The following is a 72089-nucleotide window of genomic DNA, read 5'->3' on the forward strand; positions in this document are numbered from 1 at the left end:
GTTCGCTGTTGGTGACCTTGACCATTATTTCAAGGTCATTATAGTCATTCAGTTTGCATTTGGTGACAGGCTTGTGGACACAATATTTCTTCAAGTCTTCATTGAAGGAGTTTTCGTCAAACATGCATGGCATGTGCACCTAGTCTTCTACAAGACCCCTGGTATTTTTCAATGACCTTGACCTGTTTTCTTGAGATCGCTTGGCAAGTGCCTCCATTACCTTGTGAACACTTTACCCTTAACACCTGTAGCTGGGTTTTCCCGAGTTCAGATCTACTCTTGGGCCTTGGGAAGAATCCTATTCATTTTCGGTGACCTTAATCATTGTGGTCCTTTAAATTATATTATGTCACAGACTTGTAATCTTAAAAATCTCTCTCTGAAGACAATTTTCATCAAAGCTATACATACACTGTACCACATGTGCACTTGTTTAACAACATTTAGAAGAGTCTTTTTGTGTTTCATTGACCTGTTTGTTTTTTTTTCAAGGTCATGTGCCTCCATTACCTTATAACACGATTTTTTGCAAACGGTGTATTTTAGTGCATTGCACAGTATTTATTATTTTCCATTATTATTATTATTATAATTATTATTATTTATTCATTTCATTGGTTAAATGCTGCACCCTGAGATTTTTTAACTGATAAGACTGTGGTCAAGTTTATGGATTGAGGAGACAGGAGAGCCTGAGGCAGACAACCATACATCATAAGGAACCTGTCAAACTTCCAGACAAAAACTCCCCTCAGATTTGAACCTATGCAAGATTTTGGCCAACTCATGATCCAGTGAGGGCCCTACTCGTGTCCTTCTCTGTGCCAAACATATCACAGTTCTGTACCCCTAAGGTGTGCCTGTTAAGTACTGATTTATGCTTTTATTCCTTTTCTGCATTCCATTTGAACATACTGTGTTATATTTCCGCGTACATGGCTGTATGTGATGACATTTGTTCTGTAAATGCCACCAATGATTATTGTGTGTGTTTTATCTGCAGAATCTGTGCAGTATATCCGAGCAGGATATAAAGACCTTCTGTAAGTATACCTGTGACAGCTAGTAAGGATTGATAATTAAGGTGAGGCTGGTTTCAGCCTGATATGGTGTCTTGATAAAGTCCAACCTTTTTCTTCTTGACAGGGTTTAGTTATGCCCAATGATAAATTTATGAACTGATAAAGGGCAGTGGTTTACTCTAAGCACTCAAGTTTTCACCACCTGTAAACCTAACTGCCATCGTTCATGTTAAGTTTATATATTCTTGGTTATGATGTCAGCTTGCAAACAACTTTTAAAGAGCTACTTCCAGGCCATGACCTGCACACTGTATGTTTAAGCAGTGTGGTTTAATGAAAAGGATCCAAATATATTTGCAGTGGTGAAAAAACATAGCATTGTATGTTAACTACTGTTATTATTTGCGGAGCGTAATATAGAAACAAAAGTTTTCTGTTGTTTCCAGTTTTGTCTGGTTTGACAGTTTGTGATATTTTATTTGTTTCCAGTTTTGTCTGGTGTGACATTTTCTGAATTGTGGTGTTCGCTCTGTTCCATAGTGTATCCTTCATAGCTCGTTAGTATTTTCGTCTGGTTTCTCTTGGGACTGAAGCAAAGGAAATAAAACTTTATGTACCATATTGGCTGTTTTGTTCACATAGGTAGAAATGCAGCGTTTCTGCGCATGATACATTGTTCCAGTATTGCTGAAGAGTACAACAAAGAAACCATGAAACTGAGGGAGATAGGTGAGTACATTCAACCCAGGGATGGATTGCTTCACTGTGAGTCACTGTGAGTTCAAGTCCAGCTCACTGTGAGTTCAAATCCAGCTCATGCTGACTTTGTATCTGGTCGTATTTGACTGCCAGTAACCAGCAGGTGATTGTCGTTTCCTCCCACCATATTGCTGGCCGTTGTCAGTTAACTGAAAAGTCCCTGAGTACAGTGTAAAACACCTATCAAATAAGTAAATAAATGATTAAAATTATATCTGATGTTGAATTGAAACTTGGTACATGGCTTTACCATGACAAGTTACAGATGTTTGAGCTTCAGGCTTTCTTTTTTTTTTTTTCATTTTTGAGAAAATCATGGCCATTTCTGTCTTCCTTTGCTCTTAAGCATGTTCTCTGAACTTGTTTTGGAGAAGAATCATCAAAGTATCATGTGGAAACTTGGTACATGGCTTCACCCTGACAAGTTAAAGGTCAGGTTTGAATTGTTGGCTGTTTTATCCATTTGTGACAATAAAGTTAATGCGTAAGTTAAACGTAGGAGTATCAGGTTTAAATGGTCAAGAGACATTGTGCTTAATACAAGCGTGTAGGTCACAAAATAACCCGAATGTTGCTGAAAATAGAGCATTTCCTTTTGACTTGATGGGAAGCGGATTTGTGGCATAAATTTGGTAGTCCTGGGTGTAACGTGTTTATGAACAACTGGATAGACTGTCCATTATGAAAATACCCAAAGGTATATTCACTGAAAAACTACTGAGGCACTCTTGAGATAGATGTGTACAGAGATTTATATAGTAACACATTTATCCTTGTCCATATGTTGTGTGACGTCACCAGAAGTTGGCTAGTGACACAAGTAAAAATAGGTCTGCAGCATCGGAAAATGTAGAAAGTATAAATGTGCATTGTGTTTATATGTGGCCCAGTTTCCTTCCACCATAATGCTAGCCATTGCTGTATAAATAAGCCATTCGTGAATGGGGCATAACATTCCAATCAATCAAATGAATAAACATTTGCATGTATATACATTAACATTTCTTTGGTTTTGAAACGTCTTTTATTTTACCAGAATCATTGGGTACAATTTTATGTCTGTCATAGGCATAAATAAAAAACATATTGATATTATTGCTGCTATGAATCTGTGAATAAAGCTAAGAAAGGAGCTTGCTCTGTCACATTATATAGGAAAAAATTTTGAACTGACAGGTTATATATGCCATCAAAATGTTATGAAATGATAAATATTATTATAGGTAAGTTGTTATAATATACACAATAGATAATACTGATAAAATTGCATACAATATGGAAAAGATATTTGTGTGAAAATATCGTATTGTAACAATTGAGTTTATAAAGTAAGAATTTAATTTAGATTTAAATATAATGAGGTAAAGTTAATATTCCTGCGAGCTAAAGGGAGCCGGTCTGTTTCAGCCAACCATTTGGAAGACGAGGACTGTGATGATCTGGTGTTTTATGTGTTGATTCGAGGTGTCGACAAGTTCTATGAGGAGTATAATCGTTATCCTGGCTGGTACAATGGCCAGGTGGAAACCGATATCCCCCTGATGAAGGTGAGGCGAGATTCCCCATCAGGCAGAAGATTTGGTTTGTCTGGCTAGTGATAAAGACAAGGATTTTTTTTAAAATTAACATGGAGAAAAGAAAGTTCTCTACATAAAAAGATTGTGTTAAAAACTATTTAGAGTAGGGTTATTTTTAAAGGGCTGGTCGGGATATGCCCAGCTACCCTATTTTAAGTTATGTCCTGTTGACCTATATTTGAATAAAGAAAATGTCTGAAATGTGAGCAAGATTCTGTTTTATGTCATTCTGGTTCACAATCGCGGGTGGAATGTAATTGCTCTATCGTACTTTCCATTTGTTTCTCAGACCTGTGTGTCAAGACTTCTGCATGATTGGGGATTAAATGCATCTATCAAGGATGACTTCATCCATGAAATGTAAGTTAATTTCTTTTTTCACTGGAAAGCTCGGTGTTTTACATGCACGGTGCATGCAATATATCACAAGGAGTCAATCAAAATAAATAATGGATATTGAAAATCTTTGAACTGTTAGTTGAGTTGATATTGCGCTGTCAGAGGAAGTATTGACTTGTAGAGAGAAGTGTAGATGTGCTGGCATGGTTTTTTAAATCATGTAGTGTATACATGATTTGGTGTATATGTCATGTCTTTGACACAATCCAAAACAACATTGGTACACTTTATAGAGTTTATCCCATAGATTTTGGGATATCCATCAGCATAAACCCAGTAGAAGCGGGTCCCACCATGACACTTTTCAAACTTCAGAATGAATTAGCACTAAAAATAGTAAAAGGCAGTATATTCTTGTAAATACAGAAAATTTGATTTTTTGACCAAAACTCTCCCGTATAGTCTGTTTAAGTAATGGTTTTTTATATTTACTGACTCTTGGGCCTATCCTACAAACTCATTTTGTATTTGCATCAAAACGTTAAACCTTGTCATAATATTTAGTTTTTGCATTGAGTTAAAATATTGTATATATTATATTCTATCTTTGTGGTTTTTTTGGTACTAGAAGGTTGAAATTTTGCCACATTCCTCTTGGGTTACATTGTTGGGGTGGTCGAGAGAAGTTAATAAATAAAAACACAGTTCGCTTTAAAATGGTGAAATAATTAGTGGTTTTTATTACGCTAGCCTTGCAATTTTTGGGAAGTGCTTAAATTTGGCTGTTAACATGCCACTTTTTCTGTTGTGTGTCATCATTAATTATTTTTGTCCCTGCAATGGTCAGTTAGGTGTAAAATTTTTCTCCATCATGTACCAACACGTGTACCATTGCTAAGAAGACGTGAGCCTTCCTTTTACCGACAATGCCATGCTATATACAATCAATGACTTGATTGTATATTAGGTTTTTTAATATATTGCATGTCCCATAATTGAATTCAGGGAAACAGCTGTGTGTCCATGGTTATGCATCAGACTTATTGTTTAAGAATACCATATGCGGGTCCACTTTCACAAAGCTTTTCAATTTTTAATCAATACACATAGTCTGAAAATTTCATTACTGTTAAATTACGACACATTTAATTTATGGTGCATATACCCAGACAGTGTATTATTTATAATAAAAAAGAAGCTTTGTGAAAAAAGGCCCCCTTTCAGTTTGTGATGCTCCTTTATGTTGTATGAAATCACTTCTTGATTGCAAGACAGGATCATTCAGTATATTTTGATTAATAAATATAATTATCCACAAAATCAATTTCATTACTGTACTGTGCTGATTGCTTTAACAAGTTTACAGTGGAAGTTATTTTCATTTCAGAAGTTAGGTATTTTGCTTATTGTTTTTGTTTTTCTTTTATTTTCCTATTAATTTAAAACCTGTTTATCAGTCAGATCTGTTTTGTGAAGATGACATCATTGATCTGGTGCCAACATTAAAGTAATTCCTCCCTGAAACTGCAGGATTGTGCAAATATATTAAAGTGATTCTTACCTAAAACCACAATGATCCATTGCTAATATGGAAGTGATTCCTTCCTGAAACACCAATGATCCATTGCTAATATGGAAGTGATTCCTTCCTGAAACCACCAATGATCCATTGCTAATATGGAAGTGATCGCTTCCTGAAACCACAAATGGTACAGTGCTAATATGGAAGTGATTCCTTCCTGAAACCACCAATGATCCATTGCTAATATGGAAGTTATCGCTTCCTGAAACCACAAAATGGTACAGTGCTAATATGGAAGTGATTCCTTCCTGAAACCACCAATGATCCTTTGCTAATATGGAAGTGATCGCTTCCTGAAACCACAAAATGGTACAGTGCTAATATGGAAGTGATTCCTTTCTGAAACCACCAATGATCCATTGCTAATATGGAAGTGATCGCTTCCTGAAACCACAAATATGGTACAGTGCTAATATGGAAGTGATTCACTTCCTGAAACCACCAATGATCCATTGCTAATATGGAAGTGATCGCTTCCTGAAACCACAAAATGGTACAGTGCTAATATGGAAGTGATTCCTTCCTGAAACCACCAATGATCCATTGCTAATATGGAAGTGATCGCTTCCTGAAACCACAAAATGTACAGTGCTAATATGGAAGTGATTCTTTCTGAAACCACCAATTGATCCATTGCTAATATGGAAGTGATCGCTTCCTGAAACCACAAAATGGTACAGTGCTAATATGGAAGTGATTCCTTCCTGAAACCACCAATGATCCATTGCTAATATGGAAGTGATTCCTTCCTGAAACCACCAATGATCTGGTGCCAATATTGAAGTGATCGCTTCCTGAAACCACCAATGATCCATTGCTAATATGGAAGTGATTCCTTCCTGAAACCACCAATGAATCTGGTGCCAATATTGAAGTGACCCCTTCCTGAAACCACCAATGATCCTGGTGCCAATATCAAAGTAATCCTTTCCTGAAAGCAACAATTATCCAGTGCTAATATGGAAGTGCGTCTTTCCTGAAAAAAACCCATTGATGCAGTGCTAATATGGAAGTGATTCCTACCTGAAACCACCAATGATCTGGTGCTAATATGGAAGCGATTCCTACCTGAAAATACCAATGATCCGTGCTAATATGGAAGTGTTTTCTAGCTAGAAACCACCAAGGATCTGGTGCTAATATGGAAGTTGATTCCTACCTGAATCCACCAATGATACAGTGCTAATATGTAAGTGATTCCTACCTGAAAACACCAATGATCCGGTGCTAATAGCAAAGTGATCCCTTCCTGAACCACCAATGATGCAGTGCTAATATGGAAGTGATCCCCTCCTGTAACCACCAATGATGCAATGTTAATATGGAAGTGGTTCCCTCCTGAAACCACCAATGATCTGGTGCTAATATTAAAGTGATCCCCTCCTGAAAAACACAAAATGTTACAGTGCTAATATGGGAAGTGATCCCTTCCTGAAACCACCGATGATGTGGTGTTAATAATGGAAGTGATTCCTTCCTGAAACCACCAATGATCCAGTGCTAATATTAAAGTGATCCCCTCCTGTAACCACCAATGATGCAGTGTCAATATGGAAGTGGTTCCTTCCTGAAAACACTAATGATCTAGTGCTAATATGGAAGTGATTCCTATTTCAAAACAACAACAATCCAATGCTTATTAAAATGATCCCTTTCAGCAAAACCCCTAATGGTCCAGTGCTTATAAACCATGATGATCCTTATACTTTGATCCTTTTTACAGGTGTCGCTACGGTGCTGCAGAGCTGCACACAGTCTCGGCCTTCATTGGCGGAGCTGCTGCCCAGGAGATCATCAAAGTGTTAACCACACAGTTCCTTCCAATCAACAACACATTCATCTACAATGCTATGAAACAGACATCTCTCACGGTGGAGCTGTGAAGCATTGTGACACTGGCTTAGTGGTTTAGTTGGGACGCCCAACTCGTTAGCCTAGTGCTTTAAAACTATTTGGACAGCTTGACTCACAGACCAATTTCAAAGTGCTTTACTACTTGATACCCAGGCTATTACTACTCTTTTTTTCTGATTTGGACAAAAAGGCTAATGGTAGTCCAGTTCATACAAGTACGTCATATATCGATTAAATATTGCTTGTTGGGGCAAACAGAGATTCTGCTGATCTTCAATGTTTGCAAAATGTTATCACGAAGGTCAGTTAAACAGGTATGCTTAAACGTGGTGTAATGTTATTCTGTACCTTGATTAGAATGCAGCTCTACGAATCAGATGGCCGACGCCGTTAGAACAGATAGTAGAGTGTCCACTTGGTGGTAGATCCAGGGTCAATCCTTACTCTTCTTACAAGCTTACTTGCCTTCGGTAAGTCGTCTCAGTGAAGCAGCACTAGAAAAAGAGCGGTGGAAATCAGCGCATTACATGCACTCAAACGATTCCTTCGTCGTCATATGAATAAAAAATTGTTAACTACGACGTTAAACCCTAATCACGAATCAGTTGCACCTTTACTTCTACTCTATTTTACCTGCAGTACTCTTTGGGCTTTCAGAAGCCTATAGTAAAGTGATCATAAAGTCTGCCACTTTATATACATAGAAAAAATGATATATGACACAGGTATCACAGAAAAATATGTAAACAACTCTTTAAATTTTTGAAAGCAAAAAGATGAAGTTCAGCATTGGGGATATGGCATTGACGGACAATTCACTCCGAGCAGCCATGTTGTTGAAGCCCTTATGGACTTGACCAATCACTAGCACTAAAAGCGTCACATGATAATTAGCTGTCACGTCGAAAAACCTAATAGCTTTCTATTGTGGTTTCTTATAGTGGATAGACAGATATCGATACAATAAATTAGGTTTTGCGATTGGCTTAAGTGTTCAACTGATCAATGTATTCTGAACCATACATTTATGAGCAAGAAACTGAGATATTTGGCAATTTTGTTTATTTTTTTTTTCATTTTCGTGCCCAGCCATGTACACTGGAACCGTATAACATAGTTTAGTACCAATGACATTCAAGACTGTGGACATCCGGACACTTCACTCGTACGAGGCAGCGCCAAACAGACGACGAGGTAAAAGATAACATGGGAGGGTTTAGAGAAATGAACAACACTGGATGATATTTAGGGAAGTAGGGCTGATAATAACCAGATATTGTAGGATGTAAAGCCCCGTCCAGACTATCCAAAATTACTCAACTGATGTCGACTCAACAAGAGTCAACTTAAAGTTTAGTGGACAAGCTGAGACCCGTCGAGAAGTCTGGACGGGTTCCTCAACTTCGTTCAACAACGGTCAGCACTATCCAACTCGGGTGAATCGGAAATGTGCATGTGTATTTTTTGTCAACAAGATGAGTGAAGCTGAGTGGAAGTAACTAATCAGCGGGTGTGTAGAAATAACGTGACCGTCGTAAAGCACATGACCTGGGCAAAATGGCGACAAAAGAGAGAAACCGGTCTCATGATGAGACGTCTTCTACGCCGAACAGCCATGACAATTAGCGCAGCCGATAAACCCACGACACGATTCTTCCGGCTGCAACACAACAGTGTGCACTACAGACACAAATTGTGAACGTCAACACAACCTGGTTTTCGGACTTATCCGAGCCGTGAGTTTTATATTAACTCGCGTGTTGTATTAATGTTTTCGCCGCCGTGTGTGAGCGAGTAAGCGTGTTGGTGCGAGTAAAACTGCAACTGCCCGTAAATAAGCTTTGTACGTCACCATAGATAACCAACATGACAAAATGACATTTTCTGCTTATGGGCTACCGTTTTGCTTTAGATGCATAACTGTACAGAATCTGTGACGTATTACACTAAAAAGAACAATATAAAATAAAGCATTTGTTGGGCCAATACTTTACTTTGCAAAATTGCATTGGGAATAAAATTTAAAACATGCGTGTAGAGTGCTTATTCGGGCAGCAAGCTGTTCTTCACCATTTGGGCCAATAGCTGGGTTTCTGACTAGGTTGAGCAGCGTGAATATGTGGCGTATCCAAATATTTCCCAACTTAGTGGTCAGTACTCGGACTATACTCAGTTCCAGTCATGCTTTGTATAAGAGAAAGTTGAAAATTTGGACCCAAAAGGGATAACTCAAAGAGCCATCTGACGTCTGTTATCGGACTAAGGGTCATTTAGCAGCAATCCCTCTTGGGTGTAGCTTCGGCCCACAGTTCCAACACTGATCACAGGGGATTGACCTATGCCGTATGTTAATCTATTGGAGGACGTGTGTGACACCAACTTACACTACGCAGGCAAATGTCAAATATGCACCTGTTACTTTCTGATACCATTTCACGTGGAGGAATTGATTTAAGGTACATCGATTTGCGTTAAGGCGTTAAGCTGAATACTTTAACGCAAAATGTCGCCGGGTGACCAAGAATGGTTTACAGTGTATTATCTACATGACGCATAACTAATTTGGTGGAACAATGCGACTTGCATTTCCAACAGAATGCCTTTGAAAAGGCCGCCTCGTAGGGACTAACAACTTCTCACCTGTCTTCTTTGCACGTAAAAATGGCTTTAAACTGCAGTTTTCCCAAGGCTCTAGTAGTCACTCCAGAAATTAAGTGATCTGCTGTGATGAGGTGAACGTTGATAGGTGTCAGAACAACTTTGTTGGCGTGGAGATCCCGAACGGGAGGGGGGCTGGGGGGCTAAAGTCGTCCAGTGTTGCAAGAAAATATTGTCAGCCATTTCATCAGATCAGATCTGCTTTTAATCCAATCAAATCAAAGGCTTGAAGACATTAAGAATCACAGTTTTATAATGACCATATCCTTTTGCAGCTTGTTACGATAGTTCACCTGCGTAACTGACATTACCAACAGATATCACAAAAGCGTGAATTTAACGGTTCTTCAGTGGCTAGGCTCATTATGTCAAAGCGTTGACTCGTGTTCCGATCAAGGTCGTGCTGTTTACGCTGCAACTTTAAGTCACCCGTGTTGTCAGGCACGTGACAATGGTCGGCACTCCTCCGGAGCACGAAGAGCCGTGATGCAGAGTTTTATATTAACTCGGCGTGTTTTATTAACAATGTTTTCGCCACCGTGTGTGAGCGAGTAAGCGTGTTGGTGCGAGTAAAACTGCAACTGCCCAAAGAAAGGCTTTGTACGTCACCATAGATAATTAACATGACAAAATGACATTCTCTGCTTATGATCTACCTTTTTGCTTCCGATGCATAATTGTACAGAATCTGTGACACATGGCAATGGTCGGCACTCCGGAGAAGCACGAAGAGCACGAAATTTTACTATTAAATACAAGTCAGATATATATATGAATTAATAAATCCAGTCCATTAGCTGCAAACTTTGGAACGACAACCCTGCTGCCTTGATCGATGGATACCGTATGATCCGTTCTTAAGTGTTTATGTGCATATTGGAACTTCATTAGCATTTTAAAATCACTACATCTCAAGGTACCTTTTCGTCCAAAAATCATTCTCGTTCCCGACATGACAGAGGAAAAATCATAATTGATGTTAGTTAGTGGTTTAGTACATAAGTTGAACACATAAGAATTGGTCAGTATTGCTCAGGTTGTCTTAAGGAATGTATAACATTAGTTTCATCCTCGTAGGCCTACTCACTTGTTGCTCGATACTGTTGTTTAAGGTAATTTAGCCCAAGTATTGGTCTTTGACCAGCTCATAAATGGTTTTTAGCACTGAGCTGGAACTTAAGAATTACCATGTCACAATTAGCATGTCTCAAGGTATCTTTTGCTGAAAAAAAATATTCTCTTACGCGACATGATTGATTAAAAGTCATAATTGGTGTTAATTAGGCCGTTCTTGAGTGGCGTAGTGCATAAGCTTGGAACTTAAGAATTGGCGTATAATGATCAGGTTGTCATGAGGAATGTATAAAAGTAGTTTCATCCTCGTACTCATTTGTGACAGATACCCTTTTTTAAGGTAATTTAGTTCCAATATTGACCTATAACCCGTTCTTAAATAGTTTTCAGCATGGAGTTGGAATTTAAGGATCATTATTTTATAATTAGCATATCTCAAGGCACCTGTTGGTAAAAACAATTTCCTCGTACTAAACATGACTGGTGAAAGTCATATTTAGCGTCAATTGGGCCGTGCTGAAGTGACAGAGTTCATGGGTTGGGAACTTAAAGGAGAACCCCAACCACTATTTTCACACTAAATGTTCCCTAAACACAATATTTATGCTATGTTAGTCTCTAAACTGCATTAAGAAAATATTATGTTAACTGGTTCCATTTAAAAAAAAAACATTAAAGTTGGACCTTCTGCCTATCTTGTCGACCGCGGAGCGCTGGTACAGTGACGTCATGCGGTGAATACCTCCCGGGATTATGTATTGAAAAGCCTTGCAAAGTGTAACTAAATCCATGCATTAGGCCTACCGACGGTGTGCTTTTCCAGAAGCTATCGTACGACTTAATCTATAATTACCCCTACATGCCCACCAGTTAATTAGCACCCTGAAAGTAATGTAAATAAAATAGTTTTATGTTCTGAAAAAGTATCACCGGCAAAAATAAATAAGGCTTGAATTATATTGCATGGAAAAAGCGACTGGTAACACAGAAACGAAAATTTTAAATTTGTCTGGGTTCCCGTTACGGGTTTTAAGGTGCAGCATGCTGTGGTGTGGCCTGTAGGCTAGGTGGGAAATGAGCTGGGAGCCGCTCTGTAGCCTCATGGCCGTTGAGGATAAATGCTAGAGGTTCCCTGCAGTCCCTGTTGTTTCAAACAAGCAAGTAGCTAAACAACTTCTGCATTCAGGGAGTGAAAATTCGAACGGCTATACTGTTTGGCTTTTTGGGGGGATATGATAAGGCTCGTCCTTCGGTTCTTTTCTTTGAAAAGTGATGGCTGAGTCATAGTAAGTCTCATACGACTACGATCGAGTCCCCCGTATTCTCATGGCGTTTTTGACTGAGATCTGGTCCAGATTTTGTAAATTTGTGCCATTTTTAGGCCATGTATTTAACTTTACAGTATCCTGCATTTTGTTACTGCAGTCGCAAGCCACACTTGGGCATGGAATAATCTCGAAAATATCTGTAGAAGTATAGCGATGTTTCCTGCTGTCTGTGTTGTACATGTAGAGAAGCCTCGCATGCCTCCAGTGAATGTGCCGTTGTGACGCCACAAGGCCAACGGTGGCTAAATCGTAGCGTAGTAGATTTTCTGATGCTTGGTGACCAAATTCTACCGTTTTTCTTCAGTGTTCGACGTTTTAAACGATCAGGATGGATTCCAGTCGACATCGAACCATCTATCTGCAGTTTGAAAGGGATCTATTTTAAGAATTGGCTTTTAGTGATCCTGTTGCCATGGCGAATGTATAAACTGAGTTTCATCTTCGTACGGAATCGTAACCGATAAAAATAGTTTTTAGATACTTTCCATCCCACGCTATGAGCGCTGTGCACGGCTGTCGCACATAAGAATCACCATTTTGGCATTTTCACACATGGTTCCTCATGTTCAATGTGTCAAATCGTTCTTACACGAACTGACCGATAACCCCCTGCTAGCTCCAAGACAGGCTTTTAAAGCCGCGTCATGCAGCTGTATATATGGGAGGGAGGGATTTTTTCTTGATCGTTCATAATTACGGCGAATGTTTGAAACGGGCGCTCATCTTTCATTTTCTCTCTTTGTTTACAGGCACATTGTCACAATATGTCCAGTAGTTAGCTACATTTTAGCAAAGTTTTGAATATATTGTTGCTGTATGTCTGTGAGGAAAAAGTTTGGTAGTTTCTTCTTCATCATTGCTACGTAGTGACCGACGGAATCCTTCCTTTGACAATGTCTAGTAGCCTTGTTATAACACAATATTTTGTCATATTCAACGTAATATAATGTTAGTCTAATAGAATTTATGTGTGATGTTATGTTGTGTTATATTTAGCAGAACAATCTGTTGCACTAGCGGAATGCATTCTACCATCACTCAGACAACAGACTTTCAGTTAAAATTAACACATTATTGTTTTTTAAGTGTACATGTACCTGATTGTATATGACTCACCACTTACAATAGGTTCACATCTTTCCTCCTAACTGAACAGGCGGAGTCATAAGGCGGATTCAAACCCAGCCTAGGACATGCATGCAGGGAATTGAAATATTTCCCCGCTCTTATAGTTCATGACGAATTGGTCTCGTATGTATTAAGCAACAGGTCTTAAGTTGCTATATAGGACATGCTTTAAAAAACCAAATTCAGGACGGAAGAATTCTGGTTGGCGCAATAATTGTTCCACAAAAAAGAAATAAATAAATAAGAGTCATTGTTTTGATTTAAATTTCCCAGAGCCAAATATTTTTATTCTAGCTGTTTTGAATTTTTGACTTAAGTTCTAAAACGTTTGATAATTATGGGCACAGTCGTTCAAAAGTGTATGGGCAGTTAATCCCAGTATTCACAAAATTAGCATTAGTTTTGAATTGGGAACACATGGCTTATATTCATATTTACGCCTAGCTAAGCTCTTAATACACTTTTGAACAACAGGAGTCTGATGACAGTAAGCCATTGAAGGTGTTCATTTGGCCTATCGTTGGCAACCACTGGTATTTAGTCAATATGGTGCGCATGTAACACGTCACATGTCGGAGATTTCCTCAGTGACTTGGCACAGGTCAATGGTTTACCCCGTGACCCCTCCGTTTTCTCACCAACAATTTAGCTGACTACCATGAAAGATATTTATTTATGTTAAAAATTCTCGCCTAGAAATAAAATATGGAATTAATAAAATTGATACTTTATTTTTTAAAAATAATTAAAAACTGAGAAAATGAGATAATGAATTAGTACATGTGAGAATCCTGCTACATTTCTGGAATATATGTAGTCTGAATGAAAGCCATCTACTGTATCAATTGAGCATCTACACTGTATGCAGTATGCATAGTGGCCCACGGGTTGTTGAGTATGTCAATAACGCTGGGTACGAACTCGTACATATCTATATAATTAAATCAATGAGTTGTCATCGGTAGAAATACTTACAAAAGTCACACCCTGCGAGTGTAATAATTCTGATTTTATATCAAGTCGATAACATATGTTTGTTTTCACCGCAGCTGCAAGGATCCCAGGAGAGTAAAGATGAAAAACAAATGGCTTGTTGACCTCTGAGATCAGCGATAGGCCTTACACAAGATCAAACAAAGGTACACGAAGGCACTTAAATATATATATATATATATATATATATATATATATATATATATATATATATATATATATATATATATATATATATATACACACACACACTCACACACACACACACACACACACACACACACACACACACACAAAGTCACTTTCAGGGTAAACTGGGATGAAATGTACCTAATGGCACAAAGTGACAATGAGCGTTACAAACTAACATCTTCATACAATAGCAAGTGACGAAACACAAGCTAACAAAAGTGCTCTGTACAGAAAATGAAGTACAAATGTCTAATGGCGGGAAAGTCGATATCTCCAAACCCGGCAAAATTCTTCACAGTGTATGACAGTAAACTTGACTGCTCTCAAATGAACTTGTGTAAATGACTTCTTCTAAATGAACTTGATCAAACCACTTCACAACTCCATCGCTCATATTTATAGACTAACGTAAAAGAAAATTCTGGATGGTTTAATCGTAAATATGTTTACAACACCAATACAAATGTCCAGAATGTACTCTCATTTACAATGACACTAAATTCATAAACACCCACTGAATTACAGTGCAGGCTATAACGTACAGAGAGAGAGAAATGTTGGTCAGACACTTTTCGCCAATATCTGTATTTTCATTGTATGAATTTTCTGCATTCCATCTCTTAGGTTTCTGTGGAATACTTACAATTTAATGTCTATATCTTACGTCATCTAGTTTAGTTAGTTTTTCGTCAGAAAATACATTGAGACGAAAAGATAAAGAGCAGTGCACATCAGAGTACAGTTTACGAAAATCAAAATCATTTATAAATTTCGCCCCACCTCCACTAGCTATAAGATAATCAATAACACTAACGTTTTCACATGTTGTCTTTTCAGTACACCTGTCTGCTCAATCGTCTATTACAAACACATTTTTATTGCCACATTCTTCCTAGAGACGAAGTCCATAATTGTTTAAGAGAAAGAAAGCTAAAACATGAAGTAAAGTTCATCATAAAGATAATTGAAAACTATGCGTAAAAGTACTTTCATTTATTTTCCAGATGTTTTTGAGAGAGTTGAAAAGGCATTCAAATATTTGAAACTATGGTGAGCTTTATGCGCCACACTGACGGTATCAAGGAACTCTGACGTCACATCACCTTTTTTCCTGATGTTTACGAGAAGGAAGGAACATTATTTTCAGTGATCTTTCACTCATGGGTAAATCGAGTTATTCCAGCATTCAGTGTAGTGATTACAGTTAGATAAACTTCCTGCGGAGTCAGAGTTCTTAAACTCTGAGAGTATGGTCCATAGAGCCCACATTAGGAGTCAAGTATTTGAGCGCATTTAGTTAACCCTTTTTACAAAAACCTAAAAAAAAATAAATGAAAGTATATTTATGCATAGTTTTAAGTGGTTTACCTAGTGATACCTACTTTGTTATTTAGAGGTTTTTTCATTTAACTTTGCCCGTGTCCTCGGTGTGTCTAATTAAATACCATTAGCCTCCAGTTCATTTGAAAGTTCATACATGAGATAATGACATCATTATTGCACACTTCTTCTGCTATAGATGTGGGTCAATTGTGATACTGACCCTGATTTTTTGATGTGTGACTATTGAAGTTACCTATAACATAAATGAAACTACTTTTATAACAGCTGTAGTGTTATCTAATTCTAACGGCAACTCCTCATTTGCATAAACAGGACCTTCGCCTGGGATATACACAATTTTTAAACAAACGTCAGCATAGAAATTAGTGATTTTCTCCTTTATACGACATAAATTTGTGGTCATCTACATGAAACTGGGATCACGTAACCTGGCACAAGGGCATGATGTATGCTCTCCGCGTGGCCCACCACAATTGCAATGGTCGGATACGTCAGGTTAGATCTCGCCCTTATGGGATTCACCTATGTTAACTACCTTACACTACCCATTTTGAATATACCTAATTTCTACAGTTGTACCGCTATTAAAGAGATAAAAAGTATTTCTGCCTCCTTCACGCAGGACTCTTCCTGGAGGCTAACTGGTCGCATTTGCCGAGTCTCGGAAGTGTGACCAAAGCGAACCTGATAAAAGTCGTTTTTTCCCCCCTTCTTTCTTTTCTTTGGGGGGGCGGGGGAGGGGGCTGTTACAATTTCCTCAGTATACACAGCAATGGTATAGGTTGATTCAACAATTAACTCAACTTGCTTTTGGTCACAGGATCTACTTTACCCATTAAGAAAAATAAAAATCTCCTGCCTGCTCCAATCGCTAAAACGGATGATTTTTGCCAAAGAGTGAAACTACAGTTTCCCTGTTCAAGCCAGACGATTGATCGTCTTTTAATTGTCCACTTGGTCCCTTTGCGACCTCTGTGGTAAAAAGACGGTCTCGACTGAGTAATCATCTACACGTCGAACATCTCAACCCGGAAGTGACTGGGCTCCTTTAATATTATTTGTCACGAACACTCATCCTGCGCTTACACTGCAGTTGTATTTAAATGAGCACAAGTGTTCAAGTCAAGTAGTCCGGATACCGTATGATTTTCTCTGGTCCACTACAGGAATATAATTTTTTATACTATACCTTCACAGTACTTGTGATGGATACCGTATGATTTTCTCTGGTCCACTACAGGAATATAATTTTTTTATACTATACCTTCACAGTACTTGTGCTGGATACCGTATGATTTTCTCTGGTCCACTACAGAAATATAATTCTGTATACCATACCTTCACAGTAATTGTGCAGGATACTGTATGATTTTCTTTGGTCCACTACAGGAATATAATTTTTTATACTATACCTTCACAGTACTTGTGCTGGATACTGTATGATTTTCTCTGGTCCACTACAGGAATATAATTTTTTTATACTATACCTTCACAGTACTTGTGATGGATACCGTATGATTTTCTTTGGTCCACTACAGGAATATAATTTTTTATACTATACCTTCACAGTACTTATGCCGGATACCGTATGATTTTTTTTTTGGTCCACTACAGGAATATAATTCTGTACCCGGTTATACTATACCTTCACAGTAATTGGGCTGGATACTGTATGATTTTCTCTGGTCCGCTACAGGAATATAATTCTGTATACTATACCTTCACAGTACTTGTGCTGGATACCGAGCTGTTAGGGAGTTCTCTGACCTGCTCGTGCTAATTTTCGTGGGGGTTGGGATGGAGATGTGGATGGCGAGGTATTTCGGTGTGTGTGTGTAGGGGGGGGGGGGGGGGGTATTGATTTGTATTGGCGCTTACCTGCCAATACAAGCACCGTAGGTTGCTCCCATTATACACGCCTCTCCGTTCTCACAAGTATGGAAGTCGGATGTGGACATGCGCGTTTTCTTAGTTTCGACATTACAAATATGAGGTTGAAGGTTGTAAACGCTAAAACCTTAGAGTGCGAAGCCGTACAAACTTCATTCTGCTTGATTCTGTGTATTGTCCAGTTTCTTATAACAATTTATAACAATAAACTTTTATGCCGGCTACACAATGAAAATTGACACTATTTTATGTTGTCAACGAAAACAACGGCGACCAAAGCTATCAGTGCAGATCGGATCCGATGACAAAGCCATGTACGACATTTGTCAGAAAATGCGCAAATCTGTTCTTGTCACTATCTTTTTTCTGCCTATATATCACGGCATAACAACAACCACCTCCAAACACACTCTAATTATAAAGACAATGGTATGGACTAGAACATAATTAATTATAATCGCAATGATGTTTTTCATACATTGTATATATATTCGGTGTTTGATTTATAGATTGTTTTGAGACTTTCATTGTTGTGCTATGTTTAGCATAAACTGTTTATTTATTTATTCATTTGATTAGTGCTTTACGCCGCACTCAATAATATTTCACTTATATAACAACAGCCAACATTGTGGTGGACGGCAACCGGACAGAGCCCGGGGGAAACCCACGACCATCTGCAGGTTGGTGACGGGCCTTCCCACGTACGGTCAGAGAAAGAACCAGCATGAGCTGGACTTGAACTCACAGCGACCGAATTGGTGAGAGGCTCCTGGGTCATTGCGCCGCGTTGGCGTGCTAACCACCCCAGCCGCGGATGCAATCAGCATAAACAAGATATGGTCCACAACAAATTGCAGTTATTGGACATCAGCAGACACTTAAAGCATTCTTGCACTTATCAGGAGAAACTGTTGAGGGTAACATGCGGTCAGACAACTCTTGTGGTAATTAGACTGCACTTTGCGGGGTTGGCGAGTTATTAAAGCGACTGGTGCACCAAAGGAAGATGTCAGGGTAAATCTGGACTGGTGCATGATACAACATGTGTCCTTTGCCAGTGATGTGGATTCCGAATACTACGGAATGTCTCGAAGTATTGCAGTCGTTGAAACCTTCACTGTGAGAAGTATGGACGTTTAAGTGAGTGAGTGCTTGCGGTTTAACGTCGTACTCAACAATTTTTCAGTCATATGACGACGAAGGAATCCTTAGGGTGCATGTACGTGTAATGTGCCTCCTTGTTGCAGGACGGATTTCCACCGCTCTTTTATTTAGTGATGCTTCACTGAGACGACTTACCGAAGGCAAGTAAGCCGCCCCGCCCGAGCCATTATACTGATATGGGTCAGCCAGTCGTTGCACTATCCTCTTCATGCTGAATGCCAAGCGAGGAAGTTACAACTTCCTCTTTTAAAGTCTTAGGTGTGACTCGATCAAGGATTGATCCTGGATCTACCGGTCCCGAAGCGGACTGGACGTTTAAGGAAACACGGTTTATTGATACCGGTAGTTAAAACTGCACTGTGAGGAGTATGGACGTTTAAGGAAACACGGTTTATTGATACCCGTATGAGCAGTACCGGTGGTTGAAACCTCCACTGTGAGGAGTATGGACGTTTACGGAAACACGGTTTATTGATACCCATAAGAGCAGTACTGGTAGTTGAAACCAGCACGGAGAGGAGTATAGACGTATGCCCGAAAAATTGCCTTTGGTAATCTGGACGGTCACTGAAACCTGCTCCATGAGGTGTATGGAAGTGTGGCGAAAATGCAATTGTTGAAACTTGCGCTGTGAGGTGTATGGAAGTGTGACCGAAATGCAGTAGTTCAAACTTGCTCTGTGACGTGTAGGGAAGTTTGATCGAAATGCAGTTGTTGAAACTTGCTGTGTGACGTGAACCAAAGGGCAGCAGCATGAACACCTTAACACTGGAACTGCATGGCTTGCATGTAACAAGGAAACATTATAATTGTACATTTTGCATTATATATACTTTGCACAGGTGCCGTCACCATTCTGTTAATATATTCTTGGTTTCTTCCCACCAACGCTGGCCGCTGTCGTATAAGTGGAATAGTTTTGAGTGCGGCGTAAAACACCAATCAAATAAATGAAAACAAATATAAATTTATTGTCTTCAGCCTCTTTAGCACTCTTTATTGTTTCCGATGATGTGTCAGTTTACCCAGCGATCGAGTACTTGGAAAACATGTACCAAAAGCAACAAAAACACCAACAACGTCATTACAGTAGAGTTGAAAGAGCCATTACATTCGCAGATGAATGTGAAGGTAACTGCATGTATATGTGGTCTGGTTACACGCATGTTACGTGTACCCTGTAGTGCTGGGTTTTGTAAACGTATCTACATGTGTATGTGGTCTGGTTACATACTTGATACGTATACCTGTACTACTGGGTTTTGTAAGCGTATCTACATGTATATGTGGTCTGGTTACATGCACGTTACGTGTACCTGCAGTACTGGGTTTTGTAAGCGTATCTACATGTATATGTGGTCTGGTTACATGCTTGATACCTGTACCTGTAGAAATGAGGCCCCTTGCTCAAACCAATCTTAGCCTAAGTTGATTGTAACATATGTTTTAATATGTGACAGTTACAATCAACTTACTCCACGATCCCTTTGCAAGTGGCCCCTGGCCATAGCTGGCAAGTATTGTAGTAAAGTACACGTAACCCTATACATGCGGTTATTGCAAATGATCAATAAAATCCATTATATAATTACCACGCTGCCCGCAGTTGCTGCTCACTAATGTGCACAAAATACAACACTCTCTGTCACAGGGTCGACAAGCTTGGAGGGACATGTCTATGCCAGTCACTCCAGCTTCACTGTGTCAAAGCGCGGCGCAATGACCCAGGAGCCTCTCACCAATTCGGTCGCTGTGAGTTCGAGTCCAGCTCATGCTGGCATCCTCCCCAGTCGTACGTGGGAATGTCTGCCAGCAACCTGCAGATGGTCGTAGGCTTCCCGGGGCTCTGTCCGGTTTCCTCTCACCAGAATGTTGGCCACCATAATGTGAGTGAAATATTCTGAAGTACGGCATAGAACACCAATGAGATAAATGAATAAATGAATCACTGTCAACTGTTCATTTTCCCTACGCATTGGAAGATCCCTTTATGGCGCCAAATACTACGTGTACAAGCATATTCCTTACCGCGCATGTGCCACTCTCTGCTGTCGCTGTACACCACTGCTACCACTAGGGAAGATTAACCTTTGGAACTTGTTGTGGCGTGTTTACGCTTAATATAATCATTGATGACCATTACATATATCTTTCCGTTAAATGTTGCTTTTGAAATGGATGTTGCGTGGTGATGCTACTTAAAATCTGCCTGGCACATTTGAGAGGTGCACAGTGATTGGTCGAAACTAATAATTCTCTCACTTCTTTGATCGAAGAGGGTTGCATGTATTTGGACTGAACTGAAATTAGCCACCAAAGAAGTTACGAACATCACTGAAAGTATGACCTCAGGTAGGCCTATATCAAGAATGTGTCAGTAAGGGCCTCAGCAAAGCATGGAAAGCGTTGGAATCTTAAAATTCCAGCCAATATTAGCTTGAAAACACATACAGGTTCTAGAAACTGTATTTCTTTACACGCCCTAGTCTGCCACAGCATTACATTGTTCTGTATGACGACTGTAGCCCAGACAGGGATGCGTGTTAGAATCCAGTTGTAGAAAGTTCAAGTGTGGCTTTCAGGCAGGAGATTTTTCACCTACCGCACATAAAGTTAGCTTTGTAATAAACATCATGGGACTGATATATTCCTGAGTATGGCGCAAAACGACATAAGATATAAGCAGATAAATATTCGCTGATTTACAAAATCAAACGATATTATTTTTATAATATTTATACTTTGAAATAATATGGTTACAAGAAAAGTAATGTGAGATACTGGTAATATGTGTACACGATTATAAATATAGAATCATTACCGTAAAAACATTCACTGCTATATGTATACATGTATAGATATCTGCATACTATTATCGTATGACTTCCACCCAACTGAAAACTTCGGAAAATGGTGTCAAAACACCAGTAAATCAATTAATACTGAAGTAATTTATAATAGTTTTTAGAACTATGAGCTACACCTCTTACACTATAGCGCCACTGATGTCCAGTATTCTACTTATCCACAAACTCTAGATATCGCAATGCACAAGTAACAGTAGTGAACTGCATGCAGGGCGTCTTGTATAATGTTTTTGTGCTGTGGTCAGTCATCTGTATGAATTTGAGGGAGGAAGGGAGGGGTAGCAGCGACAGCTGTGGTGACAGTGAGATTTGCGACAGCACGTAATAGCCAATGTCAAAGCTCTCTCTTCGCTCGCGAGTCTCATGTGCAATTCGCACGTCACATATACTGGATTTTCACTTTTCGTAGTAGCCTGTTTCTTGGGACAATGTTTAATTGATGAGATATTAATTTAATTACGAAAACAAAGATGATCGGGATGTGTCAGCAGGTGGGTCCCCGCCTGGCCTGGGGTCGAAAACTAGGCACGATAGTTTTCGGGCTGTGTTTGCTAGTCTACATAGCTGCCAACTTCGGTAAGTTTTTGAACAGTAACAACAAGTCGCTCTTTCCGCCTGTTCGTCCGGCTCAGTCGGCTATTTATTTATTTATTTATTTGAATGGTGTTTTACGCCGTACTCAAGAATATTTAGCCTATACAACGGCGGCCAGCATTATGGTGAATGGGAGGAAAGCGGGCAGAGCTTGGGGGGACACACGACCATCCACAGCTTGCTGGAAGAACTTCCCACGTACGGCCGGAGAGGAGGCTAGTTGGTCGATCAGTTGGTAAAATTGTTGTCAACTCTTACCACCTTTATAAGGCTCTCGGCTATTTATTTATTTATTTATTTGTGATAGCATGGAACACGTATTTATCTGCAAACGTGTTTTCGATCATATTTTTGTTTACCCCTATACATAATACAACAATAAGCTCAAAATTATCCTTATCAAACAATGAATATATACAACATATATTAAACCACCAGTAAATAAAATTAATCTAAGACAGTTACAGAAAACAGTGCTTACGTAGGGCACCCCATTTGTACTTTATCAAATATATTTATTTGATACGTGTTTTACGCCGTACTCCCCCCCCCCCCCCCCCCCCCCAACCGGCTGTCGCTTGGGTCGATTGCCAACCCCTGAGTGAGAGATCGCCTGCGAATGACACAAGGGCTTCCCTGCTATGCGGGTGATGTTGTTATGCATAACAGGTGTAGCCGATGAGATACCCTAAGGTCACTGGAGTCAATGGGGTCAGAGTGATATGGCGGGAAATGATGCCAGAAAACACCAATAGTCTGTCTCTGTCTCAGCCTTTGTATCTATTAATACTTGGTACCCATGCATTCTCTTTATCTCAAGTGTGCAGAACATTCTTCGAATAGACAACTGAAAAATTTTTAAATTATCAAAATAAGCCGATTAAAGATCCATGGGGGAGGGGAGGGAGAGGTGAGGGGCATCAGTAATGAGGCTAAGCCTAAACAAGCAGATCTCCCACCAAGGCCGCTGTGGCCACTATTTTGATACACCCGTATGTATATTTTAAACGAGGTCGTTGATTTTCCTTACTATTTATGTAGTAAATTTGTCAACTTCAGAATAAAAAAAATTCGTTATCGAAACACGAATATGGTGCTAACTCTTATACACTGCTAGCATGTTATTCGATATTTGAATAACAAGTTCCGTGCTATCATAAATAAGCCCACATTCGTTATTCAACTATTCAGCTATTTTGGCACCACCTTCTTTCCGCCGGTTTGGCCAAAGTAAGGTATCTTTTATCTACAAATGAAGTTTAGGGCATTTGATAGTGTACGGCTTCGTGTAAACAAAAACGTTTAAAATATATGTAATTAGTAAAAAATACATGTAATTAGTAAAAAGTTGATGTAATTAGTAAAAAATACAGTTGACTTCAGTGGCAGTTACTGCCGTCGTATAATATTATACTTGATAAGAAAATATTCTTGAGCAAGACGTAAGACACAAATGAAATAATAAATAAAACATTGACAAATTGAGTTTTGGGTATCTGTCGTGTTTCTGCAAAGTCTAAATAGTCTATGTTTTCTTTCCAGGACCGCTGAAACAGTATTTACAAGAGCAAGAAGGCGATAGGGGTACAAAAGCTGACATACAGGTATGTAAGGACGGGCGAATCTAGCCAAATGTCATCCCAGCACGTAAGACAGGCGTCCTGGGCTCCAAATTCTCGGTCGACAAAAGGTTTTTCTTTCACTCTTCAGGACTCTTTTTATCGAACTATGGTTGATAAATCTAGCTCGGGCAAACCCATGTAGCACGTTTTGACCAATCATTTATTTTATTTTGTTTCCATGATTGGTGTTTTATGTCGGACTTCAGAATATCTCACTGATAGGACGGGTGTCAGCATTATGGTGGTAGGAAACTGTGCAGAGCCTGGGGAAACTCACGTTGACCAACGAAATATTAGAGCGAAGGAGCTGCTCTAACCAACCAGACTACACATCCAGTAGATGTGTGCAGCAGACTTGAGGGTGAAGTTGTCACGCATGTTCAGTTGTGACTTAAAGGCAAAGAAAATACTAAAATGAAGCATGTACCAGATGGCCATTAAACACCGTCTAGGAAAATAGTTTGATTTTTTTTTGTAGATTTCTTTAACCGAGTAAAAAGGTTTTAAAATATCATATTCTAAGGAAGTCTGTAGTAACCTAGAGAGTATTAGTGGTGCCACTAACCACTCATAGCTTTGCTCGAAATAGTCCGTGTCAAGGTCCAGTCCGCGAACGCATTCATGGAAATATAAGTATATGCATTTTGAATCATGAAATCTAGCAGCCTGTATGTGTTAAGTGGCAAAAGGCTAAGATGACGTCACTGGTCTCAATACGATTAGTAAAGTTCACCGTAGAAATCAAGGTTATAAATGCATTTTACTAAGTAGAAAAAAATTTGTTAAAAAAAGTCTAGCTATTTTTATGGACAGTGTTCAGTGGTCGTTCATCTGACGTATATGTTAATTTCACATTAATATTTTATTTGCCTTGTCCTGAGAGATTTCACTTGATGTTGGGATCCTCACGTTATACAGACGACCGGAGAAGCATTTCACCCGATGGGGAGTTTGGGGTTCGGTGGTGGGGACGTCTCTCAAAACTATCCTCTAGATCGGCCACTGCTGTATTGCACTCATTACATGATAATTATCATTCTGTCATAAAAAAAGCGCATGTTGGGTATGAGCCGACTTCCTATCACATAACAGCCGCAGGAATCGTGAGATCTACGTGTCCTCGCCATTTCACAACGATCATCACGTTTAGTACCTGAGGCCGATTCCAAAAAAACATTTCTGACTTTAGTCAAAATCTGAATCACGATTTTTTAGGTCTGTTTTTAAATTTGGACCACCTCATCTGTGTCAACTGATAGCAGATGTGCCAGAATCTTGATTTCCAGTGCCAAAAACTAACTGTTGTGATGAGATTTTAAATTTTAACTTAAGTGAGAAATGGTTTTGTGAAATCGGCCCCTGACACTTGGAGCAGAACTGACCTAAATTTGAAAAATCCTGGTATTGAGGTCAATACAATAATTTTGGTTTCATTCACAACCATTAACAGGGCGTATCGAACAATTTATTTATTTATTTATTTGATTGGTGTTTTACGCCGTACTCCAGAGTATTTTACTTACACAACGGCGGCTAACATTATGGCGGGAGGAAACCGGGCAGACCGTGGAGAAACCCACGCAAGATGTGAAAGACCTTCCCACGTACTGCTGGGGAGGAAGCCAGCGTGAGCGAAATGACATTATTTTTTCGCAGTTTTCTCACTGTTGCTATACATAAAACTCTCCTGTGGCTCGTAAGAATTATACCTGAAACTTACTTCACCTTAACTAACGAATGATGAGGGGATCTGTTTTTGACCGCTGACCCTGGTGTGCAGTTGTGGGTTCAGTCCTAGAAAGAGAAAGAGATTAACATTGATCGTGGGGTCCCAAGCGCGTGCTACTTCAATCCTGAGAGACGCCAGGTTGAAATATTAAACTGGTATGAAGGATACCCTATGGAATATAGCTAGCACCACGGTTCAAAAACATTAACGCCGAATAACGCTGTTTAACCCCTATAAGTGAAGAGTCCTGAAGAACAAAATCTTCAGCAATTTCCGTAAAATCTTCCTGATGTGATGTAGTAATATTCTTTATGTGACGATGAATCAGGCTGATATGACGTCGCGTAAGACTTTCGTGCTGAAATGACGTCATGCGCTTTTGAAAGAACGACGTCATTTGTGCTATAGGTCAGTGATGGGTGATGTCAAGTGTTCTTCCATGACGTCTCACCGGGCAAAATCGGAAACGGCAGGAAATATATGTTTCCGTATTATCCTTCCGAACTAACAACAACGGCTTTAATACCGTGAGTTTTTTCTACATCTTAAGAAAGCAATTCCGACTATCTCGATCCTTATCATTTAACCTTGCCTTTAAGACATACGTCTGTACACTAAAGTAGCTCTTTAAGTTCCTTGATTACCGGTACCATTTGTCATCAACCAACATGTCGTGTAAGTGTCTACATCACAGGTGGGACAGTTTGTTAGTAAACTGACAACGACCGGTGGTTTACCACAAACGTTTCCTCCTAACATCAAACTCACCGCCGTCATATACGAGTATTGCATTAAAGCAATCAAATAAACGAATACCAAGAACCAAGCTCATACGCAAATTATATTAGTTGTCATTTCAGTATCTGCTGATAGTTTTAACCATCAGTTTTTCATTCCAGGGTGTTTTCCGCGGCACTGAGGACGATGGGTCGTCAGGAGGAGCGGAGGCTGGCGATACTTACAGCATGCAGCAAGCTAGGAACGCAGAACGGGTTTCACGCGTGCGTGAGGTGTGCGATGCGCTAGGCCGCCCGACAAGCACACAGGACACGCGAAGTCGCCTCCTTATCGTCCGCTCGCGCAAATTCGCAATTTGTTACGTGCCCAAAGCCGGCTGCACCTTTTGGAAAAGACTGATTCTAGCCTTACAAGTAAACAAGACGGACATATTTGAGTTTACCAAGAATCAAGCTCATTCACAAAGTATAGATTCTGTTTTGAAGATTCCAAAGTTTGATGCCGCCTACAAGTTCCTGTCGGAAGCTACTCGAGTGATGTTTGTTCGAGATCCATATTCCAGATTATACTCTGCTTACGTGGATAAATTTTACCTCGGCGACTTTTGGGCGATGGGACGTAGAATAATACAGCTAGTACGTAGAAATGCGACAAGGGAGTCTCTAGCCTGTGGCCATGACTTAACTTTTGAAGAATTCCTAAGGTATGCCCTTAAGGTGTCGGGTGATCAAAGCGTTCAAGGCCCAGATGAACACTGGTTTCCTATTAGCAAACTCTGTCATCCGTGTACATTTGATTACCACATCATCGGTAAGCAGGAAACCTTCTCTGATGACAGGGACTACGTGATGGACACAGTTGGCATCAGCGGCTTGGTGAACCTATCATCAACGACGGAAATACTAGCTCGCGATGGCATGAAACAGACAGTTGACATGGCCTGGGATAAACTCGCTAAGTGTATGTCCCGTAAAGACTTTTGTCGGAGAATGTGGACATCATACATAACGCAAGGATACATACATAGTTCTCAGAGCTTCCCTGAAGAGCGCATCAACCAAAATACGAGCAAGGAAGGATTTTTAAAGCTGGCCATGGAGGCTTACCACCAAAATCCACCTACGGCCGAAGAACGAAAAAAGCAACGACAGGAGGCAATGATAAACGCATATACAACAGTCTCACCGAAACTATTGGAGCAAATTCGGCATGTTTATGATCTGGACTTTCAGTTGTTTAATTATCCTATCAGACCCGACGAGTTGTTCATTCGCTGACTTGTTAATGGGTACACAATTTTTTGTGGTAGAGGTATTAAATTATTTATGATTTCATTTTGGTTTTATTGAGTACTAAGAGCAAAAACATCAAGCTGTTCCTTTATTCTACCTGTTAAACAGGTATCAAATTTTAGTTTAACTGAGTGAAAGGTTCCGGTGCTTTTCAGACACTGAGTTATAAAATAACTTGCCTTGTTATAACACATGTACAGGGTTCTTTTCCTTGGATAAAATTACTTCACGTGGATTTAAGGAATTCGTAATGTGGCACCCAGTGACGTCATATACGTGACAGCTGCAGTGTACATCGCTAAATTGTGCTATATCACAACTACGTTTGGCCAAGTCTTGAGTTGTGCCCCTTTGTAATCCATTTCACGTGTCGTATGGTACAGTGAGTTTCCTATGTACATTCTGTCTGGTGTTCGTCATGTCCCAATGTACCACGCTAAGCCATAGTATGTGGCACCTATGTTTAGCCTTGAGTTGTGCCCCTTTGTAATCCATTTCACTAGTCATCTGCTAGTGGGATTCCCCAGTACACGGTGTCTGACATGCCTTGTGTACATGGAAGATTGTGGGGATCAACACGCAATGTTATATGCGAGCCCAGTATACATAAGCTGTCTCGGGCCGAGAAATCACGACGTTACACTAGCAATGTGAATATAATTGCATATTGTTTACTTGGACTTTTTTGTTCACTGTGAACTTAGTGGGTACTTACCTGAAGATTTATAATTTTTTATTTGTTTGATTGGTGTTTTATGCCACATTAAAGAATATTTCACCTTTACGACGGTGGCCAGCCTTATTGTGGGAGGAAACCGGGCAGAGCGCATGTTGTTGTCTTAGCTTTGCGTTGTTCCCTCAGCCAGTTGAGTGAGTGAGTGTTTGGGGCTTTACTGAGACGAAGGCAAGTATGGCGCCCGGCCCGAGCCATTATACTGATATTGGTCAAACAGTCAAACACTATACCCTTCAGGCTGAACGCCAAGCGAGGGAGTTACAAGTCTTAGGTGTGACTCCACCAAGGATTGATCCTGGATCTACCGCTCCCGAAGCGGACGCTCTACCAACTGACACAGCCACTTGAGAGTGAACAACACTCAACCTGTTCTTGTAAGTGCACAGCTAGCTGGAGTAATATAGTTGGAAGGGTGTAGTTGAAAAAGTGTAGCTGGAAAAAGGTGGCTGAAAAACAAGACGTGAAACCACCGATTGGTTTCCGCACAATCTCGATTGAGGAACAATCACAAAGTATCCTTGCATTCCGTTCCCTTGTTAGGTGAAAATCTGTCCGTCGAAACGGACATTCGCACATTAGCCGTCAGCCAAAATGTACGTTCCGGGTCAATAATCGCAAGGCCAGTTCCCAAAATGACGTTTAACACAAACGACGAAATTTTTGCTTCGAAAAAGACATTGGTATACTTGTAAATGATCGATGACTTACAGGCTTTATTATGCAGTGCTAGAGGGAACACAACATAATTTCTTTTAGGTTTCACCGGCCCGGATAGCACAGTTGGTAGAGCGTCCGCTTCGGGACCGGTAGATCCAGGATCAATCCTTGATCGAGTCACACCTAAAACTTTATAAGTTGTGAAAGTTGTAACTTCCTCGCTTGACGTTCAGCATGAAGGGGATAGTGCAACGACTGGTTGACCCGTATCAGCATAATGGTTCGGGCGGGGCGGCTTACTTGCCTTCGGTAAGTCGTCTCAGTGAAGCATCACTAAATAAAAGAACGGTGGAAATCAAACAAAGGAGGCACATTACACGTACATCCACCCTAAGGATTCCTTCGTCGTCATATGACTGAAAAATTGTTGAGTACGACGTTAAACCCCAATCACTCACTCTTTTAGGTTTCTTGTGAGGTGAAAATCTATGCCTCAGACATTTGTATACTGAATGGACGTTCCCGATCATAACCAAAAGATTAGCTCCCTTCCTAAAACGGCGATATATTCAGGAAGTGTGTTTAGCAGGAAGTCAGGACGGAATCAAGCAAAGAGGAGGTAGTCAACAGTTTTCAAAGATGTTGGAAAGACGCAAGGAATGAGTGATATCAGAATTTAATAACTAATGAAATATATATCAAGTACGAAATGAGAACAGAATCACGCAAGGGAAGCAGTCAACAGCTTTCAGTGATGACTGGAAAGACGCAGGGAATGTTCTGGGCAAATGAGCGAAATCAGTATTCAAATCGTGCACCATGATAGTAGACCTGTATAAGTTGTCGATATTCAATATATGTAATCCAATTGTGCTTTGATTGCCACTGTTCATATTTCTCACTTAGCGATATAATTTATCATGATGAATGTACAGCCTCTAGCCGCGGGTTATGTAGAATTATGTAGCAAAATGCTTTTTTCTTTTTCGTTTTAAACCCACTGACTAGCCACTGATTAATTATGCACGTCCCTGATCACTACATTTTGTTACTAATGCGACTTCACCTGCTTGTCCAGCAAGCAGCGCTTGACAGTGCAGGTTACAATATGGCGAGTGATTGGTTTGTTACTAATGCGACGTCACCTGCTTGTCCAGCAAGCAGCGCTTGGCAGTGCAGGTTACAATATAGTGAGTGATTTGTTTGTTACTAATGCGACTTCACCTGCTTATCCAGCAAGCAGCGCTTGGCAGTGCAGGTTACAATATAGTGAGTGATTTGTTTGTTACTAATGCGACCTCACCAGCTTGTCCAGCAAGCAGTGCTTGACAGTGCACGTTACAGTATGGCGAGTGATTACTGAGTGTTACTAATGCGACGTCAACAGCTTGTCCAGCAAGCAGCGCTTGACAGTGCACGTTACAGTATGGCGAGTGATTCAACAAATCAGAAAAATCGCCAATAACTGCAAAATCTCTGATAAAACAGAAAATGAAATTTTGTAGTAGAATTGACGACAGTTTTCTGAATATTTACATATCAAGTTTTCGTTTGGGTTTATTTATACATGTGTTGTGAACTCAACTGCCGTCTATTTTACAATATAAGTGTGTGCGTGTTGCCCTTGTACGGAGTACATTGTTAGATCACGGTCAGCCCCAATAGTCTAGCTAGTTTGTACCCTGGTTATTTAGCATGTAATCCATCGTACAGACAGCCTTTATGCGGCTGTCTGTTTTAACAAAACAAATCTGCCGCACTCCTAAACGACTGATTGCAATCATTGTTATATTCTGAAAGAGATTCATTCTAAGACACAAAACTTAAAAACATCAATTGCTGTAGCTTCAAACTACCAGACCAATATACTATACAAATATGACTTAACAAATTTGAATTTAATACAATTGTCTTTTACAGTTATAATTCCATTCTACACAGGAAGGTGAGATAGGTGCTGAGAGCTTTTCAAGGCGAACTGTGTACACACAGCGTAAAATAATACACGCTTTAAATGAGACGATGCTTGGCTGAGCATGCACTCTTTGGTCCAGTATTTGTCACTCCAGGAGTTCGTATATATGAATTCAAGCTGGTGTTCTGTGTCCCACTAGTCTAGCTAGTTTGTATTCTGGTTGTTTAGCATGTGATCCATCGTACAGACAGCCTTTATGCGGCTGTCTGTTTTAACAAAACAAATCTGCCGCACTCCTAAACGACTGATTGCAATCATTGTTATATTCTGAAAGAGATTCATTCTAAGGCACAAAACTTAAAAGCCGTGTCTGAAGACTGTATAAAAGCCTTAAAACTGCACATAGCTCTAGCTGTGTATTACTGGCGCTGGTTCCGAAATACATGTAGGTTTGCGTGTACTGGGATTCTTCAAATAATATAGGTGTAGGGACAGGGGAGACTACTCTCGTTAACAAAAATATCTCGACAGTGGGCGACATTTTTGTCTGGTTACACAATATGTATTAAATTTTGAAGCTGTCTTGTTTAACGCGAAAAATGAATTAGATTACATCTAGAAATATTTCTGGGGGAAAAAGTTATTGTTAACTAAATTTTGTTTTACAGAGCAGTATATTTTGTCATATATAAGTTTCACAGTAATGCATCAATTGCTGTAACTTCAAACTACCAGACCAATATACTGTACAAATATGACTTAACAAATTGGCATTTAATACAATTGTCTTTCATAGTTATAATTCTTATGCTTTTATCTATTTTGACCTTGGAAATTTATTGCAGTTGGTGTAAGCGGAATATACCTCATAAACCTTAAATGATGGCCTAAGTGATGAGAAATTTTGGTCTTATAGGAGGTGGGCAGGTGGAGTGGGAGTGGTGGGGGGGGGGGGCTTATTTAGAGCATTCGTATAGAGCAAACAATAAAATAGGAGCAGCTGTAGTGTGTGTGTGTGTGTGTGTGTGTGTGTGTGTGTGTGTGTGTGTGTGTGTGTGTGTGTTGGTGTGTGGATGAGTGTGTGTGTGTGTGTGTTGGTGTGTGGATGTGTTGGTGTATATGTATATATGTCCATACTCTAAATCATAAGCAAGGGAACCTAAAATATTTACAACTGCGACAACTCGTTGGTTTTCGACTAGCCAAAAAACAGTTTGTGCTGTTTTAAAAGTGAAATGCTGTAGTAATTTTAACAATAATAAATCCAAAAATTGGGCAGTGGTGGACGAAAAGTATTCTTAATATTAGTTTAGCACATTCTAAAGTGTTAGAAATGTATATTTTTACAAAAGGTTTAGAAAATGCTATAATCTAAAAGTATCCTTTGTGTTTTTGGTGTAATGTTCGGGGAATAAATGCGACAAACCTTGTAAATGTAACATTGTTACAACTTGTGATGTAACATTATGTTACAACTTGTAATGTAACAGTATGTTACACCTTGAGCACAATCATGACGCAGCGATTAATTTCTTAAAATGTTGGCACTCACTTTTTCCAGAATCTAACTTTGAAAATTTACAAAATGTTGACAACTTAACATTTGCGTTTAAATTAAAATGTATTACTTCAGAGGAAGTCAGTGTCAAGTCGGGATGCTTTATAAAAAACATACCATATAAAAGAGTAGAGGAGAGAGAGTAAAATCAAAGCAGTGGCGACTGTGTTCTGGTATTCTGGTACACAAGGCTGATTCTGGCACACATGCCGATTCTGGTACATATGCCAATTCTGGACCAGAAATATAAATTCTAGCACACATATAGATTCTATTTACACATCGAGAAAGGCAATTCTATGGCTATTTTTCCTAATAAAGTAACTAAATACTCGGGAGCCTTTGTGTCCGATTGATTAGCGTGGAGGCGCAGTATTACTCATGAACCTCTCATCAACGCGGCCGCTGTGAGTTTAAGTCTAGCACATGATGGCTTCGTCTATGGAAAGGTAACGTGGTCAAAACTGCCAGGAACGTAACCTTAAATATGTAACAAGGCATGTGGTTGATGCACTACATACGTCATATCAATGTGGTTACTTCTTCTGGAGAACTGTTACTCAGATCTGTGCCTATGGAATTCATATTGCAAATATACAAGTGTAATCTTCATTATTCCGTCCAGCGAGGTAGTATTCGTCTTAAAACTCACAATGGTTTTATACCAAACAGTCTTTGTACAAGGCATTTCCCTGTACTTGTTGAACAATTTTTATGAATAACTCATCTCCGGTCAAAAAAGGTAAGGCTTTCATTATCATGCTCATGCTGGCTTCCTCTCCGGAGAGGTCCTGCAGCAACCTGCGGATGGTCATGGGTTTCCCGTGAGCTCTGCTCGATTTCCTCCCACCACAATATTGGCCGCCGTCTTATTGAGTAAAACACCAATCAAAAAAATAAATCAAATATATTATCATTGTCAGATGTAAACATCATGCATGTATGAACACGTAGGTCTACATGTATTTAAGTGACCATTTGGTGCGAACTTGATCCTTCAGACTATAAAAAAGGGCCACCGTTTTTCGCGAAACCCAATGGCCTGGAGGGAACGCCCTGAGGCCACAAGAGAACGCCCGGTGGCCCAAAGTGATCGTACGGCGGCCGCGAGAGAAGTCCATTTGAAAACATGTATAAGTAACTTTAATCCTAGTCACATAAATAAATACATGTTCCACTGTACGGGGAAAGTAATCAATGCTGAACGTCTTTTTAAACGTCTTTTCAAACGGATAAAACCATTGCTTAGATTCATTACCTTAGTGTAGGCTTATTTGCTTCAAAAAATGATAATGGAAATAAATATAATGTGAAAACGTCAAAAAAACTTATCTTTCTTCAAATGCAGACTTTTTAGATTGGAATTGCTTTCCCTTGAAAATAAAATTTGCATTTAGAAATGCAAATACTATTTAGGCGGTCCCGAACAAGAATGATATGGTTTGTTACCTGTAGGCCTATACCTCCTTTAATGCGTTTATTTCCATTCTACACAGGAAGGTGAGATAGGTGCTGAGAGCTTTTCAAGACGAACTTTGTAAACACAGTGTAATATAATACACGCTTTAAATGAGACGATGCTTGGCTGAGCATGCACTCTTTGGTCCAGTATTTGTCACTCTAGGAGTTCGTATATATGAATTCAAGCTGTCCCACCTCGTGTTCTGCGTTTTCAAACATTAACAGCTCACGTTAAAGAAATGGGTTATGCTGGGTGGACAGGTTGGTGAATTGGCTGTTGTGGAAGGTCGATGTGAAAGAATGTTTTTTGTGTGTTTTGTTGTTGTCGTTTGACAGGTAAGGAGGAAAGAGAACGGCAACACCAAGTTGTATCCCTGGAAAACTGTGTATGCTTTGGATAGAGAGATTTTGGGTGGAAGCAGAAGATGTGACTCATCAATATGCAAATACATACTCCTTAGAATGGATGAGCCACCCCCTACTCTAGCTTTACACCACTGCCACCACTTGACAAGCTTGATCTTTGGAGCCCGAGTGGCGGCTTTTGGCTTGTTTAGGCTTAGCCTCACCACTACTGTTCTCGCACGAAACTGTTGGTGTTGATTAGAATAATGTTGTGTATGGTTTAGGTTAATTGAATTTATCTATTTATTTATCTGATTGGTGTTTTACGACGTACTCAAGAATATTTCACTTATACGATGGCAAACAGCATTGTGGTGGGGGAAAACCGGGCAGAGAGAAACCCGGGGGAAACTCACGACCATGCGCAGGTGGCTGGTACACCTCCCCTGTATGGCCGGCGAGGAAGCTAGCATGAGCTGGACTTGAACTCACAGCGAAGGTGGATGGAATGCATTGTATGAAGTATTATTGGAAACAAAGGTTGGGACAGTTTTGTATTTTCTAACATCGCTTCCTGCCACATCACCGTGACCTCAGTGACCTCGGCGTGGTTCCAGATTTCTCTACAAATTTTTCTAGTGTTGGCAGTGATGTAAAGCAAACATACAGAGCGGTGCAAGCGCTGTAAGGAAAACGGACGGACGAATGCAATGGTCGCAGCTATGAAGCGAAGCGGGGCGATGAAGAAAATTTCATCGAAATTTTACCAACTTCGTTCATGGAGATCGGGATTTAAATGTGGAGGCTACATATCTGGATCGGTTAAGATCGATTTCTGATGCATGTATGAAAAGATGGGCTGGTAAATATGCAAATCAGGGGGTTGCCAGCATAGCGGTAGACACCACGACAAGGCAGCATATCAAATATTCCGCCAATTAAAATACACCTTTGTGTGCACCACACCAAAGAAGCAACCTACTTTGTGTACAGGGTTGAAATGGGACCTCTACAGAAAGGAGAGTAAGTGCCATTATAGTGGTTGACAGTGCAAAGGGATACTGGTACTGCAAAGCCTCTTTCATCTGTGTCGATATTTGTGCTCTTTGATACACTTTGAAAAGATGTAGATGAAAGCTATCACATGAATTGCAATGTAAAATAGGGCAAGCCTGTCACAGGTTTGTCACAGATCTGAGTTTTGGCGGAATGACCGTCTATTCTACTCTTCTAACATGGCCGATAATTCGCACAGGCCTGGTGAGGTGGCAGGGGAGCAGGGAGTGGGGAGCTGTGGGCATGCGCCAGATATGTGTGTGGTGTACACAAATCAAGAATATAGAAAGTACACGGGACCTTAAAAAATTATCTTAAAATCAAGTCTTACATTTTTACTGAAACTCTTAGGATGTGACACTCGCTGCGTGATATTAATTTTGAATTTATATAAATATTATATATATTATGTAATTATATATGTATATTTATATAAAGTTCAATATAGCTTTGAATAATTTCTCCATAAAACCCTGTTGTTTTTACATTTTTATGTGATTTTTCTTTAGATCGACTCCCATTTTTAAGACGTCACCATTCCTTGCGCCGGTGATTTTGTGGCTGGGGAAAAAGCCTCCACCCGCTATATAGTTTTGTATACTCGATCTATTTCTGATAGTTTTATAGCCGATAGGAAGAATGCATTGTTGAAGGCTTATTTCCGTGTACACCCCCTCCATTGTGAACGGTAGATCCAGGGTCAATAGTGGGTGGGGTCAAACCTAAGACTTAAAAGAGGGAGTTGTAGCCTCCTCGCTTGACGTTCAGCATGAAGGGGATAGTACAACGACTGGTTGACCCGTATCAGTATATCGGCTTAGGCGGTGCGGCTTACTGTGCCTTCGGTAAGGCGTCGCAGTGAAGCAGCACTAGATAAAAGGGCAGTGGAAATCCGTCCTGCAACAAGGAGGCACATTACATGCACTCTAAGGATTCCTTCGTCGTAATATGATTCAAAAATTGTTAAGTACGACGTTAAACCCTAAGCACTCACTCACTCACGCAATAACTATAGGGAATTCCCCCTCCCTTCCCCATAATCAAATAGAAAAATATATTTCAAATTCGAAACCCAAGTTTTTTTAATGGGATATATGCTAGCAATATAGCTAGTATTATAGTAAGAAAACTGCTACATTTTCAGTATAAAATTATCAAAATAACCCTGAGCACAAACCTATTGCTTAGTGCAGTACACAATTGATGACAATGATTTTCGTTTGTACTGCAAAATCCGTATGAAGGTTGTTGGGCATATACTGTTATGGTCTGAAGTCAATCACTGACGCAAAAGATAAATTTTCCAAATCTATAGAATTATCTAACTAGTATATTATCTTTGAGGGGAACCTCTGTGGCTCAATTGGTTAGCGTTCTAGCGCAGGGTAATGACACAGGAGCCTCTCACCAATGCGGTCGCTGTGAGTTCAAGTCCAGGTCATGCTGGCTTCCTCTCCGGCCGTACGTGGGAAGGTCTGGCAAAAACCTGCGGATTGTCGTCAATCAAGAAATAAATAAATACTATTATGTTAATGTCATGTAATTCTTGCTCATTTGTTCTTGCGTTTCAGTGAACTCCCCATACTTTGTTGTGTCTTTATCAAGTGCTTGCAGTTTTAACCTACACAGGTGCATGTACATGATCGAATGTATACACTTTCCTTGTGATTGCAGTAGCATTGTAGCCGAAATATACATTGACATCTATGATTTCAGTATTAGGAGATATTCGCCATCTGTTTTAAGCCAAATTGACCTGTGGAACCCCTAGTTTAAAAAAGGAGGTCATCCGTGAAGTTTTCCAAGTAGAACCCATGATTTATTTATTTGATTGTTGTTTTACGCCGTACTCAAGAATATTTCACTTGTACGACGGCGGTCAGCATTATGGCAGAGCCCGGGGGAAACCCACGACCATCCGCAGGTTGCTGGAAGCCCTTCTAGAATCCATGATGAGTTAGAATGTATGAACAGGTTGATATGTAAAATACAGACACTTTCGCCCATTTATTTAAGCAAAATCTCATCTCAGTTTTATTGGATCAGTTTATTAACAGCTTTATATCTGTGAAGTACTAGCAATTGTTACACAGTGAATCTAAAATCTGATCCCTGTTTTACTAGATGAATTTATGAACAGCTTGATATCTGTATAGCACTGACAATTGTTTGTGCTGTTTTCAATCAACTTCAAATGTTTTATGAATTTACAAAATAATAAAACACAAACTTGTGTTGAGCCAAAATGAGGTCATTTAGGCAATACAACAAAGAACTTGTATATTTCGCTATCTGGTTTTATGTACACAGGCCACAACTAAAACTTTATAAAAGTAGTTCCAGATATTTTAGCACTACTTTTTGGAAAATTTTGGGCCTCGCTTTTATGCATTTTTTCCGCTTGTTTTTACGTGTAATGTTGTAGATTAGAATTTGAAATTTACTGCCAGGTGTGTTTTACAGGTTCTACCTAGGTAAATTCCCTACAACGTGAACATTTTCTTTGTTGTCGCAGGTTATTTAATATTTATCAGCTGGGTAAACCCTTCCAAATCATTGTTTATTTCTCTGGCGTGAATCAGTCAGAATAGAGTTACCTACAACGTCAACCTTTTTTCACGATTTAGTCTTATAAAAAACTCATTGGTTGCGACATACAGGTTCGATCACTGTAAGACAAATAATTTTGTATAACTAAAGCCACTTTCTCAGAAAGTTAGTTCATTCAAAAAGGGAGGTCTTTTAGTTCCTACATAGAGGCACGAGTGTTGTTACAAGCAAAACTGTTTTTTAATGTGCCGAAGTCCGGTGGCAAGTTGCCACGAGGCTGGTTGTCTAAGTTGTCTATAAAAGACTGAACCAGGCTTTGGACAGAGGTGAAGATGTTTGTCTTACATCTTTGGAAGTCAGTAAAGCCTTTCGTAAGGTATGGCAAGCTGGACTTCTGTATCAACTTACACAAACAGAAATCGAAAGTGATTGCTAAAATGATTACCATCTGATTAACATGTAAAAGGAGTAAGGAGTAAAATCTCATTCTGAATACGCCTATGCATGGGGTACCACACGGCTCTGTCCTTTGTCCCCTATTGTTTCTTACATCTGTACATGATATTAACAATGATAAATAAATGTATTTGGTGACGATACGCCTCTTTTTGAATTTATAAATGATATTAATCTTTCTGAACTTAAACTCAACACAAATCTTCAGCGACTGACATACTGATGAAACCGGTGGCTAAATACTTTTAACTCAAAAAAACCGTGTCTTTACCTGGTTTACTTGCAAAGAATGAAATTCGTCCTAATTTTATTTTGAATGGCGTTGAAGTGAAGAGCTTTAAGTCTCATAAATACCTCGGTGCAACACTGCAGGAAAATGGAAAATGGAATGAACATGTTCGAGACATCATTTGCAAATGTAACAAAATGTTAAGCATAATGATCCGGACGGAAAAAGCTGTTAGCAGAAAATGCTTAGTTAATATATATTTCAGTACTGTCCCATCAGCCATGGAATATGCTATGTTGTTTTTGACAATTGTTTAAACCTCATTTAGAACAAGTACAAACGTCTGCCAACGCTAATGTGCATTGGAGGCCCTCATCGCACTCCATACAGTACCCTCATTGAAGAGTTAAGTTCCGGACAACTTTATGCTCGTCGCCACAGGTTACTTCTGTTTTAATAGTTAACGACTTATCTGCCCCATATCTTCTACAGTCATGTTCAGTCAGAAACAGTGATGCACACCATTTGTACACGCTAAGAAATATCTACGCGAAAAATTTAGTACTCCTTATAACTGTTTTAACAACCACATGTCCATTTTGAGTTGTAAAATCTTAACAGAGTGCCCATACTTCGCCGCTCCTATGAAGCACATGCTTGTAGACATAACAGAAACCATGTGTCCAGCAGGTCATCAAACTTTTTCCTGATTCACACACCTCGAAATACAAATATAAAGCTTCATGTTTTGAATATGAAGATAATATGGAGTTATCAGATAATATGAAATTATTTCAAACAGTGCACAATTACCTCTCGGCCACCATCAAATTCAGCCATTCTTAAAAACAATGTTCGCAGTTGGTATTACATTTTACATAATATGCTAGTATTCCTGTATGGACAGGCACATGTACCTATATAGACAATACTCTTTATTTATCCCAACCTATAAGGTTTAACCATTCAATCACAATCTATCACAATTACCATTTTGAATATCCGTAAGGCTTAAAGCGTCCATTTAGTACTTTATTTTTACTTATTTTACAAACAGATACTTTGGACACATATGTGTTTGCACATCATTGTAAACTAGTATATATTATTTTCTAAATGTTATAATTTAATGGAAATTATGTTGTTGGGGAAAACACCCCAAGGGCTCTGGGCAACCCTCTATAAATAAAAACGGATTAAATTAAATTAAATTAGTACAACATCCCGGTTTCCTCCCACCAAAATTGCTGGCCGCCGTCAATTCTTCAGCATAAGGCCTTGTATTAATTCAACACAAGATAGAGTTGTTTAAATGTGACACAAGATTGTTTAAAATGAAACGATGAACTTCAATAAACCTCCACCTTCTTAATCAATTTCCTTCGAAAAGCGAAGAAAGAGAAGTGAAGAAAGCTCTGTAAAACCGGTCAGTTTTTATAGCGTTCTAGTTCTTCTGGTTTCATCTTCCTACATGTGAGAATTTTCAAAAACTAGACTGTGGTATACCGTGCTAACAGACTATCAGCAAACTGATGAAAGTCGATTTTAGCATTGAACCAATTGCGCTCCATGTAGCAGTGCTAGTACTGAGAACAGTACAAGCGTACTATCCGCCAGTCAACGAGGGAACAACATAACGGGTCTGATATGATAATTAAACAATTGAAAGTCCAGATCGTAAACAAGCTGGATTTGTTTCATTATTTTGGGTGAAACAGTTTTATATGCATTTATCATTGCCTGTTGTCGTTGCTCTTTTCGTTGTTCTGCGGTAGGTGGATTTTGGTGGTAAGCCTCCATGGCCATCTTTAAAAATCCTTCACGAGTCGTGTTTTCATTGATGCGCTGTTCAGGAAAGCCCTGAGAAGTATGGATGTAGCCTTGGTTTATGTATGATGTCCACATTCTCCGACAAAAGTCTTTACGGGACATGCACTTAGCAACTTTACTCCAGGACATGTCAATTGTCTGGTTCATGCCATCGCGTGCTACCATTTCCTTCGTTGTTGTTAGGTTCACCAATCCGCTGATGCCAACTGTGTCCATCACGTAGTCCCTGTCATCGGAGAAGGTTTCCTGCTTACCGATGATGTGGTAATCAAATGTACACGGGTGACAGAGTTTGCTGATGGGATACCAGTGTTCATCTCCACCTTTAACCACTGGACTACTGGATACCTTAAGGGCATACCTTAAGAATTCTTCAAAAGTTAAGTCATGGCCACATAGTCGAGAATGCCTTGTCGCGTTTCTTCGCACTAATCCCATTATTTTGCGTCCATTCGAATACCAAAAGTCGCCGAGATAAAATTTATCCACATAAGCAGAATATAGCCTGGAATATGGATCTCGGGCAAACATCACGCGAGTGGCTTCAGACAAGAATTTATAGGCGGCATCAAATCTTGGAATCTTCAAAACGGAATCGACCACATTTTCCTTATGAGCTTGATTCTTGGTAAACTCAAATATATTTGTCTTGTTTTTTTGTAAAGCTAGAAACAGTCTTTTCCAAAAGGTGCAGCCCACTTTGGGCACGAAACAAATTGCGAATTTGCGCGAACGGGCGACAAGGAAACGACCTCGGGTGTCCTGTGTGCTTGTTGGGCGGCCTAGCGCATCGCACATGTTTCGCACACGTGTAACCCGTTCTGAGTTCCTCGCTTGTATCACGCTGGAGGCCTCAGCTGTTGTTGTCAGTCGCCCGTTCCAATCAGCCTGGAATGAAAAATGTACTGTTGAAAAACAAGTAATGGACAGGTAATGGCAAAACCACTTATTTCAAAGTATTATATAGTCATACTTAGGCATTTTTAAATTTCACGGCGACTGTCAGTTTGGTTGGTGGAGGAAAACCTCACTGCCCGCGATAAACCAAATACCTTTCTCAAGCCACTGATGATCTTATCCATGTGTGATGTACACGCTTGCGCGGCATATTGGTTGGTAACAAATGGTAGTAAATGTAAAGGTTTGGTAAGGACCCCACAAGCGTCCACCAGGGCCAAGAACGAGGGTGAAATCTAGACATGCCCTGCTCCAGGCTAGCTGGCACCTCCTCAGCCAGAGGTTAATATCAGATCACCTTTCCATTCGTTGTTTAAGATGAGCTAGGTATCAGGTAAAATATGATTATTGTAGTGAAAACTGGAGACATTTGGTTTCCTTCATGAATTGGTGATTGTTTTGGAAATGGCTCTTGGGATTATCGACTACTTGGCATATAAATGCCACTTAGATTAGCGGCTTTCAGTGCAATTATGTGCATCAGGATGTCAGATCACGCAGGGCATAAGTAGAGTTTATGAAATAATAATAATAAACACATTAAGACTGAGTGCAAAACTCGTTTTTGTATCACATCGTTACCTATTTACGGGTTTTTGCAGAGAATTTATTCTATACTCAGAGAATGTGGTAACTGCAACTGATGTGTTAACGTGCTACATATTTATACATGTATAGTGAGTTCATCTGAGCAATTAAGCGTACGTAAACACCTTCAGATACACAATGGGAGACAAGCCTACAGAGAACAACACAGAGCTAGTAAACATGCTAATGATAGAATTCAGGGATAGAATCAGTACAGAGGTATAAAAGGTACATGAAAAGGTGCTATAGAATGAGGAGTACGGTTTGAATGAAAAAGAAGAAAGACAAAGACATGCCAAACAAATTCGGGCATAGTTTCTATTTTTAATAACCCCTCTATTTTATACATATTTTCCGTCATTAATCGGAATTATTCGGAAATGACATCGTCAAGGAACATACTGGGAACGCGTGACCGGCCTCGCGCCCCAATTCAGCCCGCCCCCCCCCCCCCCCCCAACAAAGTTGTTTTCACAGCTCTCACAACAGCGATAAGGTGGTACACTGTACACAGTCTGGGGTTTCTTATCCTATATATAATGACTCGTTTATTCCTCGCTTGAAGTCAATTGTGCTACATCATAATATTAGCCTTCCCAGTTTTGCCTGATGATGGAGGAAGTTCTCTCCAACAATGTGCATACCTGTATATACTGCATTCCTGCATAAACCATGATTCAGCAGGTGAACAAAGCACTCTAGAGGCCTTGTCTCTTTGCATTGTTTTAATGTGTTTGTGTATTAAAAGCCGGTTCGCAATTGCAATGTCGGCCATGAGAGTTTCAGCCATTGCTAAATACTGGCTTGGAATTATTCAGTCGCAAGACAGACGTCCTTGGTAAAACGTGCACACATTGTGTCACTGAATGATAATCAATTATGATATAATCTTAAGTGGGTATCAAAGTTACACGATTTATTTGATTCTCTGGGACCTAGTTATGCCTTGTACGGCCAGTAGGTAGTGTTCATGTCACTTGTAAAGCTACGCGTAAATGATGTATTTATACAACATTAGCAGGGACGACTCTAAACTATGAGTTGAGCAAACTTCTTTTTGGATTCATGTAGTTTCTGTATACAGCCATTCATAAAGAAGTTTAGGCTGGTAATAGCCAGGATATTTATTTATTTATTTATTTATTTATTTATTTATTTATTTATTTATTTATTTATTTATTTGATTGGTGTTTTAGGGTGTACTCAAGAATATTTCACTTATACGACGGCGGTCGGCATAATGGTGGGAGGAAACCGGGCAGAACCATCCGCAGGTTGCTGGAAGACCTTCCCACTTACGGCCTTAGCTAGGATAAAAACTTCTTCTCATAGTTTACACATCGAAACTGGGAGGTGGAACAAACCTAACAAACTTTCTGTTGACGACGAAAGGAATGTTGTTTCAAGGCGAATATCATGAACTACTTTTTTCTCCATTGTATAAAAATCATAGAGAGAAATACATTTCCCAGTATTATACTGTCAATCTAGTTAGAAGAAAATTTGTTTTGAACTGCTGACTACAACTACTGTACAATAGTTACGACGCTTGGCACTGTTTCTTGACAAATCATTTAGATTAATGGAGTCTCAAAGTCTTTATTAACTCGCACATAATGCATCATATGTTTCTTGACAGTTGTATTTAGATGTTAAAAATGTTGATGTCTAAAACCAGAGGGATTCATGTAATTGCCGTTAAAGTAACTGCATGTTGCTTCACCTGATTCTGTTTAAGCAATGCTGGTAGATAACGTAAAAGTTTCCACGTTTTAAGCCAGTTACATATGAATGGTTGAAATAATATCATAACTTAGATAGCCTGAAAAGAAGGCGGATTTGGCACTGTGTTCGCGTGTGTTTTACTCCCTTACGCTGATGTTTTTTTGTATTGTAAAGAAATAATGATGCTGCTCAAAATGTGTGTACTCGCGTTGTTCATGAACAGTTCTGTGAGGCCTCTTTTTATCGGCGTCTCTGTACCCATGTCTAAGTACAATGCCGCAGTGGTTTCAGAGATTCAGAGTGGGATCAACGGGTTCAGGATATCCTTCGCCGTCTGTTATCACTTATCTGTCAAACAGATTCGCCCCCTGTTATTACTTACCTGTCAAACAGATTCGCCGTCTGTTATTACATATCTGTCAAACAGATTCGCCCCCTGTTATTATTTACCTGTCAAACAGATTCGCCGCCTGTTATTACTTACCTGTCAAACAGATTCGCCGCCTGTTATGACTTATGTGTCAAACAGATTCGCCACCTGTTATGACTTATGTGTCAAACAGATTCGCCACCTGTTATTACTTATCTGTCAAACAGAGTCGCCACCTGTTATTACTTACCTGTCAAACAGATTCACCGCCTGTTATGACTTATCTGTCAAACAGATTCGCCACCTGTTATTACTTATCTGTCAAACAAATTCGCCGCCTGTTATTACTTATCTGTCAAACAGATTCGCCACCTGTTATTACATATCTGTCAAACAGATTCGCCACCTGTTATTACTTATCTGTCAAACAGATTCGCCGCTTGTTATTACTTATCTGTCAAACAGATTCGCCGCCTGTCATAACTTATCTGTCAAACAGATTCGCCGCCTGTTATTACTTACCTGTCAAACAGATTCGCCGCCTGTTATTACTTACCTGTCAAACAGATTCGCCGCTTGTTATGACTTATGTGTCAAACAGATTCGCCACCTGTTTATTACATATCTGTCAAACAGGTTCGCCACCTGTTATTACTTACCTGTCAAACAGATTCGCCGCCTGACATGACTTTCTGTCAATCAGATTCGCCGCCTGTTATTACTTACCTGTCAAACAGATTCGCCGCCTGTTATTACTTACCTGTCAAACAGATTCGCCACCTGTAATGACTTATCTGTCAAACAGATTTGCCGCCTGTTTTTACTTACCTGTACAGGTGTTCCATCACGCTGTTGTAAATACTGTCTTAACGATCCTGAAATGAAATCATAAACTATAAATATAACAATCGCTATGGAAATGCTATAATTACTCAAAAGTCTACAGTTGTATTGTCATTATGTATTATCATTTATATATCACGCTTGGCAAAAGATATATTTGGACGACAGTCAGAATAAACCTCTGGCTGAGGTAAATTGACAAAAGGCCGTATTTCACCAGTTGTGTGTGGCAACTTGCCAGCTATCACACTGTCGTCCCAGCTCTGGTTATACTCTTTATGCTGTATGTCTGCAGTTATATTGTAGCAAGTTATTACATCCTGGTTTATGGGATGGAGTAATATTATATACGTGGAAGCCAGCATGACCTGAAATTAAACTCACAGCGATCGCATTGATGAGACTCCTGAGTTATTATGCTGTGCTGGGAACCTTAGTTAATTTAAACAGCCGCTCTCTTGTACATAGGGTTGAACAATAACAGGTGTGGTGGACCGTGATAGACCATGCAGAACGTGTTCAGTACGTACATCTATGGTAACTTTTTCAGAGGAAATGTGGACAAGCACTCGTGGGCTTTAAAAACGCCAGTATATAATGATAACAATATAATGCGTAGTTTTTCTTTGTCATAGTGTCTAGTCCTAAATAAGGAATAATTTCTTATACTCTAAGTTGTAACCGGGTCACTGTGATTTTCGTCACCTAAAAACCTGACTGCCGAATAAGTGAATAATTCTTGAACAGAAAGTTTCACGATAGGTCAATCATTCCTCTATAGAATTATGTTCTCGCTCCAGTCTATATCGACCCATAACCTCTCTGACACAAGTTCGAATCCACATCTCACGGGTTCGGCTGCACGTGCATATACATGTATGTAACTCTCATTTGAGTCGCATAGCCACAAGAGTTACAATGCGAAACTTTCTAATGTGTTGCAATGGTCGAAGAAGCATATTTTTCGCGTCATTTCTTTAAACATAAGCAACGCCTGCACCCACAACTGTCAATGGTAGTTGTAAACTGTTTCCGATCACTAATACCGCGAAGAGAAATCATTATTTTAGGTTTCTGAAAGTTTTCACACTCTTCTTTTACCCCAGACTTTTGTGAACAGTTACTGCCAAAGGCTTCATTTTAGGCAAGGTGCCAGACTGAAATACAACACTTTGGCGCGGAGGCGGAGTAAAATAGCCTTCGACTCATTCGATGTTTCGGTTTGTAACTCTCATGGCTGCGCCAGTCGAATCAGAGTTTCTTGTTTGCAACTAGATTGGCTGTAGCTTTAAGGCATAAGGTATATCTTGCGAACGCTATAGGCTCTTGTATTTTCCCCATTCACAAACCTGTGTGTGTGCGCATGGAAGAAAGATTCTTAAAACGTGAATGTATGCCTTTTTACGTACGGTAGTGTTTATCAAATCCTTCTGTCATACGACGAAGACGAATCATTAGATATATGTACATATACTGTGCCCTCTTGTTTCAGGGCGGGTCCATGACGCTAAAGGGCTGCCGAAGACACTAGGCATGACACCCCACCCAATCACAGTATACTGACAACGGGACAACCAGCCCCGTTTCCCTGCTCTAACCTACTGGTGCTGAGCCCCAAGCGAGACAGCAGCAAGTACCATTTTTAAACGAGTCATGTAAGTTCCATTTTTGAAAATGAAAATTACATTATGAGTTAAATAAATTTTATATAATGGGTCACAAATTACATATCCTGTTTATTCCATAATATATTTTGAGCGGATTTAATATTTGACACTTGAAAGATAAGACAACGTCTGTTTGTATTGACAAGAACGTAAATAAGATGCCTGCTGACATCGAATTGCGTGAAACGGTTTGGACAAATTCATACTCTCCCGCTTTACAGTATAGTTCTAGAAAACATTGAGGGATCTGTGGTTTCCGTTGACAGAATACGCGACACAATCCATTAGCAGGGCATATGCGACAAGGGGATCAAATATAGTATTAGAATTGTTTCTCGATGTTGTCAGCACTCCAAACCAGGTATTTATCGGAACACTCGGAATACACTGGGAACACATTCGCTTGGGACTTAGAGACAAAGAAAATACTAAATTGAAATACGTATGACACAAAAAACCATTAAAAACTGTCCAGGAAAATAGCTGGATTTATTCTTTTTACAGTTTGTTTAATGCATTGGAATATTTTATTCTATGGTGGCTTTTTCTGACCACAATGGAACCAGTGACGTCATATAAGCTTTTTGCGACTGAACAATATACATATAGATCTATGAATGCATTTTATGATTTGACCTTAAAACGAAGTATTTCAGGCAAAAAGTATATCTATGACGAAACCTATACCTCCTGGGTCAATTCAGGCCACCGTAGAATCTGATTTTTACTCTTAATTTTACTTGGTTAGAAAAATTCCAATACAGTAAACCCAGCTATTTTTCTGGAGATTTTTTTAAATTGCCTTTTCACTGACATATACTTCGTTTTAGAGGGAACTTTGCCTTGAAATGATTAATAAAACAGTGTCTACGATCTTTCTCTATTTTGGTTCCTTCTTGGACTCTTCCCTGTCATCGTACACGGACAAGAGATCACAGTCGTTTCAGGAAGCTGATTAATTTCGTGACATGGAAGTCTGATAAGGAGAAACGTTCTTGTCGTTGACGCATGATCATCGAACTTGTGTTTGTGGAAGCTTGCTTTACAGTGTCAAGCGCATAATTTTATGCACTGGCACAACAATCATTGCCAGTTTTATCTTGTTTTGCAAAGCTGAAATTTATACCAGTGGTTCTGGTGTATTTTTGGCTCGTCAACAGACACTGTCGGTAAAAGTGGCCCGGGGTGCCTATCAATGAAAATTCTGGTGACCAATCAGAACTTTGTATTATTCTCATAGTGTACGGGGATGATATCGAAATTTTGCATAACTGTTGATATTTCACTGACACTGACAAATTGTGGAATTTATTTCAATTTTTAATTATTTTTTTCACTGAGATTTAACGTCATATAGAATATTCAACCCAGTGAAGGAAGTCAGGTTTGTAGGTGTGGAGATATTGCATTTGCTATAAGTATAACCTCTAAATCGTTAGGTGGTAATATCCACTGTTTTTTTTTTTTTTTTTTTCATTTTTATTTTATTTTATTTTCTAATTTTTTGGTAGTAATTCTTGAAGGGGATTTAAATCAAATCAACACTTTGAAAACGTTGTGTCTTGCATTATTTATTTCTTTATTTAATAGATGATATTGTAATTGTTAGGATTAGAATTATTGTGTGTTTATAGCAAAGACGGGCAGTCAAACATTAACTCAGCAATGTTTTAGGGAAGGAGAAAGATTTGAAGCAGTGCCCCTTAACTTTAGAGCATATTTCGTCACGTGACCTGTCTGCCATGTTTGATTGTTTGAATGTGTTCATATTTGATATGCATGATCTCCAATCTAAGGCCAAAAATTATAATGCTTTTTTTTATATTTCCTTGATAGATGTAAATATGTCCGAAACGTATTTTTGTATGCTCTTTTCTTGCAACCAGTGCATACAAAGTTACATCAAAACTATCCTGTCTGAAGTATTTGGTTATGCTGATTCCAAATTTGCAATTAAACCTGAACGGAAACTAGTGGTTTTCACCAGAAATGGAAAAAATCCAATGAAACTCAAACTGATAATGGATTTTTCGATATTCAGCAAATGAAAGGTTGATTTATATGTAAAATACCAGCCCAAGACTATTGGTAACCTTCGCGTATCTGTAAAATACATAGTTTTTCATTTTATTTTTGGATATTCATCATTTTGAAGACATCAAATTTTGCACCTTATCGTGTAAACCTGAGAGACCTGTTCCAAATTGTTGTTCGTGAACTGGCTTTGCCAGCTTGGACTCGGCTTCGCTGCTAGACCTGTCTGTACTTGTGTTCACAATGACGGTCTATTCAGGACATGGCGCAGTTCATCATTGACATATTTCTTTGCACCTAATACCCATTTTCCACAAGCCGACGGCCACTGTTAAATTCTACTCACATGTTTTCTAGTCTACCCTGGAGCAAACTTATATGAACCTCTAACGGTCTATTCAGGACATAGCGCAGTTCATCATTGACATTTTTCTTTGCACCTAATACCCATTTCCCAAAAGCCGACGCCCACAGTTATATTCTACTTATTTTTTCCAGTCTGTCCTGGCCCCAGCTGCTTTTAATCCTGAGGATCTGTTAAGGTCAAGACTCATCATTGACACTTTTCCTTGCACAAAATGCCCTTTTTCCACAAGCGGACGCCCACAATTCTATAGCATAATGCTCGACATGCATGCCTGTACATTGTGTGATATTCTCATCACAGTAAGATAGTAACCCCGCCTTTTACTTTCTTTAGGTGTACCTCCGTGTCATTTGAGGGGGGATACAACTCACTTTTCTCGTGGAAAGCAATAAAAATTCTGTTGAAACATATCGTTTTTTATGATCGTCTGTTTATTTGATGGTTGCTTGTTCATGCTGTACTCAAGAATTGTCGGTGCAACTCCAACATTTACCAAAATGTGTCTTATCATTCATTTCTCCAAACTGATAACGCCACAACTGGGTTTAATTAACTGGAGCTGTTATCTCCCACTTATCATTTTGGGCACGATCCATTTGGAGCTTTCAATTTGCTTTTAGTATAATTCTGCGATGTCGTCTTCAAGGATTGTCGACCTTCTTAATTCATGTTATTTCAAAGTTAAATTGACGCCATTTTCAATAGAGATGCTAGCTTTGGAGTGGTTTATGATGCTATGTGCTTTGTAACGGCACTGCACGTTTAATTGTGTGTATATCAATCGAATTTCAAAGCCAATATCACGGTATCCAAAGGTCAAATACTGATTTCACGTACATAAACAAAAACTTTTGTGTAGGGCTTACAGTAATATGCTGTGTAAAGGTCATAGCACTTGTTACTGAATAATTATGACGTCAACCGAGGCAATGAAATCTTCGCGTGGAAACAAAGTTTGTGAGTTATGATTTAGAAAAAGTATTCTAACTACATTTTCCTTGCAATATTGTGGACGTCCAACACATCAATGTGCAGAACTTGTCGAGTTACGTGTGCACTGACTGTATGTAACGAAGTGGTCATGAGTGATTTTAAAGAGAGCTGACCATAGGCGACAAGTTAAAAGAAACGGACTACATAGACTCTGTCTGAATTCTAACCGGTCTATGAAGAACACAATTCATGTAAGACTGAGGGCTTACATATACCCACTACCTGTCAAATATCGGCCTCAGTGGCCATTCATCTCAAAACAGGGCTTTAACTGTTCATATTTTAGGCCTGTTCCTGACATATAGATCTCAGCTAATACAAAAACATTAACTGAATCTGGAAATCATCTATATGAAGAAATTAGACTGAATTCAGGCAAAAACGGAATCATGCAAAGATAAGCAGTTTTCAAAGATAACGGAAAGGCGCAAGGAATGATTTAGGCGAATGAATTAAATCAGTATGCAAATCGTCAATTAGGCTATAGTTCATAAGCTGACCATCGTTAATCCAAATGCGTATCTCAGTAGCTCTTTGAATGCAACAATCTATGCAACGTGGCGATTTATTTCAACACGAGGAATACACGATATAAGCGAACTTAGACATGATTATAAAGGAGAGTGCCAGAAATTCTGGGAACTGTGACATCCCGCATTAATCGGCCGCGTAGTTCACTCAGGCCCCCTGACAAGTAAAATATTTTACCCACCGATAAAGTATTAAACAGGCCGACGGGCCAAACAACCAACCGATAGACTCTTAAACCCACCGACCGACAGATTGACTAACAGACTATTAAACAGACCTACCGACGAACTAATTGTCGCAGGTAAATACTTACCAAAGTTGACAGATAGGTAGACCAGCAAACACAGCCCGAAAACTATCGTGCCGACTTTTCGACCCCTGGTGAGATGGGGTCCCACACGCGGACACACCCTGATCATCTTTGCTTCCGTTACATAAACAACTCATCAATGTTAACGAGCTGTTCACTGTGCAAGAGGAAAAAAAAAACAATTTCGGAAAACCTTCCGCGAACGTGAGGTGTAGGTTGTTGTGCCCGAAACTATACAGCTTTGGAATAAAAGGCGTGGGGCCTCGCCCTTCACGGCTTGAATCATGTTAATTCGTAACTCCATCGACCTCCTTCACATTCGCTCCACCGCTCTTCCACAACCACACCCTGTCGTCTCAAATATTACTGTATAAAGCACAAAAAATACACATGCCTGTCTGTATTCTAAACTGAATATGAAGAATAAAGGCTTTGTACGACTGAAGGCTCGCTTATACCCAGCGTCAGTCGGCGGGCTTTCTTCTCAGTGCAAAACAGAGCTTTACCGTTTCATATTTTAGCACTATGCCCCACATAGAGATCTTGGTTCTGCTCCAGCGAATTAAGATGTCATTGTAAGAAATTTCAAGAATTTTTTTTTAAATTTTATTTTGACATTTTTAACCGCTTTCTGTCAGTTTGTGGATTTACCTCAAACCCCGTTTTTTCCCCGGGGCTCTAACCGGTTTCCTCCTACCATCAAGCTGCTCGTCATCATATATATGTCAAATATTCTTGAGTACGGTGAAAAATACCAATGAAATAAATAAATCAAAATCCGTTGGCTCTTGGTTGTGTCCTTTGGCATTCGTTACTGACGCAACATGTAGACACCTGCCGTCTTTGGTTCGTGGTAACAGTGCAAACAGCGTAAATATGTGCCGAAAAGACGGAATTTTTCAAGTTTATACCCACGAATATTATCCATCACACACAAGGTCCAGTGTACAGGAATGTCCTAAGTTTTAAGGTATTTTTTGTCATGTAAGGCGAGTTAGGCCGTGCAAAAATCTATAGGTGTCACGGCTATGTGCTCCACTTTACAAGGCGGAGAAACACGATTCATATCACGTTCTGCAGGTGACTTCGGTTACATTCGGCTCAAGAGCAAAGCGCACTTGAAAATGCCTTGTACGTCACCAAAAAAACTCATTGGTACAGTTTTTATATTTCTCGCTTGAATATATGTACTAAAGTGTCCATTGTCAGTGAATTTTTCATTCATGGCATTTTCACTGAAGCAACACTTTAATACAAAAAATATTTATTGAATCTAGGCGTCAAAACAGACGTACAGTTAAACCATAAAGGATGATGGACGTTCAGCGTGAATAATCGCAAGATCAATTTGCGAAACAACGTTCAACACAAACCATCAAACAACTAGAAAAGTATATGAAGAAATTAGGATGGATTCGTACAAAGTGAAGCAGTTAACGGTCTGCAAAGGTGGCGGAAAGTTGCAAGGAAGGCTCTGAGCATCTTAAATCAAAATATACATCGCAGTTGCATGCACTTCGAATGCGAACTGTCCATATATCCAACGTGGCGATCTACTTCAAGACGCTGAATACAAGGCTCCTAGCCCCGGGATAAGCGGAATTAGACTCAGTTATAAAGCAGAATGTCAGAGATTCTGGAGACTGCGATATCCCACAAGAAGTCGACCGCGTAGGCCACATCACAAGCGAAATATATTACGGACCGACCGATGGAACGATAGTCTATTAAACAGAACGGCTGACTGGCAGACCGACCGATAGGCCATTAAACAGACGAAGCGACCGATAGACTACACAGCAAAAAACTGCTAGGCATATACATGTTAAAATAAAAACGGCTATTTGACCACTCTAGTAGACATGTCAACATTTTTCTATAAAATACCAATGTTTTGGAGAAAACGTTGAAATGATTTACTGAAAACGTCAATGTTATAAAAATGATGTCAACCTATGTTTCAAGATACATGTAACTCCGTTCTGGATGAGAGGTCTGTGTTCAAATGAAAACTGCAAACTGTGTGTGTTTTTTTGGATACATGCCATGCGTCGTTAATATTTGCAGTGTATTAAACCGAACGACAGACTGATAAGCCATTAAATTACAGATTGACCGACCACTAGATATACTATTACACTGAAAAAAATAATCTGTTAAATTTAACAGAAAGTCTGTTGTCTGAGTGATGGTAGAATGTATTTTTCTATTGCGCAGCAGATTATTCTGTGAAATATTTCACGCATATGCTATTAATTCAACATAAATATTCCATTAGACTAACAAGATATTGTGTTTAATGCGACAGAATATTGCGTTATAATAAGGGAATACATTCTAGCATCACTCAGACATTTAAGAGACTTTCAGCTAAAATTAACAGATTATTTTTTGACCGATCGATAGACTATTAAACCGACCGACCGATCGACCGATAGGCCAATAAGCTATTAAACAGACAGTCCGATAAGTCGATAGACTATTAAACACACAGACAGAGCGGCTTAATGTCGCAGTTAGAAACTTACCAATGTTGATAGCTAGGCAGACCAGCAAACACAGCCCGAAAACTATCGTGACTTTTCGACCCAAGGTGAGGTGAGGTCCCATGCGCGGACACCCCCGAACCATCTTTGCTTCTATTACATTAACAGCTCGTCAACAGACTTAAACGTGACGTTAAACAGCGTTTGGGATAAGATGCTTTCCTGTGAAGTTTTTGACACTCTTCACACGAGAATAGGCCTACATCGTGACCACCGATTATAAAACACATTCGTACCTATGTAGGACTGACTTGACTAATGTGCCAGAATCACTGTGTTGGAATCGACACTTGGCAAGAATCTGTGTGACAATAATCTGGCTGATGTGTTCGACCATTCAGCACAAAATTCGTACCCCGTCATGCACCAATTCCTAAGCCGCAAAATTTTATAAGGGCACAGGGGTAACTTCACCTTCTTCACACTACACCAGACAGGAACAAAACTCTCTTTACAGTGTTATAAGAGTGGTATACAGAGTATAGGTTCTGGCGCACACCCCCCCCCCTTCCCCTTGCGTGTCTTGTTTGATAAGATCCAGTATTTTTAGGAGGATTGGAGATATTTTGTTTATGTGGAAAAGTCCTTCCAATTTAGCCAATGTTTCGTGGGTCGTGGGATATAGCTCAGTCGGCTGACAGAGGTGGGAAAGGCGCTGTGTGTAAGGGGTGTATTCATATACTACATTTACAAGGGGATGTTTGCTAGCTCAAATCCGGATTTGGTGTCCTGTATATGTAGTATATGAATGCGTTACCTGCATATGGCGCCGGGCTCTACGCACTTCTAAGGAATCTCTGCAACTTTCGACAGTTTCGGAGGCAGAGAGACCTTACCAAGGGGTGTTGTAGATGGCCCAAAGGTAGTGGGATGTGTCAGCGCCAATTAACCCCCCTAACGGTGGGTCGCTAGCGCAAAAAATCCGGAGCCCGCCGTTAGGGTGGTGATTAATTGGTAAGCCAGGCCTTTTGCTTTTTTGGACCATGGGTTCGAGCCCCACACTGGGCAGATTTTTTTTTACCCCCGGGCACCAGGCTAGCCAGACACCCGTCCACCCGTCCAACTGGACGGGCAATCCAGCCAAAAGGGGTATTTTTGACGGGCAAAATTTTGAATCAACATTTTTTTTACGGCAAGTCCCAGCCCACAGACCAGTACACTGTTTCAAAGTGTATTAACATTATATGTATGTACACTAGATTGTGAATATTTTTCTAACATGTAACTTTTCAAAGTGTATTCATATATGTATTCAGGTGACAGAAATGATGTTTGACATGCACTACTGTGCCCAGAGTCAATTTCTCGACATGGATATGTGACTGATAGTACATGTATTTGAATTGTTTCTTGTTTTTTGTATTTTACAAAGTTTATTTCTACCTACTGTGACTTAGGTGCTCAAATCGTATGGTGCCACTACTCTTTTAGTGAGTGACAGTCACAGATTCAGTGGTGATAATTTTGCCTGTTCTCAGTCTCAGTTGTAAGAGCTATGTATACTGTATTCTAATTTGGTTCCGTTGCATGTGAAGTAGTGTAACTGTGAGTGACATGCACCTGCTGTGCCAAATTACCATGCATTTTGATTGTTTTCCTTTTTGTGTATTTTATTGTTTATTTATTTCTACCTCCTGATTCACAGCATTCACACTTGAACTGCTGCGCCAAATTGCCATTGTTTTACTTGCATCTGTATTGAATTGTGTATTTTACAGTTCAATTTGTTTTTCTACCTCCTGTTTCACACTTGGTTGTCCAAAGCATAACAGATTGTAACCTTACAGAGTTTAATATAAAATTTATGTAGTATTTTTAGTGATTCGCACTCAGTGTCAGTCATTGGTGGGAAAAGTGTGATATATTGGGTGCCCCTAAAAACTGTCAATTTCTTGGGGTCCAATAGTAATACATTATTTCCAGTGATATAATAGCAATTAAAGCTATTAAAAGGCCTTGGTTTTCAATGATACAGTGGCGATAAAATGTCTCCGGCGGCAGACCCCTGCTTATTTACGGCAGCCCCCAAACCGCGATTTCGGCCGCGATCTATAAGCTGTTTTTTTCGTGCTTTCATCGATCTCTACGGCGTTGAATGCCTTACAAGACTTAGCGCGTATCTCCTGCTTCAGATCAGAGTAGTTCTTGAGCTCCTGAACGACTTGCTTGAACTCTACGTCCGAAATAACACCATCAGATAATGCCGTAGATACCTGCGTACGGATGCTGTTAAGTTTGGCCTCAGCCAACAGCCGTATATCGTTATGTTTCTTGGCCTTTGCGTGAAGTCGGCGGCTAACGAATTTTCCGGCGATATTTAAGACACCGCAAACTAGGGCCGCAGCTTCCATGGCCAAGACAGCAGGGGCTGCAATTATTGTTGAGAGTAGTCCCACGCCTGCAACCCCTAGTCCCAAACCGGCCGTGAGCATGGCCGAATCAAGGGCCTCGGCGGCTAAGACACCGCGCCGGTACTTTTTGTACAAGGCCCGACGGAGATCTCGCTCAGATTCAAGCTGATTCTGTATTTCGCTGATATACTGCAGACGATGGGCGTGCGCCAAGCTCTCCGGCGGCGCGGTCGGGGCCAAGGGGTTTTCAACCATAATCGTCGTCGCGGTCGGGGCCAAGGGATGGTCATCCGTAATCGTCGGCGCCGCGCCCTCCGGCGGCAAGGGGTTTTCATCCGTGATCGCCGGGTACAGTCGTCCCATATTGTCCGTCCTACAAATCAATAACATCGGTAAACTCTAAATCGTCATCGGGACTACTAACACGAAAGCTGCGAAGTCTTATACCGGACTCTAAATAGATGTCATTGAGATTGAAAACGCCCCCTGCAAAGACCCATATATCCTCAAGAGAGCTCCGGATGACTGGGTCGCCCTGGGCCTGTAATTTGATCATAAGTCTGAGCTCCTTTCCATCGTGCTCTGCAGGCCACTTTAGTCTCACCCCGGTAATCATGGAGGAACGGCGCTGAGAGGCCGCGCCAAGAATGATGTTGAAGATAAGTATAGATCCAGGGTTTATTCGTAGCATGGCCATAGATATGGGTTGCGCGCTAAGACGCACGGTCTCTACACCCGGCGCCGCAGATAGTGTGAAGTAACGTCCTCCACCCAAAGTTATATGACAGTAGCTGGTTGGCACCCACGACACGAAAGAGGTTCCGGAGTTTAAAACTTTTTTCACCCGGGCCCCGGTGGTCTGGACCGTCATTGGGGTCACCTTCACATCTACAAACCAATCGGGGTCGCGAGCTCTGGTAAGAACGAAGCGGTCTTCAAGGCGAATTAATGAGAGTTTTTGTTCTTCAATCACCTCAGACGGTGACCTGCGCTCTTGCTCTACAGAGGATGAGACATCTTGAAGGGAAGCAAACGTGGCAGGTTCTGCTTGCCCCCCCAACTCCCCCCCCCCCCGCAATCTTTTTGCGGTTGTACTTGCCACTTTGAAACTCGAAGGCGTAGATTTTACCTTCCTGGCCTTGAAGTTCGAACTCCGACACATCAGCCAAGTCGCTTAAAGACAGGCACGCAGACCTGGGACCGGCTGCGTCCACCATACTCATTGTATTTCTAGGGTAGCACTGAGGTACCTTACATTAATATACTTGCCGTCTTTGTCTAAAAGTGCCACGGTCAAGTGCGTTATATAGTCGGCGCGCTAGGTTTTGTACTGTGGGTTGGGAAATGAAACCGTCTTCCCGCAGTTAATCCCTTCACCAGTCACGGCGATGGCTTTAAGTAGTGTGGAACCGCCACCGAAATCTGAGGTTATTCTCACGTTTTCTGAGGTGCTCAGATCATCTAAATGCACGAAGACTTCTTTGTGTGAGACCAAGTTAGGTAGCTTTTCACCCTCCATAGTCCCCCCTATGGGAGTCATCCCGTCGGAGAACCCTAAGATGGGAGCAAGCTCTTGGAGTATTATGAAGGTATTTCTAGGGAGGGTAAGGACTAAGCGGCCCGTGGCTTCATTCAATCCCAGAAAAGCCCCATGCGGGCGGAATATGTCCTTGTCCAGCGTACAGACATTGTAGTAGCCCGTCGGTACTTCAACACGTTTGCCCTCAAGCAAGAAGCCCACTCCGGAGGGGATATTCACCCAGGCCGGGTAGAATGTTATCTCGCGAAGGGCGGTTTTAAGGCGGCCGTCGAGGTTGTTAAGGGCATGAGGCAGCGTGTGCTGTGCCCCATTTAGAATGTCAGTCAATGTGATGAACATCTTAGCCACGATGAACAGCGAGGCTTACAGGTTCAATAGAGAGGCCACTTACATGGCCGGGGCATTTCATATTATCCAAACCCACGCAGAGCAGCTCACGCGATTTGACATCTACATCGATGAAAAGAAGGCCTTTCCAGTCCAGTTCACAGATGTGTTGGCCAAGTACCGGCTGCCAAAGGTAACCAGCAATGACATTGTTCGGGCCTGGAACACCGATCCTATGCAATTTTGGCAGAACCAATTGAACTTCGCGGTCTGGTGCGCAACCACGGGCTGTGGCGTATCTGCAAAAGACCATCTTCTCGCCCCCGACCAATGAATAAGGGCCCTGTACACGTTCCATGTGTATTACCAAGTTAGGCGGATCTTGGAAGAGATCCAGGCCCCCCTGCAGCAAGACAGAGCGTGGGCGGCATTCAAAAACCCCTACGACGAGAGGGCCTATGAGAGGGTTTGTAGGGAGTTCCGCGTAGTTGCTCACACAGACTGGAGGCGCAGGGGGGTGAATCACGGCCTCGGAGTGGCATATTACTATGTCACGAGAACGGGCTACAGCCCCATTGGCGATGGGACCTTCGATCCGAGCAGGATGTCGTTCTCTAGAAAGCCTACAGCGCTCCACGTCGACTACATCGAGCAGGACGCCGAGGAGGCTTGGGCGTCGTTCATTGCCGACAAATCCCAAGGATTCACGCAGCCGGGCGTAGAGCGCCTTAAGGATTCCATCCGGACATACGTGTGGGCTATTCTAGGCGCCCAAGCGCAAACAAGGGCGCGTATTCTAGGCACGGGCACAGCCTTCCACGCGCAAAAACAGTTTGCCGCGAACGTTGAAGACGCTATTTCCTCTCCGATCGACCTTCCGTCTGCTATCAAACGCTACCAGGACGTGCTATAGTATGCCGGGAGCGCTGTAGACTTTGTGTATGGCATAGGCCTAAATATGGCCCCCAGCAACATGCTTCTTCAGATCGGCCATGTGGCGAACTACAACAACAAAATCGTCGTGGCCACAGAGGACCAGAAGCTAGGCGCCAATGAGGGTGTGAACGCTAAAGTGCCGCCCACTTTGCACAAGCGCGCACCTTCCCACGGGATCGTTGAGCCACAAGAAAGCGTCCCACCATCCACCGCGCGCGTTCAGCATGTTGCTGCCGCCGGAGGCAAACAAGTACCCATATTTCCAAAGCAAAAGAATCACGATGCGGAGAAGACAGCCATTGTCGTCGCTGGGGTTGGTATCGGCTTACTGCTGCTGTGGACTATGCGTTAAATACTTGCGAAGAGCCACGAGCATTAGGCCACCTACTACGACGACTAGAGCTCAGACATTATCGGCCAGCCACCCAGCCGCTTTCCCGAGAAGGTTCAGTAGCCAGGATACTGCCAATAATACCCGGAATCGCAGTGGCAGCGTTCCCAGCCAGCCTGCCAAGGGCGCGCGCCAGGGACTGGAGATGCTTTTTCACCCATTCTTTAAGACCACGCCCGTCGGATGGAGGTGGCGTTGGCTGGATGCCCCCGCCGGACCCGCCAGTCAGCGCCAACTTTATCGCTAGCCCCTATGTCGAGATCGCCGTCCCAATTGCCGTGAGAATGGAGACCACGGTTATTCCCTGCTCCCGGAAGAGGGTGCGGACGCGCTCAGCCAGAGTGGTATCCTTGTGTAGGATGCGATTGACCGTCTGCTTGATGCGGCGTATTTGCGTGCGCAGGGCTTCGCCCGTTGAAGAGGCTGCTTCGAGCCCGGCCACCCTCTCGTCCTCGAGATTCCTTATCCGGTCTGCGATCCGACGCCGGGAGAATTCATCAAGGGCCTCCTCCAACTTCTGTTTTTGTTTTGCGATGTCCTTATCGAGACTTGACAGCTTGGCGAGGTTATTCGCGTGTTCGCCTTCCGAGGTCTGCAGTGCCTTGTCAAGCCCCAGAAGATCTCGCATGGGAAGAGGAGGGTCGTTTATCGTTTCAAGAGCCCGCTCGACCTCACTATCCGTCAAGCTTGTTTCCATTATGTGGACAGCATCAGCGGCCTTTTTCGCTGGTTGGCTTAAATCCTTCAGCTCCATGGTATCTGCCTCAGCGGCCGCGGCATCGAATTTTGAACTTGCTGTCTCCAGGATTGCGACTTTTGCCGGAGGCAGTGATTTCTGTTTTCTCTTTTTCATTCTGCCTTCTCCTTTCCAGTCCACAAGGCCCAGCCCCTCCGCATCCTTAACAACCCTTCTCCCTCCATTCTTGGCGATTGTTATGAGGGCTAGCGGTTCGCCAGTTTGCTCGTTGGTGAGTTCCAGTTTTGGGTAGTTCACGAGTCGCAGACGCCCATCGACAAGCATAAACTTATTTTCTTCGTTTAAACGGAGTGGCGTAAGGTTGGGATACCAATCATCCTTCGCCATGATTTTGTAATAAGACTTCACGGCGTTCTGTATCACCCTTGGTTTTTGGTCTTCGTAGATCGTACCCAATATTGGTGTCTTGGGAACAACATCACCTGTAAAGAGAGAGGTCTTTTCGACGTCGTCGTCTTGGGCATTGTTGTAGTCCTCTTGGGCGTCGTCGAACGCCGGATTATCAAAGTCAAAGTCTGCCATAATCCTCGTATTGAACATTCGAGGTATACCTTGAATACACAAGGTATGCCTTCAATACACAATGTATGCATACGGAGCAGGCTAAACCCCTTTAGAATACTCCGTAAGCCTCTCGGGGTACAAGGTGAACGGCAGTCCGTGGTCGTCACCAATAACCCGAGTACGATCGACCAGAATTAACAACTCTTGGTCCGCTTCCCTAACCTCGGCACAAATGACGTCATTGTGCCCGGTAACGTTCGCTTGGCCTTCTCGATCACGATTAATTCATCCCACTCGAACGCCACAGTGGTCGGGAATCTCGGACGCGCAGTAGTCAAGAAAACCACGATCAGAATCAGCGGGAATGATGTAATGTCCATCGACGACTCTGATGTGTTTCATTGATACGGCGACTTATGGATGACCAAAAACGAACGGCAGAATGCGGCCTACCAAGGCATCGGCAGCAAAAACATGCTTAAACTTCGAGTCGGAGCGGAGGACGCAAGTGACGACGATGATGGAGAAAAAGCCATCGCTCGCGCCTTTGGCAGCCGGTTCCACATCCCGCTAGACTTTGAGCTTCTAGATAGCCACATGCCATTCTACCAGAGTGCCTTGGCCGACCGACTGGAGTACGAACTGACGTTCAACGATTACGGCCGGTTCATCCAGACAACAGACGGTGCCGGCGCAACTTACACCATCGACAACATCAGCCTGGATATGGTCACCGAAGAGGAGCTCGCTAGACAGATCCGCACCCAGTTTGCCGGGGACGTCTCCATACTGTATGATCGCGTCCTCCGCCACCGAAAGTTTGTGAAGGACAAGTCTGATACTCTCTGGAACATAAACCTGAACACGCCCGCGAGAGCAATGAAGGTTATCCTCATGCTGTTCGAGACTAAAGGAACCCCGTGGAGGAGGAGGTCGGAATCCTTCTATAACCCGAAGATCACCAAAGTAGAAGTCACAATAGAAGGAGTCCCCAATCAGCTGTAAAGCGAGGGCATGCGGGCGTACCAGCAATGGGGCGAGGTCAAGAAGTTCTTCGCCAGCTCACCCCTTAAGAAGCGGGACCCTGAGGTGGCCAGGGTCGTAAAAGACTTAGGCCTGGCAAACGTGTCCCTAGAAGCGTTCTTGACGTCCAAGCACGCCTTCTGGCTTGACCTTCGGACAAGCGACGATGACGAGCTGCATGGCAGTGGGAGGCGCGTTCTGAACGCCAGCGAGGGGATTACAATACAGGTGACAAAAGAGAGAGAAGAGCCCGGCGTGTTGAACGTATATCTGTATGTGATCATGGACGCAAAGCTGCACATCCTGAATGGTAGATTCGTTAACGCGCTTTATTGATGACGCCCACTGCGCGATTATCTGTGGGCAGACGAACTGCGGCAAAACAGTCTTCGTGCTGGACCTGCTTGAGGGCCCTTTCCGCGGTTTCTTTCATCACATTGTGATCCTGTACCCCACTCTTAAGCATAACAAGGCGTACCGGCGGAGATGGATACTGTCTGACCCTGAGGTCTATTGTTTTGACCCCGGCGAGCGGCTCAACGACTATCTGAGAGCTTTCTACAGGGGGAGCCCACCCTATACATCATCGATGATTGTAGCGCGTTGGAGGCGATGAAGAAGAAACAAAAAATGCTGTCATTCATGGCTTTCTTGGGCCGTCATGCAAAGCAAAGCGTCTGGGTGCTCACTCAGAAATACAACGCCGTCCTCAAAGACTTTCTCGAGCAGACAAGGTGGGTGGCTTTATTCCACTGCAAAGATCGGCACTCGTTCAACGAATGCCTGGAGGAGAACCACATCATCGAGGCCGAGAGCGAAAAGGCAGGGTTCGACAGAAGCTCAAGAACAATCCGCATTCTAAACTCCTGCTAATAACTGATACGCACGCCACATCTAAGATTATATATTAGACGTAGGCGCCCCTACGTATGAAGCATGGATACCGACGAGCTTATAGACGAGATTCTGGGCGCAGAGGAGGAGCCCGGCCGAAGCCAACAGCCCGCCCCCAGCCAACAAGATGATGCACGGCAGCTCAGGGATAGGCTGGTGGCACTTGCGGTGGGCAAGCCAAGCGATATCTGGGAAAAGACGTAACAGCCGCTGAGATCGACGCCATGAGCGACGAAGACGTTGAAAGGCTGCACTCCCGGTACGAGGCTAAGCTCGGTGCGCGGGTGGTTGACGGTCTCGGAGGTATGTTCTTGAGATCATATGTAAAGGCGGCCAGCTGGCTCCTACCAATCCCACCCGAGAATCGACGAATACTCATGGCACAGCTCGCCACCGACCCATTTGTTGAACAGGCGCTTAGCAGTGCTAGCTGCTGGCTATACTACTGCTATGGTAAGTACTTGGCACCGTTAACGATGGCACTGACCACTGCTGAGCACTGCTCAGATGAACACCACTGCTGTCCTAGAAATGAGCCGTATGATCCAGAGGAACATGAGTACAACGAATCCGGAAGGCCCGAAGGAAGTGGAGGGGGTGACAGCGGATTCTACGAATGACGGCCCTGCGAAGAATACCAAAAAAGTCGCTGTGGGTCGAGCGGGTGCTGCAGGGAGAAAGGCCAAGGCTGAAAAGCTCAAGGACGAGCTTCGCGAGGCAAAGGCTGCTTTGCTTGGCGCAGCTGATTCCACCAAGAAACAGCCGATGGAACCGGATTCTACGAAGGAGGGGGAGGCCGCGAAGGAACCGGATTCTACCAAGGCACACCAAATCACCCACTGGAGGGCGCCCCTGGCGTTATTAGGCGCTGGTAACCTTGCAGTGCTAGTGTTGCTACGCGTGTGGCGCAGCCGCTATACAGCACATGCACGAGGTGCAGATATAACGCCGCATGCACGAGGTGCAGATATCACACCGCAAGAAAAGAATCTGCATTTGAATACACGTCGCGACCCTTTCTATATAGAGCAGCATGTCTACTCCACTCAGTGACGGAAAAGTGCTAGTCAACGCGGCCTATCACGCCGCTGTGGTCTCTCTCCTGGCTACTGGGTACGCTCGTCTCGGCCAGGTGTTCCTGAAAGGAGCCCTCCCGAAGCTGGACTTAACACCCCGTGACGTCGGCATGGTCATTGCAGATGTAGGCCTGGCAATGTTTTCGAAGGAACTGCTAATTAAACAAGGGCTCCTTCCTCCCAATATAATCCAGTAGTAATGGCCTCCATCGCAATGATGATGGGCGGCGCCCTCGTAAACGCTTTGGCCTTCAGCGGGAGCAGCTATATGTTTTCGATGCTGAGGAGTTCCGGTGTCGACGATGAGCGGAGGCGCCATGACCGCGCTGTAGAGCAGCTCCAAGCCGCCCAGGAAAAATGGGCCCGAAAGCGCACTGAGCGCTTGGATTGGATAAACGATGAACTCCGCCGCCAGGGCCACGCTGTTCAAACGTTCCGGGATGTCGACGCTGCAATCCGCGAGTATTCTAGGGTCACAGGAAAAACTCTTACACGCGATGCACGCGAGGCGCTACTGGGCTCAGAGCCACAGCTCTCCGATTTCTATGTGCCTAGCGAAGATCAAAAACACCGCGAGATGACCTTCGTCTTCCTGGGGATGTGTGTGGTTGGGGGTGTGAGTTACGGAATCGCAAAACTCACCAAGTAATCCGAACTGACTGTGCCGGACTCGCCATCGAGCTCCTCGCCGTATGGCAGGCACGATCTTAGTAGTGAGCTGGTTCTGCGCACGCAAATACGCCGCGACGATTAACATCTTTTTCGTCGCAAATCTGTTAGAGGGCTGCTAGAATACCTTGATGACATGGTTAGTAAGGTGTCTGCTCGCCTGGCAAATATCTATTACAGCCCTCGTGGGTGCTGGAAGGGCTGCGCGGCCATCCAGAAACTTGCCACTGCGGCTAAAGTCTCCGAAGATGTGGTCCGGGCCTGGCTGAAAAAGCAGGCTATCTGGCAGATATACCTGCCTCGTCCCCGAAAAATACCGAGGCCTATGTTCGATGTTTCCACGCCGAATGACATCCACTAAGCTGATTTTCTATTTCTACCACATGATCGGCGAGGCCGGAAGCTATATAAGTACGCGCTGACAGTTGTTGATGTCGCTTCTCGCTACAAGGAGGCGGAACCTCTGGCTACTAAAGATTCCAAAGAAGTCGCTGATGCTCTCTCTCGCATTTACAAGCGGGGACCCCTGAGATGGCCGAAGCTTCTCCAAGTTGACCCTGGGCGCGAGTTTATGGGTGCGGGGAGCCAACTGCTGGCCAAACACGATGTCACAGTCCGCCGAGGCCGCGTGGATATCCACCGAGACCAAGGCATAGTGGAGCGTTTCAACCGTACTCTGGCTGAGCGGCTCTTTGGACATCAGTACGCCCAGGAGATGCGCCTCCCTCCCGAACACCGGTTTACTGATTGGGTGGCTCGGCTGCCCTCTGTTGTGGCCGCTCTGAATAACGAGACAATCAGACTGATCGGTAAAAAGCCGAAAGACGCAATCAAGGCAAAAGGGGTACCCCATAAGCCTTCCTCGACGGTTCCAGGTCGTCCCGTTTGACTTAATGAGCGGAAGATCCCCGAGGGTGTTGGCGTATCTCTATCAGCCTGGAGAGCTGGAGGGCGGCCGCCGTCGCGCGACTGATCCTTTGTGGTCTCTAGAGATATATCAGCTTGGGCGCTCTGTCACAAAGCCTAATGAACCCGTGCTGTACTATCTAGACGATACGTCGGATGGCCTGCGACGGGGATTCGTTCGTGAGGAGTTGCTTAAAGTGCCTCCCGATACTCAGCTTCCCCTGGATGGGGTTCTACGGCGCTAGTAGTTCCTCGAAGAGGATGTCCATTCCAGCCCATCCTGCGGGTGCCGCATCTCTATGGCCATAAGCCAAGGTGAAGACACCATCTTCGGCGATCCAGCGCTTACTATCGAAGGGGGACAGTGAGACCTTATTCAGGTGCTGCCCATAGATATCGTGGCGCTCTGATCACAGCACGTCCATACCGTGTCGGAAGATCTTCTTCTCGAGGAGGGCCTCCTTGTACTGCTTATGGCGGATGCGCTTTTCCACAACTCCCTTTTTCACGCCCTTGGCCTTCTTAATATTGGCTCCACCTGCCTCCAGAATGGAGTACATCTTGGGGTGCAGACCAATGTATTCGGCGATCGGCCGCCCCGCGCACTTGTCCTTCATTTTCCCCACGTAGATAGGTCGGTTTAGGACTAGACGGGTCTTGTGCATCTGAGTTGTTCATTAGCTTGTACAGGTCCTTCTCGAATTTACTCGCGGCCGTTTTTCGGAGCTCGGTGTTCATCCTGATATAGGGTTCCATCCAAGGGCTCTGGGCGAATCTCAGGGCCCGGTGAACCTTTGTCAGGCGCATTCCCAGAGATAGATACAGCTGTAGGTTCCCGTAGTGCAGGACGTACCGTTACTTGTTGCGGAGGTTGGGGACCAGCTTTTCGACCTCGGTAGGCGCTTTCTTGCCGAGAAGGCCGTGCTTATAGTCTGACATCCACTCCTTCTGGACCACCAGACGCTCCGGGACTAATGGGTAGCCGTTGTGTTCGTTATGTAGGTCGGCCGGATACTCTAGGTCGACCTCGAGGATGTAACCAGAAGGACTGTCGTGGGGGTGGGTAGCAATCGTTTCACCGAGACGCTGCGCGTCACCTACCCACTGAAAGCCGCCCGTCGGAAGAAACTGACTCATAGCCCAGCCATATAGATTATTGGCGTCTAGGTACTGGATGTAGCTGTTTGGACTTTCGGGGTTGTATCCCTCCACCTGCGGATTATTGGCTTTGGCGTGTCGCTTACTTACCATGGAGATTCCTCCTCGCAACCCCTTCTCAATGAAAAGATGTTGGTCATAGTCCGTCAACAGCTCCAGCTCTACCCTGGTCTTCTTGAACAGCGCATCCCACGAGATACCTGGGCTCGTAAAGTAGTGAGCAGGGTCCAATCCATACTGTCGTAAACAAGTCTTCCGGAAGGCCTCAAACACATCGGCCAACAGGAGCACGTGTGTGCGGCAGTAAAGGTCTGTGTAGTCTCCCAGATTGGTGCAGTCAAATACCTTCCATACCTGTTGAGCGTGGATGTAGTCTTCATCGCTAATGCCTCAAACTTTGAGCTTACTGTAGAAAGCCTCTTTGGGTGGGAGGCTGGACTCGACGAAGCACTCCCAGGAGTCCATATACTCATAGGGGTAGACACCCTTGCGCATGAGTAGCTTTCGTTTTTCTTCGGCGGGCTCATACCGGGCTGTGATGTGGAATTCCTCAGGTTTGTTGGCCTCAACCAGATTGTCAAGGGAAGTCGGTAAGAATTGAACGCTGGCGATGAAGCAGAGCTGCCCCAGCGAGAAGGAGATGTACTTTTCAGTGTTGTTGGGGATGCAGGAGACGCGGCCCTCCACCTTACTTATGGCTTGCATCAGGAGGTGCCCGTCGTAGCCCCGTAGGTTGTGGAAGACTACCGGTATGGCTGTCTTGGAACCCGCCCGAATCTTTAGGTTGCATGCGTTATGGGCCGCGCCTCTGTACTTGCCGGTGATATGGCAGTAATCGCGCACAAAATCGACGCCTAGAGGCTTTTCACACACGTGACAGGTTGTGACGTTGTTGTGGGCCTGCCAGTCTGGGGGAGTCATCCTCATGGCTATAGGGTTGGCTAGAACATTTTTGATTTCCTGCTCCTCCTGTTAGAGAGCTCTGAGGAAGTGTTCCGTCGCGTTATTCCACGGGGCGTTTTGTGTGGCCGTCGCAACGCACCACAACATAGCAGTAACTGCAGGGCTCGTGGTGCTGAGTCTTTTGAGTGCTGCTCTCTGTGGGGCTGGACGGCGGGCCTTCAACCTTTTTGGTCAGAGCCTCGAAGTCGTCACATATGATGAACGGCGCCGGTAGCTGTTTGTGCTGGTTCTGGAAGAAGAACTTGTTTTCCCCCTCCTGGGGCATTTCCACCCTCACCGCCGTCTGGCCAATCCCTCGGCATTCCGGCTTATGCGCCTCGAGCAGATCCTCCCTTGTGTAACCGTGTAGGCAGCGCTCGCAGAAGTGTTTGCGATTTGGCGCCTTACTTTCTTAATATAGGAGCCGATTGAGGTCTTTTATCCACGTATAATGGAATTTGCCTGCCTTCTCAATCAGCAGCAGATTGATTCGGGGCATGTCGCCGGGCTGCTTGCTGAGGCGGTGCACGATCACGCCCTTGTCCCACCCGAACACGTTGATGGCGAGGCCGTTCTTTTCCTCCACTTTAGGGATCTGAGAGGTGGGTGTGGGGGCGTCGACCCCCCCAAATTCAAGACCATCCTTGATGGGATACTTTGTTGGTCTCTGAGGGTCCCGGGCGGCTGGAAATAAGGCAGACCGGAGCGCCCATCGGAGGCAGTCGTCGTCTTTGTTCTTCACGTTGATGACTGCTTTCTTGTTACTCACGGCTGCAGGTAGGGGGATGTAGGACCCCCCTCTCAGCGGCTGATACCTTGCAATGTCAAGCCAGAGTGTTTGCACGCCATTTACAGCCCACCCTGACCCTAGCTGTGTCTATTTTTCTACCACCTCCTGGATGGTGGGGAAGGCCTTATCTAGAGCCCCGTCAATGTCACCGACCTCTAGGAGGGCCTCCTGTTTGCTGCTGAGTACTGGGCTGGTATACTCTTCACTGCCATCGGCATGAGCCTTTCGCAGCTGAACCCTGAGGCCTAGTTGGAACTTAACCCCGTTGAGTGCCCGGACCTCTTCTTCTAGCTTCTGGCGAATACTAGCTCGAATTTCTTCTAAGAAGGCTACGGGTCCGTCCAAACACCTTCGGGTACGCCCATCTGCCAGACCCGGAGGAGATTCCTTATGGCCCTGCCGGTGTTAGTGAATTCTAGTTTCTTTTCACCCTGTATTCCGCCTAGCAATTCATCCAACTCCTCGTTACTTCGGGAGTTCTTGACGTCTTGCTTCAACTCCTCGTTACTTCGGGAGTTCTTGATGTCTTGCAGCCGCTTCGACTCAGCCCCAGCCGTTTTATGCCTGTCGAGGATCCCTTGCAATTCTTCCAACGCAATTCGGGACCGTGGGCACTTGGGCCGCACACCTAGGAGCGTCTCAAACTCCTCCCGTAGTGCTCGCGCTTTTTGATGGTGCCTCATTGTACGAGTCGGTGTAACTATGCACACGACTCTCCAATTGTAAATTTCTATAGCCGCCAGGCGTTTGAACTCGTCCAAGAAAGCCTTGTGCCTCCACTTCCTTTCACGCGTCTGGACCCTATTATGTCCGCAGGCCATGCAAAGCCGAAATCGGTTTTTAACGCCTCGACCACAGCTAATACATGGCTGGGTGCCAGGACCCTGCCGCAGGCGGTATAGGTGACCCCCGCATTACTCCCCCAGACAACTCTTACCACAGAGCTCCGTGGAGCCGATGAGAAGCCACCGGCAATTATTGTAACCCTTTCGCATGTTGTAAACACGTTTGGTGTAGAAGCATACCTGGTGCAATTGGTATGTCTAATAGAACCCGAGAAGGGGGTGGGAGCCTCATATGTGTGTGTGTGTAGGCTAGACTTGTAAATAAGCGTGTATGCCTTGGCTGGGGAAGCAGGGAAAGGGGGGTGGGGGGCTCTATTTGTTATGGGGAGGGCCCCAAGGGGGGGGGGGGGGCGTGCGCCAGAACCTATACTCTGTATACTACTGATGGATATTGAGCAGTCATATATTATAGTTCAAAGAACCTGAAATGACGAGAGTGCGTTTTGATATTTTATGACCGCTGAAGACCTCTTGCTTCCCGATGAAGTACATATCTTTACGTCACATGTAGGAGAGCTCGTCACAAACTTCCCAAAGTTCGGAGGAACAAATTGGGCTCTGCGGCTTCCTCCACTCATATGAAACTGACCGTTATCGCATATTAAGTCAAAAATTCCTGAGTGCAGCATGAAACAACAATCAGACAAATAAATAAATAGGCGTTACGCATTTGATATTTTATTGGTAGGAGGATTTACATTGGGTTTGTGAAGCACATTTAAGGCTATATCTGCCGGCGTTGATGCACAGGCCGATATCACCATATCGGCTCCATTGGCTGATATGTGATCGAATCAGTGAGTCAGAATCGGTATTATGCAAGAATCAGTGAGTCAGAATCGGTATTATGCAAGAATCAGTGAGTCAGAATCGGTACTATGCAAGAATCAGTGGTACTATTACCGATAATACCAATAATACAATCGGTATGTATGTCACATCCGCTGTGCCAGTCTGTGCATTGTGCCAAAAATTGGTATTATGCAAGAATCAGTGTTGCAGAATAGATAATGTGCCAGAATCAGTGTTCCAGAAGCCATGATGTGCCAGAATCTGTGTTCCAAAATCGATCTTGTGAAAGATTCGGTGTGCTCGAATGTGTATAGTGTCAGAATGTGCACTTTGCCAGAACGGGTATTGTGCCAGATTAGGTGTACCAGAATGGGTTTCTGTCATAAGCAGTATATTGCCAGTACCAGGAATTTGTTATGCGCTCAAATATCCTTAATGAAAATATGACTTTATTATTAAGTTTTTATACACCGGCGATCTCCTTTAAATCTGTTAGAAATTGTTAGCTTTGAACAAAATGTTGGCCTGGTTTACAGGGCGAGGTTACACATACCGCTTTGGTGGCCTAGTGGTTAGAGCGTTCGTCTCGAGATCCGGGAATCGAAGAACAATCCCAGGTCGGATAATACCAAAGACTTTACCAACGGTGCTCTTTGCTATCTCACCTGGCGATCAGCACCGAGAGGTTAGAGCAAGGAAACAGGACTGGTTGCCCCGTCGTCAGTACAATATGACTGGGTGGGGTGTCATGTCTGGTGTCTTCGGTATGATGCATGTACAATGGCGGCAGCACTATGGCGGCATGAGCTCGCCCTGCCACAAGATGACACTTTATAGGCCCTATGTATACCCACCTGTTGACTCCTCGTCGTCATATGACGGGTAAATTGTTAAGTACGACATAAAACCCCAAGCACACATAAATATGAAGGTACAGTGATTGCTGCATTACTATCAAATATCATCAGTCATATTACAGTAACTTAGTCACATATGGAATTTTTTTCAGAAAGTTTCTAGAACAGCTAAGCAAGATAACGTCATCCATCACCACAATGATCTTGCTAGGGAAACGAGAGTAGTCTCCCCTGTCCCTGTAAATCTTATACATTTATCATTTAAAGATTTACAGTCCAAACAAAAGTACCTGAGAATCGATCATCTCAAACAATGCAAATAACGTATTGCGCGTTCATGTTTCCATGAGTCGGCCTAATAGAAGGGGTCAAACAGATTTGTTCCAAGAATGTCAAAATGGAATATCGCACAGATAAAGTCTCTATTTTATGATGGATACATCCTTTATGATTCATTTATTTTATCAGTGCTGAACACCGTACATACACAAATAAGTTTCATTTCTACTTTTGACAGCAAAATTCGCACGGACATTTTTATTTGTTAATATTAAGTTTGCTCTTCTAGGTCACTTATAGTTGGGCGCCGTGTTGAATTTCGCGTAAATTCTTTAAACAACTTCTTAAGAATCAATGGGCGGGTCCTTCTAATATCGGCATGAAGAAAACACTGCTGTTAGTTCCGAATCTGCTGTAGATTTTCGTCTAAGTAATACTTTGAGATATAGTCAAAAAATAATTTTAGGTTTTATAAGTTTCTGACTTGTAAATTGAAAACTATAATGGCTAGGAATAAGTAATTTGCAAGCACTCAGTTTGTAACCGACTGTGAAGATGTGCTCTTTTCGGGGATGTTATCATTTTATTTAAGCTACATGAGTACCATCAATAGTTTTCTCGCGTGTTTAACTTACATCACCCTATGTCAGAAATTGAAATTGAAGCTCATCCAGGGCAAGTAAACATTTACCTCCCTCTTTAACTGAACAGTTAACGGTCAATGGGCGGTGTGTATAGGTACATAGGAGTTCTCGTGTCGCAACTGATGTGTACCTACAAGGACAAGCTGGCAATCCTTCGTGAAGACTGTTTGGAGGCCGTGAAACTGCACACGGTTCTGATGGAAAGTTGACATGCGCAATACCGCGTGTATCCCGGCCTTGCACGCGCACTTCCAGAGCAGGGACGAATACTGACGTCCTGAAAATGACTCTGACGTCAAGCAAGTGCCGCAATCCGTGCGACGGCTTGGACACGTTCTTTTAACGTTAGGCATGGCATGACACCGTGTTTTAATCTGATATCTTTAACTGATCTGTTGAGAATTTGGAACGGCTTGAGTAAACACATGTACAACAAAAATAAAACTATGCCCTGGATATCTCTAATAGCAAAATATACACTGTTTGCAATATTTTTAGAATAGTAATCCATAGCATACTTTCCTCACAGCATATGCGTCGCTCTCCACTTTCGCTTTATATCACTGTCACCACTAGCAATTTTTTTTTACAGAAATTTTGATCAACGCTGAGGTCACTAAGTTCACTGTGATGAGACAGGAAGTGATGTCAGAAACGATTAAAACTCTGTGTTAACCTTTGGTTATGATAATACAATGCACACATGTATGCATATCTAAAGTATTCACACGATGATTCTAATCAACACCTGAACCGTTTTTGGAGATGAACGCTGATTAAATAGTTCCGCGCAAGGAAATCACCAGTGGTGAGTCTTAGCCTACAGTCGCAAGGCTCCAAAGGACAAGCTTGTCTAGTTGTGGCAGTGGTGTAAACCGAGCGTAGAGAGCGGCACATGCGCTGTAAGGAGTATGCATCCATAGTATTTTCGTCAT

The 72089-nt window shown here is 42.3% G+C and overlaps 3 protein-coding genes across 4 annotated transcripts in view; 2 read left to right on the forward strand and 1 right to left on the reverse strand.

Annotated features, from left to right (window-relative positions):
* Window positions 1–8839, forward strand: part of LOC135474808 (NEDD8-activating enzyme E1 regulatory subunit-like) — a 31908-nt gene extending 23069 nt beyond the window's left edge. For both annotated transcript variants that reach the window (XM_064754405.1, XM_064754406.1), the window contains 5 exons: window positions 1004–1043; window positions 1665–1751; window positions 3189–3328; window positions 3648–3718; window positions 7003–8839. In XM_064754405.1, the coding sequence (XP_064610475.1) occupies window positions 1004–1043; window positions 1665–1751; window positions 3189–3328; window positions 3648–3718; window positions 7003–7162 (498 nt within the window). In that variant the 3' untranslated portion in view covers window positions 7163–8839. The remainder of the gene's footprint in view (window positions 1–1003; window positions 1044–1664; window positions 1752–3188; window positions 3329–3647; window positions 3719–7002) is intronic.
* Window positions 8840–22221: 13382 nt separating this feature from the next.
* Window positions 22222–28395, forward strand: LOC135475844 (carbohydrate sulfotransferase 11-like). Its single transcript, XM_064755784.1, has 3 exons — window positions 22222–22350; window positions 23911–23972; window positions 26619–28395. The coding sequence occupies exons 1-3, from the start codon at window positions 22245–22247 to the stop codon at window positions 27732–27734; spliced, it is 1284 nt and encodes a 427-aa protein (XP_064611854.1). The 5' UTR covers window positions 22222–22244; the 3' UTR covers window positions 27735–28395.
* A 10954-nt stretch (window positions 28396–39349) lies between these two features.
* LOC135475796 (carbohydrate sulfotransferase 11-like) lies at window positions 39350–53558 on the reverse strand. Its single transcript, XM_064755736.1, has 3 exons — window positions 53456–53558; window positions 45011–45057; window positions 39350–41430 (listed from the first exon to the last, which is right to left on the reverse strand). Exons 1-3 carry the CDS (start codon window positions 53556–53558, stop codon window positions 40330–40332), a joined length of 1251 nt encoding a protein of 416 aa, XP_064611806.1. The 3' UTR covers window positions 39350–40329.
* Window positions 53559–72089: the final 18531 nt, after the last annotated feature.

The sequence above is a fragment of the Liolophura sinensis genome, chromosome 9 (assembly GCF_032854445.1).
Source record: "Liolophura sinensis isolate JHLJ2023 chromosome 9, CUHK_Ljap_v2, whole genome shotgun sequence".
Taxonomy (NCBI): domain Eukaryota; kingdom Metazoa; phylum Mollusca; class Polyplacophora; order Chitonida; family Chitonidae; genus Liolophura; species Liolophura sinensis.

What these genes read in the sequence shown, in the direction of transcription:
- LOC135475844 (XM_064755784.1), top strand. Translation starts at nt 22,245, where the DNA reads ATGATCGGGATGTGTCAGCAGGTGGGTCCCCGCCTGGCCTGGGGTCGA. An exon ending in CTACATAGCTGCCAACTTCG is followed by an intron (nt 22,351 to 23,910) that starts GTAAGTTTTTGA and finishes TTTTCTTTCCAG; the next exon opens with GACCGCTGAAACAGTATTTA. An exon ending in GTACAAAAGCTGACATACAG is followed by an intron (nt 23,973 to 26,618) that starts GTATGTAAGGAC and finishes TTTTCATTCCAG; the next exon opens with GGTGTTTTCCGCGGCACTGA.
- LOC135475796 (XM_064755736.1), bottom strand. Translation starts at nt 53,558, where the DNA reads ATGGTTCGGGGGTGTCCGCGCATGGGACCTCACCTCACCTTGGGTCGA. An exon ending in CTGCCTAGCTATCAACATTG is followed by an intron (nt 45,058 to 53,455) that starts GTAAGTTTCTAA and finishes ATTTCATTTCAG; the next exon opens with GATCGTTAAGACAGTATTTA. An exon ending in GTGATGGAACACCTGTACAG is followed by an intron (nt 41,431 to 45,010) that starts GTAAGTAAAAAC and finishes TTTTCATTCCAG; the next exon opens with GCTGATTGGAACGGGCGACT.